Source organism: Cuculus canorus, chromosome 2 (assembly GCF_017976375.1).
Source record: "Cuculus canorus isolate bCucCan1 chromosome 2, bCucCan1.pri, whole genome shotgun sequence".
NCBI lineage: Eukaryota > Metazoa > Chordata > Aves > Cuculiformes > Cuculidae > Cuculus > Cuculus canorus.
The window spans coordinates 50,300,824-50,372,132 of record NC_071402.1 but is presented as its reverse complement, the minus strand read 5'-3'; the positions used below and the strand labels follow the sequence as shown (position 1 = coordinate 50,372,132).

Here is a 71,309-nt window from a genome sequence, read left to right as displayed (position 1 = left end):
AAAAGAAGGTGACAAATGTTAATATTTGCAAAGTGCTTCTGCTTTGATCCTGCATTTCTATTTTTTTAAGAGCTTGACAAATGTGTCCTGTGGTTTGGCTTCAAACCTCTTTGCCTAGTGCTTTACTTGACCCAGAATCCATTTGATCTTCTACTTGTTTTTCCTTCTGTCCAGGAGGCCTCTGCAGTCAATAAAGGGCTAGTTCTTATCTTCCACTTGCTGCAGTTCAGAGGCATCATTTTTTTTTAATTTTGGTTGGATTGGGTTATTGTGTCTGTTTGCTTAGGCAATTTCTAAAGAGATATTAATTTTGCTGTTCCTGTTTGTGATGGTTCCCCTCCCATTCCCAGTAACAGCCATATCTGATCAGAATCTGGATCGGTCCATTGATTCTGGCACTAGATGGGAGGAAGGCATGGATGGTGGAGTGACTGAAGAGAACGGCAGTCTGCCACTTCATTTCTATCACACAGTTTCCAGGCATGCTGCATCCAATACCTGAGCTTGCCATTATTTAATTCACCAGACTCTTTCGGAGACCTTTGGAAGGACTGCCTCAGATACAAGGATGCTATTGATTGTCATTGTTTTTCCCCAGAGCTATTGGCCACTGCTTCAGGTTCCTTCACCTGCAACTCAGTAATTACAACTGGAGACCGGCAGCTGGCCACAGCTGGATAAAGTGCACATAATTTGAAACCCCCTAAACACCCACCTTAGTATTCCCCATCTGATCCCGACCCTGGTATTGTCTCTCATGTGTCTGATCTCCTGCTTTCACTATGCTGATTGTCCAATCCCAATATTGCCCAGCTCAGTAAGAGCCGTCTCCACTGCCTGACAGCCTGGGCAATCGGGAAGTTGCTTCTACAAATACTCACATTGGTCTGAAAAGCCAGCAGTTGACTTACAGCCTGCTTTATAGTATCAGCTCCCCTGTTTCCCCTTGAGAGTTCCTCCTCCCAAGAAATCATAAACCACAACTGAGGGAAGCATGTTTCAGCCAAGTAGACCAGGAGGTGCAGCATCCTCCAGCCATTCCTCCTACAAATCACTCCTCCAGCTCCAGGCATCTCTCCACATCTTGTCCTTACGAGCCTCTGACTGTATTTAAAAAAAAAAAGAAGAAGAAACCATAAATAGAAGTTATTGATGCCCACTCACATGTCAGCCTGGAAAGCATACCACTCAGTTAAATACACCCGTACAATACTGTTGCCTTGGGACTTTGGGTGATGGCAGGGAGGTTAGCATTATTTATGCAACTACCAGGTTTCAGGACAGTACATCTGCCAGGGCTCCCATGTGCTCTACGTTCGTTTTCTGGTGACACGTTAGGGATATTATTTGCACTGCAGATGCGGGTCTTCTCTGCCTTACACTCAACTTCTCTCCGAAGGAAAAGGTATTGACACAAGTGAGATTAATTCCACTGCTGTTGTGTGAGGTACATACATTTTGAATAAGTGTGAATGTTAGGAAAGAAGGGGACCTTGCTTTTAGGAACGCCAGTTATAGTGCCCTTCTTAACTAGGCTCATTAGACAGGATGTTTTAATAGTAAAAAGATCTTTGTGGACATATTTCTTGTCTTTAATGGAAGTATGATACTGCCAGCTCTCCGACTCTTTCTCTCTCCTGCAGAATACACGCTATCACGTGGGTGATGAAGAGAAGGTATGCAGCAAAGTAGACCAGGGTTCAGATTTTCGTGGGTGCAATTGTGTGGATTAAAAAAAAAAAAAAAACCAAAACCCAAACCCATAAAAAATTCCAAGAATGAGGAAAACTGTGATGATGGCACTCAGGGATTCAGAGAGAGCCTAGCTACGTAAACACTTCACCACTGTAGCGGCCTCCTCTTTGTTTGTCTATCCCTTTCCATTCATTCATTTTTAATGCAGAGCTATTTCCTTTTGCTCTTAAAAATATATGAATCTTTCTTCTGGCAAGTTTGTATCTTCTAATACTTTACCCATAATAAGGTGCTCTGCCTTTCATGGGGTGACAGAATTCTTTTCTTCTGGTGAGAACTATTTTGTTTTCTTTAAAAAAAAATGGCACCAGGATTTTGCACCTTTCTTAATTCAAGGAATATCTGCAGTCAGATCAGCTATTACTTTCCAAAACTGTTTTCACAGGCATTTCCTGAAGACAGACTATCAGATAAAATGCTGACTTTAGCCTTTTCTTTATCCTCTGCAAAGGGTACTATTTTACTGCTGTTGTTTGGTTTTGAAGTTTCTTTTTCTGGGTTTTACTGAAAATACTTTTGCCAGTGAATCAGGAGATTTGGTGCCAGTGGGGTGTCAAAGAAGCTGTGCGTGTCTCTGCTGGATAAATCTCTGAGCCTGTTTTATGATTTATAGCAAGACTAACTATATAATTAGTCATAATTAAGGAATTAATTAGAATATTTTATTAAAAAGGCAGTCCTTGCAAGGATTCCTCTGCTTGGTGGATGCATCTGATGGACAAAGCCTGCTGTAATGTCTTTTATTCCACTTCTTAGTCTTCATAAGCCCAAGTGGGGAGTAGAAAAAAACTGGTGTTTGGCACTGTGCTGTGGTCCTCTCCACTGGCTTGCCAGCCTCAGAATGCCAAGAGTATTGCCAGTCTACCTCCGAGCAGGCCCAGTCTGTTGTTAACTATTCAGGTACTTCTGAGGCTGGAAGTCTGCAGCTTTTCCACAGTGGCTATCAGCAACTGAGTGCAAGAAGATGTAGTTACTCCTTAAGCCTGGTGCTTCTTCGTGGGGAAAAAAACCAAGCCAGCCTCAAACAATCAAACTTATGCAAAAAAAGAAGACATAGACTAATATATAAGAATAATTTTTAACAAAAATAAAGTTTCTCCCTTCTCCTGTAGCCTTCTTTTATGCCCTCTCCCTGTACTGTTATCTGGATATACAAATTTCGTCTTATTTCCTGGAGCGACTCATAGAAGACCATGCATAATGCTCATGCCTGGACACTGGTGGGCTCAGCAGTAATTGCTTGATTTGCATGAAAATGGAATGTATCATTGCTAAAGGGAAGGGTGTACATGGGGTTGGAATTGCAGTCCCAAAAAGCAGCCTCTCCAAGGAGCTCACCTTTTCCTTGGATGGAGGAAGAAGAGGGGAACACTCCTGGCATTTGTCTCCCCACGCAACAGGTGACAAAGCCCAACCTTCCTGGAAACAGCAAAACACCTTTCCTTGGATGGATGATTTGCTGTATTGTTTTTTCTGAATTTCAGGCACATGGCAAATTTGTCTTTTAGGAGATAGGAAGTTCTGAACCACATCTAAGCTGCTGGGTCTCAAAGGAGTGATTCCCTCTGTTTAACTGAGAATTAGGTGTTTAATTTCACCTAACTGCCAAGGGTAATTGATGACCAGAGAGATTTAATGGAAGGGAACAATTTAATCTAGTTTAGTCTGGACACTTACACTAGGATAAAACAAGTCACCTTGCAGGTATGCCTATTTCCCCATAAAAAGACAGCTGACTTGCCTAGTTGTGTTACTTTTGCATGGCTAAGAATCCAGCCTCCAAATATTTCACATTTCTCACACATAGTGTGGTGTTAATGAATCATTTGTTCCTTAAACTGTTCTCACTCTCTGTTTTTTACAGGAGGGAGAGTGAAGAAGGTTTATGCAGTTACAGCAGGTATGACTGTGCATGTGTGTGCTCCTGCACAGGGGACTGAAGTGGAGTCTGAGGAATGCAGAGAAAAGAAGAGGATACAGCATATCCCTAAAGAGCACTCCAGAGCACCTGTGCTGTGTGTGGCTGGACTACTGCTTCTACTCAGCACTGGTGTTTTATCTCCTCCAGCTTTTCGACCTGCTGCAACCAAACTGGAATCCCAGGAGTTCAAATTCTGTCTTCTCTGTCCAGTCTCTATTACAGTCAGGCCCGTTTCTTGTCCTGGTTTCCTAGGTCTAGTTAGAATGTTACTTGTGTAGCTAAGCCATGTAAGTGCAGATGTGGGTCCAAATGCCTCCATGGACAAGGACTAGCTATTTGGTTTTAGAGATGCATTTCTGTGCCTCTGTGTGGTTATTTTTCTCCTCCTATTTCAGCCTGAGAATGACCCTGCCTGGTAGGAGGTTTCCCAGCGCTGCAGCTCGGGCAGAACCTGACCCAGGAGGGGCAATGCCAAGACATGGCCATCACAGTAAACTCCTGAGGTTGTGCTTATGCATGTTGTGCAGTCTGGAGAAAGTCTGTCATTCACTTTTAAATTTGTGGAAGCGTGAGTGGCTTTTTGCCTCGGCACAAGCAAAGCTAAGAAGCCTCCAGGGAGGATGGAATAGCAGGAAGAAAACTACGAGCAGCAGTTTGCAGAATGGAAACTTTTATAAGTTGGGGTGGTTCAACATTGTTATAACACCTGTCAAGGGTAGGAAATAGTACCTTGACCCTTCCCTACTGCTGCTCAGACAGGTGCTGATACAGTGATGGATGTTACTTACACAGGGGTAAGGGGGAGGCAGGAGGAGGGGCTCCTTCTTGCCAGAAAAATAAGCAAGGTAAAAGGTGCAGATTTAACAGGTCTGGAAACGCTGGGATAGAGCAGTGAAGGCCAAGCATTACAGAAAGCATATTAAGAGAGGCAAATGAATATAGCTTAAAAGTAAGTAAGCAAGCAGCATTAATCTATAAGCCCAAACCTGAACCAACCTCACACCGAAACTTGGAGTTCGAGTGTGCACAGATGTATGAACTATTTTCCATTTTAAGGAAGTGCTGTCATTGCTGGGTCTGACCAGAATTGGCTTACAAGGTGTAGCAACATGAATTGTTCAGTCAAGATTTGTAGCCTGACTTAAAATGGGAAATACTGGAAATCACATGAGAACTTGTGGTGGATTTTTAGTTCCATTTTGGAGAGACAAGAGATTTGGTCTTGATCCAGCAAGACGAGTAGCTGTGTTTGAGTTTCAAGTGTGTGAGTGGCTCCTTTATTTTTGCGGGACTAGGCAGGAGCTCAGTGTTACAGCAGGTATTACACAAGTAATAACAAAATCCTTCTTTCATGTGGTCTTATTAGGCATCCAGACTTTTGTGAAACATCCAAAATGAGGTGAACGCCATCATCTTGTGAAGTCAGTTATCACCACAAGCTGCCTGGGGTCACTCTTTTGCCCAATAAGATACCACTAATGTGAATTAAGCAAGTAAAACTAGAAATTTTAATTTGATAGCAGTCTCTCATGAACAGTTTGTTGTTGCCTCCAAACAATCAATTGGTAGCCAGTAGAGCTATCTGTATCTTTTACATTATTTGAGGTACCTGCCTATTAGCATTAAGCATCAACTGACCAAGGCAAATCTTTAAAAGGATGAGGAAAGAGATAATCTTCTGCCTGACCCTTCTGCTATTATCTTTCCACTTAACACCAAAGATAGCAGACTTGTTTTCTGTTGCTCTTGCCCACAGATGACTGGCATGGGCAATGCCCATCACTAGCATGGCCACATTTTACTCTGGCACTTCCAGAAATCTGCCAAAGTGGTGGCATACAGGGCAGGAAATCTGCTTGTGTGCCCACACAGTGGGGCAGTGGTACGCTGGGCTGTGTGGCCCGGCATTCCTCCTTGGTCCCTCATCCTCCCTTCACTGCCTCCCATAGCATTTGGAGCTGAATGGCTCAAATCACCTTCTCTTCCCAATCTGCGTTATATCACATTGATCTTTCAGTTGACTTTGTTTCTTGATTTGCCAACCAAGTTCTGCCAAAGATAGAGTGGCAGGGGTGGTAAGTGAGGGTCCTGGGCAATCAGGAGCTTTTATTCAAGACTCCAGCAACTCCCTCAGGATTATATTCATGGCCTTTATTTTGTTCATTATTGTAAACATAGACAAAACCCAATTTGCCATTGGTCTTTCTGCTTTTTACATGAAAGCTCTGAGAGTTTGGTATTCTGCTTTGCTTGGCTCTGTAACAGTCTTAAATGTCAAAACAACATTTCAAGAAAAAAATGAGGATTTCTTATTTTCCCAAATAAAAGGTCTTCCATTAAATGTATCTGAAAAATTCCAGGATGACCTTGCATTTTTAACCCATCACTTCCACTAGACCCGGTGTTTTTCTGCTGAGAGCAGCTGAGGCGGTTTTCTTTCTGCTTTGCTTCTCCCTCGCCTTACCTCTCATGCCCCATTTTCCCTCTTGTATTATTACCTTAAACAGTGCCTTTTTGGAAAGTCTACTCTAGAGGTGCTTTGTTAAAAAGCAAAACAAAAACACAAAACCAACAGTGAATAAAAAACTTCCTCCACATCCCCACAGAAACAAATAAGATGACTTTGAAATTGAAAAGCATTGCCACACAGTGCTACTGAGCCCAGATGTTACAGCCCACCAGGTAAACTGCAGTTGCCCTCCAGTTGCTCTGCTGACCTATTTTTCACCTTCCTTTTGATGCTCTTCCATTGAGCCCCATGATTTCCAGTCTCAAGTAATAACATCCACAGAGATGGGCTAAGTGGCAATGAGAAAACGGAGTAGGTATAGAAATCATGTTGCCTCTGCTTCTTCCCTCTAGGTCTTGGTATCCAAAAGAGGCTCAATTGGCCAGGGCTCTCAAGGAAAGTGGCTATAACAAGAAAGTAGATTTAGAGACTATATGCTTGTAAATGTGTAGATGAAGGGAAGCTGAGAAAGATCCTACTAAGCTGGAGAAAGTGGTATGTACTAGAATGAGGTTTTCTCCCCAAACCTGATTTTTCTTTCCCAGGAGCTGCTGTTCCTCCTGCCTCAGCCCTCATCAGCTTTCTAGGAAAAAGTTGCCCAGTTTGCATAGTGCCACACGCCCTTAGCTAACCCTTGAAGTTTTTTTGCAGACAAAGGGCAGTTAAGCTCTCCTATTCCAGGCAGGACCCTGAAAATCCCTCTTCCCCTGCAGCTTGACTCCCAGCTAATTATTTCATGGTGAGCACCAGCAAAATAGCCATGCCGTGGGAAGGTGCCCTATTTGCACCACTCAGTGTTGATGAAGGACAGACAGATGGGAGTCAAGGGAAAAAATGTGTGTAGTCCTTTCTCATTTGTTTTTGAAACCATATGTGGCTCTTAATGTTACAGCCTCACCAAGTATTTGGAGACTATGTGTATAGTCTTACCTTTGGAAGGACTTTAGGACTGGTGGATTTATTATATCATTGTTTTTAGAGGAATTTCTGCATTTTAAACTACCCTCTGGACTCAGGGCTATATAAAATACTCAAACAGTCATTGTATTCTGGTGATTATGAATATGTATTAAGTTTTTAATGTCCTGCCACATCTGCAGTGTTGATATCACAGTATGGATTTCTCCTGATAGATACTCCTGGGTAAAGTGGCTCATGTGAGGATCGTACAACACACACTATTTGTGTATAGGCAATTGTATATGACCTTCTCTGCATTGTCCTACCAATGACCCCTTCTGTAATCAGGCAGAAATCATGCTCCTGAAGAGTGGGAGGTATTGCTGCTTCCATGCTGGTCTGTTCCTGGGCCCCCGCTGCACAGACATTGCCAACAGTAACAAATTGCTCTGAGTTATGTGCAGGAGTTTAGCGACGTGGACTAGTTATTTATTAAAGAGGGAGCTGAGACATCAGCAAAGGGCGAAAGAGGGAATAAAAGAAAAATCCCAAATCAAATGAAATGAAGCAGCTTCATCTAGCTGGCTTCTTGCAAAACTGATATCCCGTTTCTCACTTCTGGATCACACCTTATTTATCTAATGTGGGGCCACATGCAGAGTTTTGAAAATAAACCCCTTACAAATAAAGAAACGTTCCCAAGGGCTGTGGATAAAGATGACAGAGTTGGACTAAACTGCATTTCCAGAGGTGTCAAATCACTGCTCTATTGTTTCTTTAGTCACAGTTTCCTAGGTGTAAACCTGGCTGTGATATTGATTGCCTTGCTCAGAGGCACCTTTCAATTTGAAGAAGTGTGATAAAAATAAGGGGCCTCCTCCCAGGCACTTGAAAAGAGAAGGCAGATCCAGAAGTGTAAGGGCTGTGTCTGGTACTTGCCAGGTCAATGGAGGCCACTGGACCAATGTTGATTGCCATGAGCAGAAAGCCAGGCCTGTGTTTGTTTTGACTTGAAAAAGAAACTTCTAATTTTAACACTATGGATCTATAAAGCAGAGGTTTCAAAAATGGGAGAAGAGCTGTTTATGGTGACCCCTTAATGGTTTTGTTGTGTGCGAAAGTGATGCCTTTAGATGACTGGTCTGCAAAGGTAACTAAGTTTCACCCTTATTGATTCAATTCAATTTGCCCAGAATTTCTACCTTCTTGCTTTCTTCCCTTCCACCACTTTGCAGTCACCTCTATTAATGTTCAGTACATTTGCCTGATACAAAGGCCTGAACGTCTGTAGATGCTCTGGAGAGGAAACTATTGGCTTCTGAGGAAGGAGCAAAAGGCTTCACAGGCAGAATGAGACAAAGCAGCAATGTAATGCAGACTTCTAAAAATCTGGAGCAGAAGAGCAGGTGGGAAGAGGTGCTCATGCAAACTCCAGGACAAAAGGAGTTTATGCTAAATAAGTGCCTCTCACTTTCCTGGGCCCTCGCATGGGCACCAGAGCGGCTTGTGTGATGCACCAGAGAAGTTTAACATGTTTTTCAGTTGGATTAGCAACTGTAGCATTTCTCTGGGAATGGAGACCCAAGGAACTGGCGCTGAGCTCTTTGCTAAAGTCATCCTTCCAGAATTCCACACACCACTGTGGCAGCGGCTTCCCCTAAGCTTTTTTCCATGCAGAGAGAGCACCAAAGTAGACAGACACGTTTTCAAATAGATATTTCTGACAAAGAAAAAAAATAAAATAATCTGACCATAATAGTGGCTAAAACTTGCTATTTGGATTTACCTAATCCCTGTGGGGATTGTGTCTCTGAGACCACAGTTTGCAATGAAAAAGGAGGTTAGCTTAATTCAGGCTGAATCAGCTCCTCTCCAGCAAAAACACTGTGCCAAGACCCTGTTCAATTAACAGCTTTGGAGAATCTGAGGCCTGTATCTACAGGGACTTGCTGCTGAGGCAGAGCAAAGCTATACACTGCTCCCTGTTTAGCCACCTGTATGAGAGGCAGGGACTATGCGTAACTTCCACAGGGAAAACCTCTAGCAGACAATGTACTTATGAAATTGTTAATTCTGTTTAAAAAAAAAAAAAGGTGCATTTTTTTAAATTGCTTTTTTAATTTCTCTTTTATTTCCTGTTATTTCTTTTGCAGGATACTGCAATAACTGAGTTATTTCAGTTTGCTTCTTTTTCCCTCTCCCTGATGTCTCAACATTTTCTCACCTTTGAAAGCGCACTGATGAGTTCAAACAAAAATATGCAGATTCTGGGTAAGTTTCACTCACCAGAAAAGTCAGGGGAAGAGGTAAGAAAACCTTTCCAAATATTCACAAGTACAGCTCCGAGAATCACTTGAATAGAAAATCCAGTGAGAGCTGAAAGCTGGAAATAACACTGAAAGTCCAGCTTGCCTCCAAAATGGCACTTCTATTATTTGGCCACCATGAGCAGCAATGCACAAGATGCTTCTCACCACCTTGTGAACATGCAGTGAAAATTTATGGGAAGCTGCAGCGTTTCCAGTCCAACGTAATGAACTAATGCTTTTTATATAGACATCAATAACAATGTGTTTAGGTCCACCCAAAATCCCAAAGCCAAATCAGCTTTGAGATGGAATAAAGGAATTTCATTTTTCCTCGCTTTCATTGCTGGGACAGACAGCCTTCCACCCTTATGAGGTAATTTAATTTTCACATTATGCTTTATGGGATATCCTTTATTTACCTAATGTTTTCCTGTTGAGTCTTTTCAGACTATGAATCTTGTATATTTTATATACACAAAGGTGACTTTTCCTTCCTTTAATGACCATGGCTTATCAGTGCAGGCAACCGATACTGGACTCATAAATATGTCACTCTTGGGTTTGCCGCAGCCCCTTCTGCTTCGTAAGAATGGTCCTTGTTGCTCGCTCCTCCCTTTTGCTCGCTGCATCTCCACAGTCTGCTCTTCCCCTCAACACTGCTAAACTCACCATTGGCTGGTATAAATAAATCACTGATTTAAGCTATAGGTGAAAATCATTGTGAAAGGAGCACGCAGAGGAATGAATACAAGGTCGGTGGAGCCAGCGACTTCCGACTCCAATTAAATATTTCCTGTAAGTTGGTGCCAATTGTGCATCTTGTAAGAACATTTGAAAGCAGGAGCTTGAACTCTAAGGGACCTTCTCGCCTTGAAACCTGTTTCCTGTTTAACAAGATTTAACAAGTACAACTGAACATGCACCATCAGCAACAAAGTCATTGTAAGCGGCTCCAATGTCCAAAGGTGCTGGGTTTCTTCTCAGCTCCAAACGCCTACCATCCTGCTAGACCATATCACAGGATGGCTGCTGTGGGGTGGCTCCGTGGCCTGATGCCACAGGACTGTTGTAGACACAGCTGTTTTGGTGAGAGAGGTGAAGGAAAAAGAGAAAAATCAGCCTTTTCCAAAGGGATCAAAGCTTATTGGGTTATAGTTTCAAGGCTTGGTTCCACTCTTCCAAGAGTTTTCTGCAAAGGGTGCAGTAACATCTATTCTGTGCTGCCTGCCTCTTCAGCTTGAAACAGAGACTCGCTGCTTACAAGATGTCTCAAAGACATCATTGTTGTAAAGACATCACTGTGGTGCCTTGTGTAGGCTGTGTCCCAGGCTGAGCTCCTTGCCTAGGCAGAAAAGAGGCCCAAAGCAGAGATCAGTCCTGCCAGCTTTTGGAAGTGCAATTAGATATGGGGAGGCCAGTCATGAAATACCCAAAGTTCAAGGAGCCCACAGAAGGCCGGTTTCTGCCTGTAAATATAATCATAGACTCATAGAATCACAGAATCACTAGGTTGGAAAGGACCCACTGGATCACTAAGTCCAACCATTCCTAACAATCCCTAAACCATGCCCCTCAGCACCTCATCCACCCGTCCCTTAAACACCTCCAGGGAAGGTGACTCAACCACCTCCCTGGGCAGCCTCTGCCAGTGCCCTATGACCCTTCCCATGAAAAATTTTTTCCCAATGTCCAACCTGAACCTCCTCTGGCGGAGCTTGAGGCCATTCCCCCTTGTCCTGTGCTCTGTCACTTGGGAGAAGAGGCCAGCTCCCTCCTCTCCACAACCTCCTTTCAGATAGTTGTAGAGAGCAATAAGGTCTCCCCTCAGCCTCCTCTTCTCCAGGATAAACAACCCCAGCTCTCTCAGCCGCTCCTTGTAAGACTTGTTCTCCAGCCCCCTCACCAGCTTTGTTGCTCTTCTCTGGACACGCTCCAGAGCCTCAACATCCTTCTTGTGGTGAGGGGCCCAGAACTGAACACAGTATTCGAGGTGCGGTCTCACCAGTGCTGAGTGCAGAAGGAGAATAACCCCCCTGGACCTGCTGGTCACATCATTTCTGATACAAGCCAAGATGCCATTGGCCTTCTTGGCCACCTGGGCACATTGCTGGTTCATGTTCAGTCAGCTGTCAACCAACAGCCACAGGTCCTTCTCTTCCAGGCAGCTTACAATCCAGACTTCTCATCTGTAGCACTGCATAGGGTTGTTGTGCCCCAAGTGCAGGACCCGGCATTTGGCCTCGTTAATTCTCATCCCATTGGTCTCAGCCCAGTGGTCCAGCCTGTTCAGATCCCTTTGCAGAGCCTCTCTACCCTCCATCAGATCCACGCTTCCACCCAGCTTAGTGTCATCTGCAAACTTGCTAACAGTGCACTGAATGCCTTCATCCAGGTCATTGATAAAGACATTGAACAGAGCTGGACGCAGTACCGAGCCCTGATGGAGGCACTGAAAACGTGCTCAGTGTGGCCAGGCACTGAAAACACGGTGCTGCTTCCTAGAGAGCTGTACAGTGGTAGGAGACATCCATACATGTGTATATATACACTAATACTTAAAATACATATGCATTAAAAAAACATGTGTGCGTATGGTCCTATATATATATAACTGGTACAAATCTCTGTGTGCCATGCATATAACTTGCACTGGAAGCTCTTGTAAGTGCACTCCTAGTACCTCTCCTCCTAACTGAAAAGGCCTGAAACTTGGGATGAATCTTCCAGGTGCTCCTGAGATAACAACAACAGCAGTGGCTGGAGCAAGAATTCTACTGGTTTACTGCAAAGAGTAAAGGCATTTATCCACCAAAAACGCCACACTGACCAAAGTTTCCAGGTTCACAGCCCACATCCTATCACTTTTCTGCAATCAGCTGCTCCTCCCACCTGTGCCATCCCTACAGCAGCCAACAATCAGGTAAGGACCTGCAAGCAAATGGAGGATACAGGAGGAAAATAGCAAAGGAAATGATGCAAAGTGGAGTTTAATATGATGGGAACAGTTCTGTTTTCAGTACTGGTGTCACACACTGCCAGAAAGCATTTCAGGCATGGATGTCAAAATGAGAATAATTTTCTTTCGAGAGGTCACGAACTTGGTATATAAAATACATTAAAACCGATTTTCTCAATGTCAGAGAAGAGGAAAAGCTTAGGAATTTGATAGGGGCTCCTCAGTTACATGCTAAATGGGCTGTTCATTATCTGAAATCCATCATTATGGGACATAGTTCAAGTTTGTGGAGAACAGCACTTTTCTGAAAGAATGCTCCTAGGTCTTTTTGTTGAGTCCCTGTGCTCAGCTGGGAGCCAAATCTGCCCTCTCCACTTGCTGCAATGCATGATGTCCAAACAATGGGCCCATGCCTCAAAGAAAGATCTCTGGAAGGTCCTCATCACCCAAAGCAGAGGTGGACTAGTGTCCATGCCTTGTGGCTAAGGAGCAGATGCCCCTTCAGATCCTCTGGGCTGGTCTTCCTTCCTCTGTGAGATGCCCATGGCTCTTCCTCGTCACAGCTGGGGGTGATTGGTCTCTTTCCCTGAGCCATGTCCTGAGCTCAGCCTCTCTGGCACTGCCTAGGACCTGGCAGCACTCCTGAATGTGGACACGTGCACCAGGAGCAAGCAAGAACAATGCTTAAACAGCCGTTCAAAGAGTCCGCTTGGTCTTTGCAGGAGCAGGTGCCCGTGGACCTATTCATATCCACCACACAGCACCAGTTGTGACAAGATGGCAGCCAGCTGCCTGCCTGTGGCGGGTTATTTACATCGCCTTGCAACTGTCGTCGGCCCAGCTCACGCTCTGTGCGTGCAGACAGCAAGAGATCAGAGAAGCAGCTTCCCCGCAAGGGATGCAGGCAGGATCTGTGGACATGTTTGCTTGGGAGGTTTTACCAATTGTGGCTTTGCTGACCATGTCTGCCCCACCTCTCGGTTTGGGCTGCTGCTGCACAGCTCTGGGGAAAGCATCTGAAGGTGTTCCTGACTTGCCTGCTGGGGAACACCAAGTTGTGTCATCCTATCCAGGCCTTGCAAGCAAGAAGTCCATCAGGCCACATCTGCTTCACCAACCCCCTTTAGGCTGAGAAGTGGGCAAGGCTGACCGGTGTTGCGGCTGGTGCAAGCCAATGGTTCAGAGCGGGATGGACCTGGGGTTTGGCTGAGATGGGGAGTGCTCCCTATTTCTCTCATCTAGATGTGTCGTGACTTATTGACATGAAAGGGCATGTGAGTATACTTTGGTGCCTACATGACGGAATGTCTAACTTCATTGTCCTAAACTGTCTTCAGAACCACATGTAAAACCAGGACACTGTACAATGCTCTGCTGACTTCAGCAAAGCCGCCCATTCCTGCTGTCTCATCATGGCACAGGGGCAGAAGTGCAATGTTCTGGGATCTTGGGATTTGGCACAGCAAGTGTGAGTTTTGGTGCAGTTCTCCAGGGCAGGAGCACACAGGAGGAAGTCGAGCCTCCATTTATGAAACTAACAGTTCAGACACGCAGGTTGGAAGACACCTGCGAGTGCTCATGCGCAAAGCAGTGGCACTTCATCTCCATACATAAAAGGACTTCGATATACAGTACATTTGCACCAGTGGACCATAATATAAAAGCTTCAAGCACCATTAAGGAACAACAGCACCTGTAAGCTGAAGCTGGGAGATGGCTCCCTTTGTGTTAAACACTGGACTTAACCTCTGAGAGAAGTAGCTCCCAGCATGAGGAGCCTGAAGCCTCACAAGATAATATGCACAATAAGGAAGGAAAGCTGTAACATATTTTCCTTGTACAGATGGCAAACTGAAACATGCTATGATGCTGTTTTCTGAGAGTGTGACTTGGATTTATACAAGTCTCTGGAGCACAGCTGGGCATTAAAATCAGAAACTATGTCTTATGTCTCTGCTCAGGAGGAGGAGGGGATGAGGTGACTGGCAAAACTTCCAGACAGACGGTGGAGCGGATTAGTACAAAATAGGATGCAGATATCAGCCGTTCAGCTGCCAGCAGAAAAGAGGGGGAGTACAGTTAGGCAGCTGGTGGAGAAACAGGTGCAGAGACAGTTTCCTGATAGCCATGCTGTCATCCTGCTTTGAACCCTCAGCTCCTCAGTAAATCTTCCCTCTTGGAACTCTGTCTTCAAAGTTTCATTTCCCCACGTTCCTAAAATAGTTCTTGATAAGCAACTTGTCCTGCTGGTAAAGCTCTTTTTGTTACTTTCCTAGAAATCTATTTTCATGTTTTCTTGCTGGGCTTCAGCTGCTTGCATTCCCATTTGGAAAAAAAAGAATTGAGGGGGAAAAAAATCCAGCCTAGGCTTAACACAACGAGAAGGTGAAATGTTCATGTTTAGTAGCACAGCAGGACCTTGTCTGTCAACTGAATTTCCAAGCAATGTCATGATCTTGTGTCGGCAGAACTTACACCTGACTAGAGGACCAGGGGTAGAAAATACACAAAGGTATTCTTTTGCATGTGGAGGATCATCTGCAGGAAATACAGCCTTTTTACTTTCAACGGCTTCTTGAAGGGCATTTTTTGTCTTCAGTCTACTGGCAACAAAGCTGGAATAAAGCAGAGGTGGACAAGATGCAGTTTTTAAGGCACAAGAAGCCCTAGTGGACCACAGGTTCTCGCTCCATGCTCAGCTCAGATGTACACTAGGGCTGTGCTGAAGCAAGGCTCCTTTGCAGTCCCAGGTGGTGGGGGAAGAAAAAGGGCAGAGTATCCTGAGACTAACATGGCTAAATGACCTCGTAACCCAATTTACATCCAGGTCATCCCCACCACTTGGGAAAGTAGTGGGGAATCACTGCTATCCTCAAATAGTGAACTCCTGCCTGAAACCCTCCCTCAGCTTTCTATTGCCAGTCATGTTATATTGTCCCACAACTCTCACCTGGAAAATATTTTTAACACATAACTGTGAAATTTTGCCTGGGGGAAAGCTGGCTTTCCTACTTTGTAGGGCAAGAATTTTCAGAGACTCATAATAATGTGGGAGCCCAGGACTATTATAGGAATGGAGCTGCTGGAGGGAATAAAAAGTCTGTGGGTGAGGGGCACTTGGTTGTTTGTGATCTCTTCAGGTCAACTAACCACTATTCCTTCAGGCAAAAACAGAGGTCTCTGTATAAAAAGCTACAGTAAGAGAATGAGAAGTAATCTTACTGGATGGCACCAATAAGGATCAAGAATTTTATCTGGATGATTTGGATGTGTTATTGTAGAAGGGTGGGTTGTCTGATGAGGGCATCCATGGAAAGAGACCATGCTCTTAATTTGAGTGCAAAGCCCAGGCAACAGCTTTGTAGCTTCTAAAGACCATGTATCAGAACTGTCAGTTTCTCTTCTGAATGATTTTTACCTGATGTTGAGTGTTTAACAACAGATGAAATAACTAGTGCCAATTCTGAGGCTGTCAGAGACATCTGTTTTCACATGATGTGTCAGGACTGTTTTGTAGGATGAGAAAGACAGAACGAAAAATGTGCTAAAAGTGATCTGATCACAACACCATTGTTTTTAATTCCTCTGCAATGTGGGGCAAAATTGGAAGCCTGATGCGAGTAAGGAATGCCTGAAGCCCTTGGGACAATTTATCCAGCCTGTCCCATGGCCCTGGTAGCTTTTACTCCTGGGAACTTCTTGGCACCCCTGTTGAACACTTCCAGTGTTGCAGTCTGCCCACAGTTGCCATTTCTTTCAGGGAATGTCTTTTCTCATTTTGTGAAGCCATGCACCCATCTAGGACAAGAGAAGGGCCCCTTTCCCTCAGAGACATAGTGACTGGGAAGAAATTGTTCCTTCCCAAAAGGATCAGCCTTTCCCATGCTGGTTCCCTAACCATCTCAGATGTCTGCACCATTTTTCCCCTGCGACAGGCAATGGACATGTGTGCACACATCCAGCAGGTCTGGAGCATCTCAGTGTTCTTGGAAGCATGAGACAGACTGTGCCTGGCTATGTGGGTCAGGCAATTTGATGAGGAAGGGTAAGTAGCACTCAGTGTTCTGCTCGTAGTGCAGGAACATCCAGGGGGTCTTCTGAATGGAGACAAGTTCACAAGTTCTAACAGTACAATAGATATATATCATCACAGTGTAGCTACTCCATTAGCAAACAGTATATTTCTGTTTGATTTTCATGTATTTCTTCCCACTCAAGTCTGACACAAATTAAAAACATTGCCCCTAGCTTAGCCCAAAGGTGACCTCTGGGCAATATGCTCTCAGAACTACCCAAGCTGCACACACCCTAAACATAGACATACATTTTTCTTGAGTTAATAACTCTTTTGTGTGGGTTTGAAAGGACTTACAGGCATTTGGGAGGGAATCAAACAGGAACCAAGACAGTATACATCAGATCTTAACAACTCCATACCGTGCTTCACTCTCTACACTCAGACAATGGCCCTATGAGCAAAAGCCTTTCTTCCCCTGGCTCAGAGAGATCCACCATCCCATAGATCATCCTAGAAAATCACATGAATTTGGCCTGACTACAAACTCTGGATCCAATCACTGTCTCATTTGGTCTAATGGTAGTTTCTCATTGTTTCTCATAGTTTCTCATCAAGTGCCAAGACAGTACAAGAAGTCTCCATCCCAGAATGCACTTAGGAGTGATCTTTAAATAATCTTAGCATTTAAACATTTCAGTATTGAATATTTAAATATCAATGTTGTATTATTTCACAACTTACTGAAGATGGGTTCCTCAGTGATGTAAGGAGCTCCTCATTGGTACTTGAATACCATTAAGGGTCTTTGTTCTCACTTGTCTTAACCATAATAATAGCAGCAAATTGATTTTCAAATCAGGAAAGTCTGCAGAAATTAGTCACTTTTGTGTGTGTGTATATTGCACATATTAAATATGCAGAAAATTTAGAGTCATCAAAGCACAATTTCCAAACAGACTTGCATCATTAAAAGACCATTTAGCTTCATAGTTCAAGGTTAAGTTTGTTTCCAGAAGATGAGGTAATTTAGTAAAATAATAAAGCTCCCATTAAACAAACCCTGTAATAGAACTGAGCCTTAGCGGCTGCAAAGGAAGGAAACAGTAACTTCTGTCAAAGCACAGGGATGAGATTAGCATTAATAAAGCATTCCTCACAAAGCAGAATGATGGTATATAGGGGAAGGCATATCCAAATAGCTCTCATTTCCACAATGTTTCCTCTCAGATATGGGCTTTTTAATTAGCCATCGGAAATAAAACTGAAAGTGTACTTTCTCCTTCTCGGTTTCTCCCTGACTATTAATCTCCATGCTGAAAACAGTGCCACCAGTTCATCTTATTGTTATTAGCTAGTTGAGACGTAAAAGAGCTACATTCATATTCCTTATCGCAGCCCAGAGGTATTTCCTTTGTGTTACAAGGAGTATTTTGATTAGTTTTGGCTGTGTCTGCAGGGAAGATACAGTTTATATTTTCCACAGCTACAATAATTTCTAGAAATAAACGTTCATTCCAGCACTCACTGGTACTTATTGGTGGGTGCTTCATAGCTGAAGGAGTTTCATTGCTGAGCCACGGCCATTCCTTTTTTAAGTCTTCTTAGTTTTGTGACTAAGTTTGAGGAAAAACATTGACAGTGAATTGTTCCTGGAGCTGGTTGTTGATTTTCAATGAATCATTTATTTGAGGAATGTAACTTTTATTCCCTGCGACCACACTGTCCATTGGCAGACGTAGATCATCCCTCATTTACAGAGCCACAGAAGTATTCTTTTGGCAGGGATCTCAGGGAGCTACTAAGCCCTTTTCTTCCGATGTCTTGCCTTGTCCTAAGATGTTTAACCTGCTCTTAAAACCACTGAGGGCAGAGATTCTCCACTCCTCTCTGGCAGACCTTCGACATCACCAGTACCTTTGTTAAACAGGCAGCTCATCACTTCTGTCTGCCAACAGAGGAAAAAATACTCCTTTTCTCTTTGCAGCAGCCTAATTTCTATATTTGAAGCCTGTTACCTGAAAATGCACTTACTTACTTTTTCTTTGATCAGACTGGGAAGCTCCAAAATACTCGATTTTATTCTAGAAGCAGATGGGATCTAAGCCCATTTTTGGAGTGGCTGCCACTGCCAGATGCTCTCATTCCTGCTTGTGCTCCATGTTCCCTAAGAGCCAGGGTGCTATAGGGGCACTACACACAGTATTGGGCCGGGCAGAAGCCACCCCAGTTCCTGCACACAGTATGTGCACGGGGAGATGAGCAGTTGTGGCACTTTTGCTTTCCAGTAGGAAAAGGTCACTGACAAATTTGGTCACGGCAATTCAGGATGAGGTAGCCCTGTGCTTCCCTGTGACTTTTTACTACACATAGGTGAAAGGGGAGAGTACAGTTCTCCTTCCCTTCCACAGAAAAAGGATGTGGCAGCTGGGCTGACAGCCCCCAGGTAAGAGCCATGACAGCACTCAAAGCCAGGAAGAAGACGGTTTGTAACCACCGTTGCTAAAGCCCTGCCACAGAGAGAGAAAAAAATATATAGTACTTCACAGATGTACAGGTTTTGCTTGAGGGAACTGATGGGAAATGTACCCCGCTTTAGCGTATAACAGGCATAATGCACTCATACTTACACTTTCCTTCTTGAGGCTGCTAATTTTGCATTACTAAATCAGCTGAGGAAACCAGATTTAAAAAAATCAAATACTGGCGTGGTTCCCAGTGGCTCAAGGAAAAGTAGGGCTGTGCTCTGCTTTGGTTTATCTTTTGTTTTACTCACAAACCTGAAGCTAGCAGAAATTTTAGGAGTGCTAATTGGGGATCAGCACAAATCCCTAAAGAAGGTTTTGACAATTTGTATGCTTTTGCAGGTGGAAAATGGAAAAAAAAACCAAAACCAAACAACAGCAAACAGGCCCTGATTTATGAATTCCTATCACCTCAGACTTTTCCTACTTTGGCAGCATATGAATATAGCTCCAGATGAAGGATCAGGGTACACTTCACAGTGAATTTATTTTCTGGAGCTGTTAATAAGCTCTCCAAGTGCTTTTACCCCCTGCAGTTGCTACTACCCAAACCCATGCAGGTCAGGATTTTGCCTACTGGAGTGTCATGGGCCTATAAGCTTATTAAGCAGCCCCCACAACAGCCTTTCTCTCCTAGCTGAGCCATTGCCACATCTGGCAAGCAATGACAGCTGGCTGGGAGTGTCAGAGATGCACGTGCCACGCCTTAGGGCTGTGGAGACAACTATCAGCACCCAGGACTGACATGGCACATGGGGAACTCTGATACTGGGTGCCCAAGCCACCGACTGTTTCTCTTTGTCACCCTATATCCCCAGTCTCCATACACAAGAACAATGCTCATGATGTAGAGGTACTTAAATAAAATTAGCCAACCCCATATTTATAGCATATCTGGAGCAAATTCCTTCCACTCTTACAGCATATGCCTCAGAAGAGTTATTGTCTACTGCAGAAATCTTCCTGTGCCCTACAATCCAGGGACAAATAAAAAAGATACCTAAAAAATGTGGCAACAGTGCACAGTCAGCAGTGCTTGCAATCAAAACAAAGACTTCAGCTAAAAAAAAGAGCTTCCTGCTTTGGAAAAAATCCTGATCACCAGCTTCCCAAAATGCCACGGCAAAACATTATTATCTTGGCTCTTCCTACCTCTAGCATGTGTCATTGAAATAGGCCTGAATGAAGTTGCTATTTGTAGTGTGTAGCTCATGCAAAACTTGCATCAACAAAGCCAATTGATTTGTCTTCTTTGGGATATTACGCAATTAGCTCTTCTGTAGTAGTTCTCCTTGTCAATGCTGAGATCTCATGACTCACTGTCATGAGGGAGGCTTCTCCTTCCTTGCCAGTAGTAATCGACTCACTACCTAGTCTCTGCTTTCTCCAGCAGATGATTGTATTCAAATGAAAGCAGCAAGGTAAGGTTCTTTTTTCTTTTAAGAAACTCTGCAGGAAGATGGTAAAGGTAGATAAACTTCCTTATGCTGTTGATTAACGTTGAATCGTTTCTCAAACAACTCTTTGGGAACTGTTATTATGGCTTGATTTGGAGATGCTATAGCCAATGCTACGTTTCTAACAGATGCTGAAGTAGTGCCAGATAGTAGTGTCACCCAGACAAAGCGTTGCCTGTTGCATCATTTATATGTTTAACCCTTACTGGATGTTACTCCAAGTTCAAGTCATTCTGCTGTGAAATCTGATTGAGGAATCTCTTTCACAGGTGCATAGTTCCCTCCATCCCTCTCATTCAGCGTAAAGCAGGTGCTTTAAACTCTGCAAAAGTAAGAAGTGCATTGCTGAATGAGGGCTAGTATGAACAAGCCCCCACGAAAACAATGAAAATGAATTATTACACTGACTCCATTATGAGATTCTCCTTCCAATAACATGCTACTAAAACTCAGGAGCCCACTTCAATTTGTATTGAAGGCATTTAGATTTAAAGGAATTTAACATGCTGGGGATGGTAAAAAAAAAAAAGCAAGAGAAAGACTGCCTTATACACCTTTTTTTTTCAGGAGGTTTCTATAAGTCCTTGCTTCTGGCAGCTGTTGGAATGGGATATGAGGTGAGAGAGGTCTTTGATGGCACAGTCCAGCATTTCTCTTCTTACCAAAGATTTCTCAGGTCTCTCCCATTCCTCATCCTTTACTGTCTTTCTCTTTTTACCTTCTTTCCTTCTAGATCCAGGGGAGGTTCTTGCCTTCTTGTGAGGCACTGAGGCTGTGTAATACTTCCCGCACTTCACCTGAAACACTTTGTGTTGGGTTGTAAGCCATCTAGTAAAGGGTGATTGCTTCAGTTGGGCATTTAAGCTGAAACACAGCTTCTAGAGGAGATGTGCTGCTTTGGTTTATGCTGCATTATATAACAGCTCATGACATCTCTCCATCATGGCTGTTTCCTGGCAGATGGGCAGCCTCAGTGAGCCAAAGGCAATGGTAGCTCAGCTGTGAAGCTACAAGAGCAGTCTTCGTCTCTCTGTCAAGGTTTTCTGACTTTGCCAGCTACCGGATCTTATCCTGCTGCCTACCTATGAAAGAAACAGTCCAGGAGTTGTTATTGACCCAATCCATCAGTCCATGAACCACCTTTACAAGATGCACATGATGCAAACCCACCTCAGCCCCTGATGGAACAGAGCCCAGCAAAGCTCTGCTGGGTGCAGATGAAACATTCCCTGGCTCTCAGTGAGACAAAAGGATAATAACAGCAGCACCCGGGGAACATTCCCCCTTCCACCTACCACCTTCATTCTCACAAAAACACAAACAAACCAACCCAATTTGCATTTTCATAGCTAGGAGTCAGTGATTGCTAGATTAATGAGCACTGCTATTTATATCTAAAAAATCACAATCCTGAACAACTGCTTAGAGGCATCAGTATGGAAGGTAAGATTCTGGGCTATGATTTGCAGGGATTCAGGCAGCACTTTTTGTCAGAAGGAAGAAAATGCACTCATCCAAACTGCAAAAATGTTTTACCATATTTTGGACAAACTGAAGGAAGCTCGAAGAAGAGAGATATGTGAGCAGAGTATGCAGACTTGGCTTTCTTACAAGAGTAGACTGGCCTTAACACTGTTCAGAGCAATTACTTTTCTAAGCAGCTTCCTTCAACTATCTAACATGCCACAAGCCCTGCTTGGGACTTCGGCAGTACACTGTACTACCCAGTCCCATAGGATACCCAGACTCATTCCTCCCAAGCCAGAAAGCATGAAGAGTCCTTGCAAGCCAGCTCTTCCACTGATGCCTTTAGTTAAGTTTCTGCAAAGTGAATCTCTTAGCTCAGTGCAGAGCTTATGAGGCCACGCAAATCTCTCTGACCCCTTAATGAAGTTTTTAAAAGGGCTTCATAAATCTTCATCACTAAGAATTGCTGAAATCCCTGCAGGGTTTCTCTAGCGGCTTTAACTACTAGACAAAGTAGACAGACTCAGGTATATTTATTGCATTTATCTTCATAATTTCATGGGGTTTCCTTCTTTCTACTCTTTTATATAAACTCCAGCCTGGAAAGGGAGCACAGGAGTGGGAGCTCTGAGTCAGTACTACCTGTCTGCCAGTTTTTAACCATCCACTATTACCATGTCAGACCAGTCCTCTTCTCGGGAATGTTTTCTGTGCAGACAGCAACTGCATGGTCATCCTTTAGCCTTCCCTATCTAAACAATCATAGTGTTCCTCATTTAGGAAAGAATCTGATTTTTGCCCATCCTCTAAAAGCATGCTTCAGGTTACATCCTGGCAGCTCCAAAAGGCATTAGTTACCTGCCTATCTTTCTAAATTATTTTCTTGGAATTTTGGCTGACTTTGTTAAGGACCTTTTATGAGTAACATGAGTCTTCTCTGAAATAACTACCAGCTTGATGTATATGTGTGTGTTACTAGGAAAATACATTATTTTTTTAAAAAAATTATTTGCATACCATATATTGTGGTCCCCAGAGCGAGTGTGTAGGTTCTGTATAATCTGTATCAGTTGTTTGATGCTTCCCATGTGGAAAGTGAGGACAGAAAAGGCATGAATGAAGTTCACAGACAAACAGAAGGATATTCCATTGCAGGGAAAGTCACTAAAATCAGTGAGAACCTATCCTCCCTTTGTGATGAGAAAAAGTTTAGAAATGGCAGATAAACATGAAACAGCTGAATACGGAAATTTATATCTCACCACAGTTTGAAGAAACAGTTCCAGGACTAAAGTTGCAGAGAATGAAGGGCTAAATCTCCATATTGCTCTTGAAATGTTGCAGGTTCTCATGGTCCAGTCTGGTCCAGCCAAGCTAAGGCCACTTCATGCCATTACAAAATCACACTTCTGTGAACCAAACTGTTTCACTTTTCATTACGTGTTTTGTTTATGCCACTGAAATACAGTAGAGTGTCACAGAAGTGCTCCTTTAGAGCTTTTTTGATGTTATTTTATTTTAAATATTTTGCATCATAAGAAGGGCTGCTACTCTCAGGGAGGACTCGTGCAGTGTGCATGAAGCAGAAAGAAACAATATGCTTGTGCAGGCAAACTAAACCTTCTTACTGAAAAGTTTGGTACTGACATCTTAAATGTGCCAGAAGTACAGGTCGCGAGTAAAAAAATCTTCTGAGTCTGTAGTCTAGGTCAAGACTGGAAGGAAAAATAATGGCTGATGAACACGGTGAAGGCTCAAAACTCAGACTGTGATACATAAGGTGAGTTACCTGAGGCACTAAACCCAACTGAGTTACTATTTCTTCCATTGGATTCAGTCGGTTCTGGGTGATGTCATGCTGTGAAGCTGTCACATGTGAACAAGTCAGATGATTGCTTTTAACCTGGAGAACTGTAGGATGCATTATACAATGTACTATGTTGTCTGCTCTAGAATCCATTGGTTAATAATGTGCTAAGGACACACTTTTACCATAATGAGGATAAGATTAGATACTATCTGACTTCCTGTATGCTAAAGGCTATGCAAGTTCACCCAAGTGCTCACAGGGTTGTATCCAAAAAATCAAATTAAGTTATAGCTTTTGAGTCCTTAAGAGACAAAAATCACTGACAGACAACAGAATAAATCAAAGGGCCACCGTAGCCTGAGGTCCATGAAGTGGCAGGAAATTGGGGAGATAGGAAAGGAGATTTCAGCAAGTGACTCATGGCCTGTATTTAAAGAAAAGATGGAAGAACCCCAAGTCCTGGACAAAATGACCCAGCAGAAGTTCCTACTCAGTCCTGAATCACATATAAAACTTGGTAGTTATCATTTAAAAGAAGCATGAAAAGCAACAGAGCTTAGATGTGTAAGTGGCTGTTGCCCTGTGGCCAAGGCACTGCCCCTGAATACTTCCCTGCTCCTACCTGTCCATCTAAGCCTTCCTCTGACTGGAAGTTAGCCAACTAAATAAAGGGCTTTAAGGATATAGGGCTCATGATTTGTCTGAGGCTTTTCCTACACTGTGTTTCTCCAAGATGTAACTCACGGGACTGCAAATGTCTAATGTAAATTAACCTGGTTGGGGTAGGAAAGCAACACTAGTCTGGTACTTCTAGATTAGGAATTTGCAGCAGAGAAGCTACATGTCTATGCAAACAGTCAGGGAAGTCAAGTTTAAGTTCATACAATGAACTATCACACCGTAGTCCAATGATACACCGCCTTTGGCAGCTAAGCTGCTGCAACCAGCTCCTGTCCCAGATGCTTGTTCCCACCTCTGGCCTGCAGTTTGTCACCTCCTCAGCTGTGCCAAAACAACTGCGTGTAGAACACTGCTTAAATCAGAGCACTGAAGTGATGGAAGTTAAAAATAAACCGTTGATGGGAGGAGGAGAGGGAAAACTATTTTTAATTGTAATTGTTTCAATAGCCTTTCTTCTAGTGTGGTCCCACAAGGAATTTCATTAACATAGCTGAGAGAAGGCAGTGGATTGCTGTGCTGGCACTGGACTGACTCCTCCAGGCAGAAGAGTCCCTCCTGGCAGACAGAGAGGATTCCTTAAGCCAAGATTGCACCAAAGCTGATGGGGTGTAGAACTGCATTTTCTGACATGGAGAATTATGCCTTTCTCACCTGGGTCAAACTCAGACCCAAGCTCTCCATTTGCTATTCTGCCTCCTAGATAATCATAGTATTAATTTTAAAAAGTATTGCACGCAAGCCAGCATTATGATTAATAAAAACAAATAAAGAGACACTGAGGTTTTTTTCCTGTTTTATAACCTCCTTATAATCATTCTGAATACTAGCTTCCTCCAGAGTGTGGTATAGTATGGCTAGCTGTCACCCATTAAAATCTGTTCAAATACAGACTCACAGCCAACTGAGAATAAAAAAACATCAGAAGAGATGCAAAAAAAAAAAGGGTTTTATTTATATTCATAACATGATCAACAAAGAAAACGTGTATGTTCCTTAAATGGCATAAAAAGTTCAAGGAAAAACATCTGAAAAGAGTTCAAAAGGTTGCAGTGCAGCTACAGTTTGGCAATACGGAGAATAATTCAGCAACTTGCTTTTGTTTTGGTCTTGGTTACTGCTGTGCTTTGATGAGCTTTACTGTGAGCGAGTGAGTTCTGTGTGCAAAGTCTTGGTCATGTCTTGCAGTTCAGACTTCACAATGATTTCCTTCCAAATGCTTCTGATGGATGACTCCATGGAGGCACTGTACCAGTGAAGCATGTAAAATACAGCTTTCAAATTGCTGTCAGGTTTTGTAACAAGTAATCAATTTATTTGTCTGCATTATTAATATTATTAGCTGTTTTCTGTGATATTGACTGAATCCCAAAGCACTTTTCAGTATAATGGGGCAGTCATCTCATGTTTAATTTCCAGCACACAGAAAAATTAATTAGTATCTTGAGACCCAAATCAAAGCATTCTCCTTTGGGACTCCTGATCTGTGTGTTGGATCAAACCAATTCCTGGATATTTGGGTATACAGGCAGGATTTAAATTTAAATTACTACACTCTCAGTATGTTTAGTATGTCCTTCAATTCTCTTCCAATAAATAGAGCCAAGGGCATAGTGAGTCAGTTTCGTAATTAGATGATACAATCGTCTCATGAACTCTGTACAAATTACCTCTTCTCTGTATTGTTTTTCCAGTGTATTGTTTTTCTTGAATAATATGGCACATATCCAGTTTATATTGCAGTCAATAAATTACCCCATTTATAGTTTGATGGCCCACAAATGAATAACCGACAACAACAAAATGATTAAGTCATTACACTTTTAATAGTGTCAGTATTCTTCATTTAGGCCATTAAATTTATTTTTAATTTTTAATTTAATTATATATATATAGTTATTTAATTATATTTAATTTCCTTAAAAGCATCTTTTTGTTTGTTTTTTTGTTTGGGTTTTTTTTACCACAGATGAACCACTTTGATCAGACTTTAAGAAATATGTGATTCTAAGCTGGACATTAGAGTGTAATGATGTAAAGGAAATTGCATTTTATTGCATTTTAATTAAATAGGTCAACTTGTGCAGGCCTTTCTCCAGCAAAACTCCCTCTGGAGTTTGGTCCTTCATCATTAGATTTTGCTTGCTTCTTGGTATTTACACAGCAGGTTTCTGCTTTCCAAATAGAGGGCTGATAAAATAATTTAATCTATTAAACAGTATATTTTTTGACATTCAGACCGACAGATACTGGGAAGAACTGTAATGCTGGATACGATAAGGGAATATGCGTTGCCCATTCCTTGCAGTAAAGTGTAATTCTAGGTGTGGTGGATTCTGCTTCTATGCAGTGCTGGACAATGAGCCACCCCCAGCCCCCGAAGCCCCATGGGGTGGCTAGCCATAGCTTCATGCCTGTTTTGAGGGTACGGACCAAGTGAGGTACTTCTTCCTTGTGCGGGGGAAGAGCACATCTGGGGACCCTGGTTCTTCCTGGGCCCTGCTGCCATCCTGGCATGTGGGTATCACAGTGCGCACTCTGTCCTCCAGGTGGCAAGGATGTAGGCAGGTCCTTCTTCCCTTACGTTGCACCTAGGCAAGGCCACCTCCCTTGTTACCACAGCTCAGGGCTTCTGTGCCAGCTCGCTGACTCCAAACTTGTATTTTTTTCTGTTTACTTAAGGACAGTAATGGAGCCCTGAACGAGACTGCCCCCATCACCCTCCCCTTCTCATGCACTTAGCATTTCTCTCCAATTCCACCCTCAGTCATAACAAAATGGCCAATATATTCTGCCTTCATCATAAGAGCACTGGTTGTATCCAAAATACCCAGATGATGTGAAGAATTCAGCTGAAATACTCGCATTCTAACATTCAGCCAAGCTTTTCCAAGACCAGCCCTGTTCTTTTGGCCTAAGAATGTGAAGCTGTTAAATTCAGGGGAGGGGGCTACTTTTACAGCTCAGTTTTAATTGTTTGCTTTCTGCTTCTCTCCGCAGATTCATTCTATTCAGCTCTACGTTTCACAAGTCCAAATGCTATGCTATGGTTTGTGTATTTCTGCACAGAATCTTTTATCATTCTAGTAGCTACAGCCAACACCCATTAGCTTCTCCTCTCTACAGCTATTAGAGGAAACAGTCATGGAAGATGTGTCACCTTCTGGACCTCAGAGGCACACGTAGTTCCAAGCAGGCACAAGCAAAATATGTTTTTTACATTTCTTTCAAGCAGAAATGAAGTTAATTTGGTTGGAAAACCCCTGATAAAGGAAATGTCATTCAACATTCCTATTGAAGCTATCAAAAGTAAAACCAAACAGATTTGAATACTTAGGACAGGTCACAGACACATTTTGCGAGATGAGTAGTAACTATTTGTGTAGCTAACAAGAACTAGAATGGAAGTATAGCTTAAATTCTGGTTTTAGGCAAAAATATGCCCCCTCCAATTCCATGAGTGAAATATCTTGGACGATATTACTGTTATCCTATAACTTTCCCAGTAGAAAAAGTTTAAAGCCTTAAGCCCAAAGCACAGACAACAATTTAAGCCAGTTCAGGGGCTGTCGCTTTCTTTGTATCTTGAGGACCGGGCAGCAACCAAGAGGTTTTGCTGCAGTTTCTGGTGGCTGAGCAGCGAGGGGGTGCTGAGATCTTGGCTTCTGGTTCAGGTGTGGTAGACCTTTCCTACCACCCTAGGTGTGACTCCATTACAAAACTGAAAGAGGAAAATCCAAACCACTTTATCTGCCCTCTCAAAATGAATCTTGCTGTCAATTTGTGTCCAAGTTAGACCTTTTTCTTTGAGGGATTGAATAGTTAAAATACTGGGTGAAAATCTTTATTTTGGATAAAGGATGTTTGACTGATATGAGCATTTTTGGAGGAAGAGATCTTGGCTTGGTATAGAAGCTGAAACACTTTGATTTATAAAATGTTACCTAAAGCTGTGGTCACTACAGGTGGGTTGGTGGTCTCTGGGGAGTGCTACTGCATGAGGTGTCTTGTTAGGAGCATTTGGGGGAAAGCTGAGAATAGCTAGAGAAAAGCCCTCTGACTAGCCTGAGCACTGCTGAGTTTTCATCTCCCAGCATACCCAGGGTTCTGATAATCCACCCCCGTTGGATTTAGCTGTGATGCCATGAGATGCTACTACTGTAACTGCTCTTGTCTGCCTTTCTGCTGAGGTCACTGGCCCCTAGAAGTAAGGGCAATGAAGGATTATGAGACTGTGCTGGCCCTGGAACTGATAGTGTCCAGGTGATGGCATCTGCATCACAAAGACACGCGGCTAAACCTGACAGAGCCTGACATAAAACATGAACAGTATCAACACTACCTTTACTGTTATTCACTTAATTACAGGAGCTATGGTAGTTGCGCAGTTAGTGCTAATTTGGTTTGTTTGGGACTAACAGTGTTGTGACCCAAATTGGGCTGCCCAGGGCTGGCCAGGGACCCCGGGCCACCTAGAGTTCATGGATTCCCTTGGGGCAAATTAAGGTGAAATGACACAAGGCTATTGACTTTAAATAAAAGAAATTTATTTATACAGGCAAGGTCTTAGGAATAAGATAGGCATTGGCATATTAAATCTATGATTGTAGCACAGAAAAGAGTAAGAAAGCGGAACAGAAAGGGAGAGAGAGAAAAGAATAAGATATCATCACCCCAGGTTCCAGCATTGCGTAGGATCTCAAGGTGCTGGGCACAGAATTGACTCCTTGGGGTGGCGTGTTTTAAGCTTGTGAGTTACGCACACACACACACACACGGATTCAGGGATTTGCCTTTATATGGAATTATAGGAGAGGGATATACCTTTTCATAGAATGTTGCAACTAACATGTACTGAATGGTCTTCGTTTGCATATGGGTGGGTTTCACCTGTTCTATGCATTGGGCTAATAATGAGGCAAAGGCCTTTTCATGATCGACGTCTCAGAGTGGGAGGGCTACAAAACAAGACTACTCTGGCTCTTCAGTGCTCTCTCCCTCAGACATATCTTGCTTATCACGATTTAACCATGTCTGTCCCATCCACTACTATGCAGCAGCAACGTTTGAGATGTTCACATTAACTCTTGTAGCCTTGCATACTGCCTGCACGTGATTTTCTTCTTCCTGCAGTCCAAGAGCAAAAAACAATTGGTTTAAAGCATACCATTTCCATCACAGAATTGACCCATTACACCACCCCATGACTTAAACAGTTATTTTTGTGCTTGGTGACTCCTCTGGTTCTTCTTCTAGAGTGGTGATTCTTACATAAAAAATAGTGGGAGAAGAGTAAAGGAAGGAGATATAGAAGATATTAAATGTGTTATCACACAACAACCAACTGTTATATTGGTCGTTAAAAATATCACAAATCAGAGCAAGTACAGCCTTTACCAATATACACAAATATTGGTATTGGGGTTTATGTCAGAATGGATTTAAAAATGGCAAACATTTTACTCAGCGTCAAGACAGATGCCTTGGGCTTTAATGGTGTTACTTCCACAAAAAAAGAAATTCCTTGTAGTTCCTGTACAACACATGCATTAACATCAACAGTTTACCATTCATCTTGGTTCTTCTGGACCCATACTCTGTGCTCTAAGGGATATATATCTGTTAATGATTCAAGCCTAGTGCAATCATTGGATGTATGGTGCGTACTGAAGCATGATATATGGCTAAAACAAAACCTGTGGCCTTATGGTTGATGGGGTCACAGGTAAAATTAACTAAATACCACTAGGATTAGAACTCCCTTTCAATTTTGATTGCATTATCCCAAATTACCTTTCAAATTTCAGTGGATAAGACACCCTCTTTGTCTTCTCTTATAATTACTGCTTCTGTTGATTGTATCTATATTTGAGCTTGGATACAGCTAAGAGCAAAAGAAATATTATTTTGGGCCATTCCAAGTGCATCCACAATCAATTGGTGGTCTCTTGCATTAATTCTTTCCCACTGAGGCAATATATTGGACACGAGCCATTGATTAGTTCTCAATGCGAATAGAGAAGACCTCAATGGTTGTTCCAATTTACTTAAATCACTTGTAGATGTGCTCAATTTATTTGCCACTAATCTGGCATCTATACCACTTAGGACTCCCAATCTTGTCCCTGTGATACCAGTCGCATCTCTTCTGGTTCATTTTGGAATGGTGAGAGCTACACCAACCATCAAGGACAGGAAGTTTCAGAACGGTAAGCAGATTGGTTTGATAGTAGAGTTATTAATTTGCATCAATAGTTCGACACATTTGAGACACCATGTTGGCTTGAACAACATCTGTTGTTGACCTATGTTTCTGACTACCTATGGTCTAACTTCAGAAATTTGGGGGTTGCTTGGGATCTTTATTTCAGATTCTCTCCAGAAATTTTTGTCTTTATCATGTTACTCTAAATGGGTCATTTGGGTAGGATTTGACAGCATTCATTTTAAATTTGAACGTTAGTCCTATGGTTCGATGGTGCCAATGGCATAGCACATAAACAGGTTTAACTAAAGTGAAATTGTGCCAACAATTACATCTTTCAGTGGCACAAAGTCTGGTAGCTTCTCCTCTTGTGTTTGTTATCCTATCAGATACTATAACTTTAGAGGCCTTGTCGTATGAAGACCCATTGATTACTCTGCATCCTACTTGGATTTATTTTCCATCTTTTCCCAACTAAAAGAGAACCCATTCCTGTTTGTCCCAGCCCCATTCACGTTCTGAATATATTTAAGTTGCGTGTATAACCACAGTGGCTAAATTTAGATTTGCATCACTAGAATGCATTCTCATACTTCCTGGATATTTGATATGACCTTGGGACCATGGCCATTTCATATCTAAATTCTGAACAGGGTGGACTAAAATTATACATATATAACATGCTAATACACACTTCATGCACACTTCGTCCACAGCATTTTTCTGTAGTAAAATAAGCCTAAAATATCAAACCAATGATACAAACAATCCACTCCAAAATTAAAGTCATAAGTTCTACAGCAATTTTCTAATAAACCTTAAAAAGACAAGGTAAAAAAGAAAGGAAACAAATTTCCATTTTAAAAAAGTCTACTGGTTACAGATTCCATTACAAGACCAAGTATTTGTATCATTATATGTCTTCTAAGGGCCTTCTTCTGTCAGTAAGAACAACTCTTACTGGAATTTCTGAAAACTGAACAGAAGGACAAATGCTCCGTTCGGCACGAACTGGCAGTTAGCGATTTAAAAGGAAGACACAATCTACTGGGTGTCGATTTTGTGGTCCTTCTCATGGGCATCAGTGGCTATTTAGGCATACATGTTCAATATTTTTTTTAAAACTAGGGGAATCTCTCCCATTGTTGGCAATTCTACCAACACTGATCATCCTAGTTGATGTGGTGGTTTTGTGTTTGCTCTCGTTTCTTCCCTTCCAGGCAGTAGAGAGGGAAGCTAGAGCCAAAAAGTATTTATTGCCTAAAGATTATTCATCCGGGTTACTGCACCAGGCAGCTGAATGGTCCAGTTGAGTGACTGTGGGTTTAAAATTCACTTTAATATCTTGCTACTTCTCTCTACTATCCCATTTGCTTGAAGATAATATTGTGTGTAGAATATCCATTTTATTCCTTCCTCCTTAGCCCATTCCTGCAATATAAGCTTTACAACAAATAGACCCTTTGCCCAACTGGAATAGCTCTTTTCTGCATCCTTAAAGCATCAGGAATAAAAAGCTATGAGCTGTGTTAGACCCCTCAGGTCCACATTGCCACGTATGAATGGACAGTCCAAGAACTGCAAATACGCGTTCAATTTGCCGAGGATTAGTAAAGTGCATAGGCCCTGAGGCTTGGTACACTCTGTCCTCAAAAATTAACAACATGGGGCCTTCCTCATGGACATCTGTCCAGTTTCAAGAGACTTACTTTTGTGTTAAATCGTACAATGGTCAGTCTATTATAGAAAAATCTGGGATGTGCTTTGTCCAAATTGCCAACGACCCTAAGCATGTTCGAGTACCTTCTTATTATCTGGGATGCTAACCTGCTCCAAAATCGTGAAGGGGATGTGGGGGGAAAATACACCCTGTCCTTCCTTTCCACCAGATGCCCAGAAATGCAACCTCTTGCAAGGGAGACTGTACCTTTTCTAGTAGGCTCTAAAGTCCCAGACCCTCTAAATGAGTGATTATTTCTGACTATGTCTGTCCTACAACTGAAGTGTCTGGGCCATCAATTAAAATGTCATCAATATATTGGTACAATTTAACTCCCTCTGGGACAGGAACATTTTCCAATTCCTATGCTGGTATGCGGTAGGTTGGGGAGTGGCGATATCCCTGGGCAAGACACATGAAGGTCAATTGTGTACCTTCCCAGATAAAGGCAAAATGATGTCTACCTGCCTCTTGCAGGGGAACTGTGAAAAGCATGTCCTTTACATTAATGTTCACTAAAACTATGTGAGCCTCTTCCTGAATGGTTGCAATTAGCTTGGCTGTGTTGATGATGAATTCTTGTTGCTAACCTCAGAACTGATCCATTAGCAAGTTTTATTGCTTCAGCGAGTATTTCCATGGAGGTCTGTGGAACTGGTTCTTTATGGTTTGGTCATAGTGAGTGAGTACAAATCCCAACAGAATGAGTAGCCTTAGACCATCTTAGGATTTGGATAAATCAGCAGAAACAAAAAAGAAGGGCTTCTTTGTAAGCACTGATTCACATGCACTCACTATCAGAAAAAACAAACTACAGCAATACCACAATGAAAATGCACTGCTGCAAGGCTCAAGCAAAGCAAATAATATATATAAATCTAAAATAAGATTTTTTTTTTCCTTTTTATTATTTCACAGATGAGGATTACACATGTGGCATGATCCAGATACCAGTCTGGTGATGGATGTTAGCAGTAAATCCATGAAGTTATGTTGTAATAGAGTTGCTTGGTATTTTATTATGAGTTTATTGAAAACAACTTTTTTTCCCCCCTTGAAAATAGCAGTCACTGTACAGCCTGCCATCATGTTGCTCTACTCTGAGGATTTGTTACTTCAGAAAAAGGGTGCTAACTCTATCCACATTATGAACAACAAAACCACACTCCACCCAGTAACACCGGGATTAGTCTCCACTTTGCCACTGCTGCGTAATATCTTTAAATATTAAAGCAGGTGTTATGTCTACCAAGGATGATAAATTAATAAACTACTTATGTAGAATGTACGCATTTTAAAAAATGTAAGAAATCATTACAGCGTAAAAAAAATCTTTTTGTGCATCAGACTGCACTTGTTGTTCACATCAATCTAATTGGAATTAAAACAGAGTATTTTGGCTTCGTAAAATTCAGTCATTTGTAACCTTTTAAAATAAATCACTAACAGCAGTGGAACAATACACAATAGCCACATAGTTATAAGCATATTTTGGGACAATCTGCGTCCTAACGGCTCTTCATACTATTTGAAAACACTGGTGTCCTTTAATAGCGAATTATAAATTGAACGTGAGCAGCAATAACGGCTGCACATAGCCAATCTTTTCCCAAAGTAATCAAAAAGTGCGAATTATTGACACAACCTCTTTGGTCCAGAAGGCTTAAGCGAAATGGATAAACATTGCCAGTGATTACATGAGCGAAATGGAAATTGCAGTATTCGCACTGCGAACGTATATATTTATACTTTTAACTGCAATTAGAGGGCTGTGACCGAAAAGCCATTAACACCGGTGCGGGGGTGGGCGACGAACGACCAACAAAAAAGGTAAGAAAAGCAAAAAGGGAAGGAAGACGTCTCCTCCTCGGAGGTGAAATAGCAGCATCCCTTATCTACGGGACGGGACCCGCCTGGCTCCCCCCGAGACTGAGTAAATCAAATGGAGGGCAAAGCCAGCGCCTGCAGGGGAGGGGGGGAGGGCAGGCGAAGCAAAAGAGGGGTTCGCACACTTTGCCTGTCGGTGAGGCCCCGCGTGCCTCGTCGGAAACCTCCCCGGGTCTCTATCCTACCTCCCACGGTGTGCCTGCGCATACCTTTCGAGGCAGGAGCCATCCACCTACTTTTCACAGCAGAGAGGAATAAGGCTATTAATAGGTTATCTAATTACTCTGAGCTGTTAACTCACAAGTCTCTAATTCTGTTATGTGGTTGTTTTGATTTGTTTTTCCAGTCCGGTAAGACTTGCATTTACAGAACTGGTCAGACTCGCTCTGGAAGATATTGTTTTAACGTTTTAAAATCAATTTTAATTCCAAGCAGGAATAAAGTCCCCAGATTTTCACAATTCTCACGATAGCAGCAACTGGAAAATCACCAGTTTGGATCAAGGGAAGAGTTTTGCTTGGCTAAGATTGAGAATTTCGTTGTTTTGGTTTGGCTTGGTTTTTATTTGGCACTTGGTCTCAGACGTTTCGGTAAGGCAGGTAAATTGCAAGGCAAACGGTTTGGAAACGGTGGGCGAGGGGTTGCGAAGATGCGAACAAGAGCGAAGCGCCTCTGCCGGGGCTCAGCGTGAATACGCGTGAAACGGAGCCGCTGCCGCAAAATGCCTCCAGGAGAACGGGTTCATTTTGTCCGGTGGAAAACATTTCGTTGGAAGGTTTGGACCGGTTCTGATGGTTTAATTTATTACCTGGGCAGAGAAATAAGAAGGCAGCTGTGCACGGGGGATTTGTCCGGCAAATTTCGATGCAAAAACCGGTATTTTGTTAGCGGTGTGGTGTGGACAACTGGCCTAGAGAATACTTGGTGATGGGGGATTTTGTCTGCCTATTGAGGGTTTTTTTTTTAAACTGAAGAATTTAGTCTCTGCAACCTCTTGCTGTGGGAATATAAGTGGAGGCAGGATGGCTAACGGCAGATCGGATTTGGCATTGCCTACCATCCGCGGTAAAGAGAGGGGGAAGCATGAGGAGAAGCTTTGCTCTGAAGCCGTGGGGAGGAGAAGCTTCGCTCCGCTGTGCCTCAAATCCTTCTGTTTCCAGCTCTCCCCCACAACCAGCTCTCGCAACAAGAAGTCAGAGAAATGTTTCCCAACAGAAGGGAAAACTGAAAGCCTTCCTTGGCGCCCGGGCAGGAGTGGGCAGGGACCCCGGGGTGCTCCGCCAGCGGTGACCCCCATCGCTTCGTATCAAGGGCGTAAAAGCACTCTTTGATAAAACCGTCAGAATTAGGCCATTTTCATCACGGGCCCTAAAAAAACTGTGAAAAGGCAGAGCAACGATCAAACCTAATAGTATCTTCTCTTTTTCAAAAGCCACTGTGCGTGGGTAGGAAAGAGACCAAGTCCGTGTGAGCCTATTCGACAGAAGTAGCTAAGTCGTAACTGTGTTTTTTAGGGTGCTGCGCTGCTCCCCACTGTCACTCCGAGAGCCGGGGGGCATCGCTCAAGCCCTGCCCGCCCCACCGGGGCTCTCCGTGCGGTGGCCGCGCCGGGAGTCCGGTTACGCGGCAACGGGAGCCTTTCCTGAGGAGTTTTGTTGGGTTTAATCCTTTTTTTTTTTAAGGAAAAAAAAAAAAAAAAAGTTCAAATCATTAACCAGGCGGACCTCGGAGACTGGAGGGAGGGCAAATAAAAAGACGCTGCAGATCATTAAAGAAAAACAAAATAGAACAACGCAACTCCCACCACTCTCGGCCGTCTATTGCATAAAGCTCTGCTGCTTGTTGGAGCATCAGAGATTGAAAGACGCTGTGGAAATCACGCAAAAGCACGGCGGCGGCAGGTCACCGGTGACGGGGAGGCCGCTTCACAACAGCAGGGAACAGCCTCCCACCTCCAGGCACGGCTTCAGCTCGGAGGACAGCCGAGCATGAGCGGGGAAGGCTCCCCGGAGCAGGGGCAGGGTGTCCCGCCCGGTGCAGGAGGAGGACGGAGAGGGAGTGGAGGCAGACGAGGGGGGCCAGAGCTTGCTGTCTTGCGACCAGCAAGAAAGGTTGGAGCTGAAGCTGAACACCCACCGGTCTTTTTTCTAGGAGTTCTGGGGAAAGATGCGCACACAAAAAAATTCCCTGATCATCCTTGTGATTTTGGGGCTCCCCCCTCCATGGGATACATCTGATCTTTCATAAAGGGCTCCCCCAGCACACACCCACCCCTGCTCCAGTGTGACTTCGCTCCTATGGGAGCCAAGTTTCATGAACCGCTGCCCCAGGCTATCCCGCCCGGCCCGAGGGGAAGGTGATGGGCGGTGGCCAGGGCCCCTCTTTCCCCCGGCCGCGGCTAAAATCCCCCTTTCCCTGCCGGTGGGGATCGCCCCGACGGCTTCAGCGCGGCGGGCAGGGCTGGGCAGGCGCGGAGCCTCCCGCGGGGCTGGGCGATGCCCCGATCGATAACTCTGCTTCAATGTCACAGCCGCTGGGGAATGGAAACACTCCGTATCGTGGGGTGGCCTTGATAAAAGTGTATTTTAAGTAGCGCGGATAAGCGAACGGGAGAAGGGAGGGGGAGAGCTGCCGGCACGTCGTCTGTAATAACCGCTGCCCTTATCAGCCTGGCCTAAACTCCCCAGCAGTCTCTAAAGTACATTAAGTTACATAAACACGGCTTGGAAAAGAATACACTCCATCCTGCGATAGCCACCAAAGTGACCCCTGGTACCACAGAGCCCGCTTGGCCCCCACGGCCGCTGAGCTCCGGGGGCACCGGACTGGCCCGACGGGTAACGCCCGAGGCTCCCGGGGCTGCCGGAGCCGGGATTGGGGCGGAGGGAATGAAACCAGACTGGAGCCTTCCTCTCCTCTCTAACGCATCCCTGGTAAGAGGTCACATTCGCAGCAACGCAGGAGTGAAGGAAGGCGCAACCACACTGCGCCTGCACACGGCTTTGCCCCAACCCTGTATCAGGGGGTTGAAGTGCCCATGAGGGAATTTGCTATGAAACGTTCATTTGGTATGAAACCTTCTGTTGGTTTTTTTTGTTTTGTTTTGGGTTTTTTTGTTGGTTTTTTTGGGTTTTTTTTCTATTTGCCTCCATCCCTCTGTGGCCATAGCGAGCAGGAGCAATGGTTACCTCGCCGGCACCATCTCTCTCGCACCCAGCATCCTCCCGCCTGGCTTTTCTCTGCAAACACTGCCCCTGCGCTCTCCCCACAGATGCCAGCCCCCTGCTCCGGGACCCTCCTGGAGCCCTGAGTGCAAGTTACGTCAGAAGAGTGGGATTTGGGACGAGAGTGACGTCATGAAGAGTTAGGAACCCAAGGCTATATGATTTGAGCAATTCGGGAGCAAAGCTGAAATGAAAACGAGTAGAGAGGAAAGAGGTGATTGGGAATCGTTTCCCAAGCCGGTCCTAGTTCAGGCCGGGTTTTCTTATCGGGTCTATCGGAGGAAATAAAACGAAACTTGTAGCCCGGCTATAACGTAAACAGGCTAATCAGCGGAGAAAAAAAACCGAGGCGCCTGAAGGGTAAAACACAAGTCACTTTGGAGCCAGGGAAAGAGGCGCCTGCCTGGCCAGCGCGGCCGGTCTTCCTCCCAGCCATCCTCACCCTCGGTGCGGGCAGAGGCTCTGCCTCGCACCGTGGGAGCACATGGGCATCTACACCCCCTGCCCAGCGAGCAAAGCCCGTCGCTTAAAAAAAAAAGAAAAACAACCGCGGCATTTCTCACATTATATCCATCTTACACGCATTTGAAATTCCCTCGTGTTTATCTCAAGAAGAGGCATCCGAAAGACTTCAACGAAATGCGGGGTTTAAAGCCCTTAAATGCGAGGTTTAGAGACTCGGTGCTTTTCAACACAGAAATTTGAGGTGGCAGCACCCAAGCTGGGAAGAAGTGATGTGGGCATCGACCCCCCGTGGCTTCCCCTGTTCTTGTGGAGCTTTTGCGGGTAAAAAACGCAGGGGAAGGTTGTAGGTTGCAAGTTCGGATGGGAAGGTATGCCAAGCATTTAGAGACAACGAATCGCTGCCCTCGCTCGCCAAAGCTTAATCGCTATTTAACGTTACATCCACTAAAATACAGCTAAAACTAAAAGGACAAAAAAAATTAAATCACGTTAACCTGGGAGAGTGATCAGAAGACCAAGATTATTTAGAGAGAACCGATAAGAAAGACGTGTAGTTTAATCGACAAACGGTTTCTCGGGAAAGGGGGTTCTTTTCCGAACAAACCCCTACAGCCCTACACCTCAAAAAAAATTAACGAGCACAGTAAAGCTTCTAGGTCGCAATCCGTTCAGCCGCTCCGGCAGAGCGAATTGGTACTGCCAGAGTTTTACCGTACCCCCGGCACTGCAAACTCTTCACCTCCCGTTCACCTTGCCTGGAAAGACAGAAAGAAAAGCCGTGCCTACCCCAGGAGCGACAGCACCGCGCATCAGTAGGTTTGGGCTCGATTTCTGTCGGGAAGGCTCATGCCTGCCGGCTGCCGAGAGCCGGGCTCTGCTCTAGTCCAGCCCTTTGCCGCAGATGACTCTCTCTGTACAAACTGATGATGACAGATATCCAGCTGATAACCTCTGGTGAACGAAGTTATTTTAATTTCCAGTCACTTTCCTGCTAAGTACCATATCAGTTTGTACACAACTGAGATAAGAGGACTGGGGGGTGGGGTGGGGGGGAAGGCGATAAAAAGAGAGAAGAATAAGAAAGAAACAAGAAGAAAAAAATGCCTACCGCCTGCTGCTGGGGTGGACACAACCCACAGCTTGTTTTGGCATCACCTGAAAGTTGAGACAACTCAAGGAGGAGTCACATTTTTTTTTCCCCTCGGATAGATCTGATTTTAACTTGCAAAAATAAGGAGATTTGGAGGCGGGAGGTGTGGGACATTCACCTCCTTGCTCAGGGCGAAAGCCAGGCACGCATCCTCCCAGGGGCCATCAGCTGCGAGGCCGAGAGGCGCGGGTAAAAAAAAAGCTTTATAGAAGGTGAATATTCACCCTAAAGAAGATATTCTCGGGTGGGGGGAAGTATGTAGTATTTTGGGGTTAAAAAGAAAAGAAGAAAACAGACACTGGCAGCTGGGAGGACAGATCCCTCTCCCGCTTTCCCCCCTCGCTGAGCAGGGGGTCGGGCAGCCTGGGGTGTTGACACCCCGGGGTGCCCCCTCCCTCCTCGGGGTTCCCCCTCCCTCCCCGGGGCGCCCCCTCCCCCGCTCCCTGCCGCGGTGCGGATCGCCCTGCCGCCGGGACTGGCACCCCTGCGGAGCTCCGTGTTTGTTTAGGGCTGGCCGAGCCCAATCAGGGTCGGCTGCCTGCAGTTTTCCGGCAAGGCTGCGAGAGGCGCCTCCTCTCTCCTTTTTATACATGAGCCGCCGGCAGCAGCCGCCGGACTCGCCGCCGCCGCTCGCCCCCGCCGCACTGGATCTATCGCCCGCCGCGGCCCCGCGCCCCGGCCCCATGAGGGGCACCGCCAGCAGGTTTGGCCCCTCGCTTCTCGTTTCCCCACTCTTCTCTCCCCCGATTTCCCTTTTTCTTCCCTGTTCTCTCTGCCCTCGGCCGCTCCGATCTGCGCCTGCCTGGGGGAGCCCGAGGGAGACTTTGTGGGCAAACATCCGACGCCGGTGCCTGGAGCCCTTATCTGCCGGAGCCTTATCTCCCGGTTATCTCGCAGGAGGGAGAGACGTTATTTGGTGCCTATCTGCGAGGGGGGCTGTGTGTGTCCCCGCGTCCCGCATTCATGTGCCTGCGGTTATCTGGAGAGTCCCGAGGTGGGCTGAGAGAGGAAAGCCTCGCCGCCCGACTTCTCTCGCTGTCACTTCTCTGCGTCCCCTTTCGCTTTCTGTCCCTTCTCCCGGAGGCTGAGCACCGGGGGCTCTGTATCTGTCTGTCTGTCCGTCCAGCCTCTCTCGCGTTGGGACGGGACCGGTCTCGGCGGGGACCCTGGCTGGCTGCGGGACGGATGCCACCCCCTGAGGGTGTGCTGGGGCTGGCCCCGGCCCCGACCTCTGCCCCGGTCTCTTCCCAGGTGTCACGGCACAGCCGTCGGGGCCCGGCCCGTGCGCATCTCACGGCTCCCGGGTGCCTCTCCCTCCTTCTCCTTTCCGTGACCTTGGGCTGGAAACGAGCAAACAAGCGAGGCGATGCGCGGAAAAGCTAACATCGCTCTCCGGAGAAGTAACGTTAAAGGGATCGCCTTACTAATTGTTTTCTCCGTGGAACCGAGTCAAATGACTCATTCATTGAAATAATCACAATAATAACAACAACAACGACGGCAGCCAAGGAAGGGTCTTTGGCACAGGCCGGGAAAAATACCTCTCTTCCCAACTCGCCCTCCGCTCTCCCCGCGCCCTCCCGCCCACGTTTCCCCGGCGTGCTTCATGTTCAAATCCGCAGCGCAGGATGCGGCGGGAGCGGGGAAGAGGGAGCGGGGAAGAGGGAGCGGGGAGCGGCCGGAGCCCGCGGCTCTGCCCCCGCAGGACAGGCGCCTCCGGGCCCGCATCGACCCGGGCTGCCTGATCCCATTCCGCCGGGGAGAGGGGACAACAGCGCCGAGGCGATAGGACTGATTAATCTCTCGGTGGGTCCAGATAAGCCCTGATGAATCTCATTAAGGGAGGGAGACGGGCTGTCCTGTTTGCTAACTTTGTTATTATTATTTCTCTCCCACCCCCCTCCCCGCTCTTTTGTGTCCTCCTTCCCCGCCCTGCCCTACGGACTCCCCCCCCTCCACTCCTCCTCCCCTTTCCCCATCCACACCCAGCGGCTAGAAGGGGACCTGGATGGCCGTGGCTGAAGGCGGCTGGTGCTCGGTGAAGCGGTGCGCTGCGGACGCCGGAGGTTCCTCCTGCCCCTTCGCGACCAGAGAGCAGGGCCAGTCTCCTCCTTCACCCTCCTCCTCCTCGGGCAGCTCCCAAGGCGAGCGCAGCTCTTCCAAGACTCCTCTGCAGCCCGACGGCAGCCCCCGGCCGGCCCCTCCACCGCCCCCCGCCGCCGAGGGCAGGTCTCTGCTCGCCCCCTACGTGCACTTCGGGCCCCCCCACCCCTCCGGCTTGTCCGGCTGGGAGGACATCCTGCTCTTCGCGGATTTAGACCAAACCAACAAGCTGATCTGGTCCAGCCGCGGCTCCAAGCTGAGCGCCCTCGGCGCCGAGCAGCCCGAGGAGATGTACCAGACCCTGGCCATCTCGGCCGCCCAGGGCCCCACGCCTTACGACGCATCTCCGGGCGGCTTCATGCACTCCACGCCCAGCTCGCCCGTCTACGTGCCCACGACCCGCGTGGGCTCCATGCTGCCCACGCTGCCCTACCTGCAAGGTAGCGGGGCCGCCCAGCCCAGCCACCCGGGCGGCGGACACGCCGTCTGGTCCCAGTCGGCCGCGGAGAGCCCCTCGTACAGCACGGCCGGCGGCTCCCACCCCTCGGGCCGCTTCCCGTACTCCCCCAGCCCGCCGGTGGCCAACGGGGCCGCCCGGGAGCCCGGCGCCTACAGCAACGGCTTGGGCGCCAGGGACCAGTATAGCCCTCTGGCCCGGCCGCTCAATGGCTCCTACCCGGGGCCCTACACTTCCTACGTGGGACCGCAGCTCACCCCCGCCTGGCCCACGGCTCCCTTCGAGAACTCCATGCTGCACTGCCTCCAGGGCCGGGCCGCCCCCATCCCCGTACGGGCACCCAGCGCAGGTAGGAACCGCGGGTGGGAAGGCTGGGCAGGGGGTGCCCCATGTCGGGGCATCAGCCAAGGGGGGTGCAGCGGCTGCTCTGTGTAGGGGCAGCACCCCGGGGGTGTGCGGGGGCTGCTCCATGTCGAGGCATCACCCGAGGGGTGAACACGGGCTGCTCCGTGTCAGGGGCATCACCCGGGGGGTGGGTAGGAGCTGCTCCACGTTGGAGCATCACCCAAGGGGTGCCGGGGGGCGCAGGGAGGCGGCAGCGAGGCAGTGATGCCAGTGGCACAGCGGCGGTCCAGGGATCGTGGCTTTTCTGGAGCGGAGGTGGCTCTCGTCGTTTGTTTTGGGTTGGGAGAGAACACACCAGAAAACAAAAATAAAAGGGGCTTTGTTTGGGGCATGGCAATCGGGGTTGCAAACCCTCTGTTCCCAAAATGAATTGTCCGGAGTAAACCTCGCTTTAAATTTCCTAAATCCGTACATTTCTGCTTCCCCCACATGCGATAATCTTTCTGCGAAATGGTGACAAATTCATTGCGAATCAACCTTTCTTGTAGTTTAGAGGAAAATTGTAGGGGCTCTCTTAACCCATTTTGGGTTATTTCTACTACAAACCACTTTGTTGCTTCGTTAAAAGAGAATAGCAGCAAAGCAAAACCTCTCATAGGAACGAGAAACGCCGTTTATGAACTGCTCTTAAAACACTGCACCTCCTGATGGAATTTTACTTTCGCTTCCGAAGTATCCCTTCCTTTTTTTCTTAGTTTAGGAAATTCTAGGTATCATTAAATTAATCGTAGAAGTGGAAGCTGAGCTATGATGACTTATTCAGACATAGGAAGATTAACGATTCTGGCAGTCTCTTCAACTGTAGAATATCCTTATGTATGTATAAATACAGAATTATAGAAAAGTGTGTGGGTAGGTGTGTATACATGTGTATATTTATATGTGCGTACATTTAATATATATTTATGGGTATTTATATGTATTTGTGTATATATGTGTACGTATACACAAATGTGTGCACATACATTTGATCATCATTTGCTTTAATCATAAACTACCCACCAGGTTGGTATATTTTATATACACTGTGATTTTCTCTTCCAGACTCAGAAAATCACTTGATGGCTTTTCATCTTTCTATAGGGGTGTACATGGTGCTCTTTTCGTCTCTAGGTGATATTCAGTAGATGTAGGCATTTTAAGCCTCCCATATGGTGTTTACTAACATGACAGGGGGAAGAAGATTCAGTTGTAGAGGTGGTAGGAAAAGAGCAGAGTAAAACGGAGAAGCTGTGTCTCAAGGCTACACCATAGTTGAGTTTTTTACTCGATTTCTAGAAGTTACAGTGTAATAGTAGGCGATGGAGGAAAAAGAAAATCTAACTTCTTTTTTTTTTCGGGAGAAAAAAAAATTGGAGAATGGAGAATGTCAGGGAAGGACGAGAAGAAGGCTGAGGGGGAACTGGCGGAAGAGGGAAGGAGCAGGGCGCTGGAGGAGGCTGGGGCAGGACTGTCAAGCCGGCCGAGGAGGTTCACGGCATCTTCTCCTGCTCCCGGCGGGTCTTTCGACCTCCGTTGTGTCTCTGGAGCCGATCCTGTTAGTTCCCTGGCCCGGCCCGGCTGGAAAGGCTCGCCGCTCCCTGGACGGTGCCCCCGGACCCCGGTGCTGGGAACTCATTTTGGGTTATAGGGTTTGATTCCGCAAAACAATTAGGCTTTGGGTGAGAGGGAGAGTGGGTGCCGGGGGAGCCGCATGGAGCTCCCGGGCCACCCGAAGGTTCTGCTCCTGCTCCCGTCTCCAATAACCTTGTCAGCGGTCAGGGAAATGGTAGACGCAATGTATTTTTTTGCAGCTAAATATTAGACAGTTTGATATAGCTTTCTCAGCGTTACTCGTCGGGTTGCTGAAACAGCATCTAAAAATTAAAACCATATTTTACTTTCCTTGACGACAAATACATTTCATTTCTAACGCACAAAATATTTTCAAATGCACTAGAAACATTGCCACGGCAGAGATTCTTCCTGCAGGCACGAAGATAATGTTATAAATAAAAATATCTGAGGCAAACAACTGTTCAACTTCCAGCGTCCTTGAAGCCTTAAGCATTTTCCTGATTACGGTCTCCAATGGCGCTTTTAGTGCAAAGATTAATAAATCTTAGCGATGTGCTAAGAGCCACAAACTGACAACGTCAGTTGAACTGTGCTCTCTGGACTCTGCCGTGTGCCCGTTCCTGTTTAGCTCCTAATAATCTGCAAACGCAGGGAGAAGAGAAATATATTCCGGCGGGTGCGGGCCAAAAGGCCGTTTCCTTGTCAGCTCGATGCCCTCCGTGCCATCGCTGCCCTCTTTCCAGCTCTGCCTGACGTTTACAAGCTCTCTTTTGCTTTATAGCGCAAAGCTGCTAAGCGAAACGTAAAAGAATAACCCAACGATGAATTAAGACAGGTAGTGGGGGGATGGGGGTGGAAGGAGCAAAAAAAAAAAGTCAGCGAGGAAGCCGTGAGTCTGAAACAGACTTTCCCAGCCTCGACTGCTGCAGAAATCCAAACACCTCCTTTTATTATTCACGCACAACGTGGCACGGTAAATGTAAAATCCGTATTTCTTCCCCTACCCCCCCACCGCCCCGAAATACTGGGAAGTGAGTCAGAACAAGAATATAAAGAGTCATAGGAGCGAAGGTATTTGCTTTTATATGTGGTTTCCCTTTATATTTTTTCCCGTGCTTTTAGACCCTTTCCCCCCACCGGTGGTAGGTAGGTATGGGAGCAGGAGACAGAATACTGCATATTTTTCCATTTCCTCTGTTTCCTACCAGCCAGCTTGAATTTGTCCAAATACCCATGGCGAAGGGGTCGCTCCCTGTCGCTGATTTGGCACATCAGAATGCCAAACGCTGTACCGAAATTTGAAGTTTTACTAGTTGAGAGGCATTCAAAATGAAAGTGGGAGATAAAAACTTGCCTAGCCTCGACCCGGGGGGAATATTAGGCAGAACCGCGGCTCCTTGTATCCCATCTCAGCTCCCAAGGTGGCCTTTGGAAGCGGGCTATTCCGGCAGACCCCTAGACTCCCCCTGCCCTCCTCAAAAGCCAAGTGCATCCCCCTCTCTTCCCGATGGGTACCACCATGGGATTTCACTATGGAGATTTCCGAAGGGTCAGATCCCGAAGGGAGTCCGGGGTTCCCGGGAGAGCACCGGCTCCGCTCCGGTTTGTAAAGCAAAGGTTGCACCGGGGACGGGAGGGACTCTGGTACATTTAAGGAAATCATAAAAAAAAAACCTAAAAAAAAAAAAAAAAAGAGAAAGGAAAAAAAAGAGGGGTTTGTATCAAATCACCGCATGGCTGTGGTCGCTACCGGGGAATTGCTTTTCCGAGGGCTGAACAGCTTGTTCGCCCGGGACCCGTGGTTTGCTCCCCTGTCTCCCGGAGTGGCGGGGCCAGGGGTGGTCTCTCCTCTCTTCTCCTGCCCCTCTCACCGCCTCTCCCCTCTTCTCCTGCCCCCTCAGAGCTGTTGGAGGACCTGTCCGAGAGCCGGGAGTGCGTCAACTGCGGCTCCATCCAAACCCCGCTGTGGAGGAGGGACGGCACCGGCAATTACCTGTGCAACGCCTGCGGGCTCTACACCAAAATGAACGGCCTCAGCCGGCCCCTCATCAAGCCCCAGAAAAGAGTGGTAAGTGGAGCTGGAGGGGACGAGGGGGGCGAGAAGAGCCGTGCCTTGGGGGACCCACAGTCAGCGATAGCCGGGGGGGGGGGGGGGAAAGTGGGGGCAAGGATGGGGGAACACGCTCAGACCTTGTCAGCCCGGTGGTCCCTCTGACTGCAGAACTGAATTGGGGCTCTAAACAAGGGTGCAGGACAAAGTGATCAGGGCATCCTTCTGGGCACAATTTCCAGCCTACCTTTGGGCCCTGCGCTGGTGAAATTATTCTCTACCTCTGGTGAACCCCACACTGAGCTTAACCTGGCTTTTCCAGTTGATAGACCTCATCGGTGAGGGGGCACCGGCAGCCTGGAAGAAATTTATGCTGCTGATATTAGATGTTTCCAATAGAAAAAAAAAATCTAGGTTGGAAAGTGTTTGTTCAGAGGGCTAGGAATTTCTCCAGACCTGCTTTGTTTGCTGAGAGCTCGATCCTTGGGAATGTAAGCAAGTTTTGTATATAATTCAAAGAAAACCAATTGTTTAAACAATGATAATAGCCTTTGTTTTGTTTTACTCCTAAGAAATGAGCGGCAATTTTTCTAAAAATATACTCCTAAAACTACGGGGGGGAAATAAATAGTACAAACCAGAACCCCTGTTTATAACTCAAGCTGGCACTGAATAGCCAAGGAGAAAATTTAACAAGCGGGAACTGTACATTGTGTTTAGCAAATCTGGGTGGAGGTCAGCAGAGAGAAAGAATACGCTCTTCAGTAATGGCTGTTACCGAGTGAGGCACAATAAATCACACCGGTGTAATTCAAGCTGATGTTTGGACCCTTGTGTATGGAGACAGCGTATCAAACTCATCAGCCTTTCAAACCCCTTTCAATCACGCCAGCTGCTTCGCTCCATGCCCGTTTTCCTAGCGTTAAAACATATCCTGCTCTTTATTTCACAACCATTTGAATTTAATGCCCTTATGGAGAGGGAGGAACAAAACCCAAATGGGTGATGAGCAGAGCAGACAGCAAGCACTCGCAAACCAACCCCACCTTTACTTAAGAACCTTTCTTTAAGCCAAAGAATTAATTTAAGGCAGAGGTTAATTACCACTGGGTGCCCAATTTTCTAGCTGGCCATCCACTAAATCTCATGACACGAGTTGTTATCTCATTACCAGGGACAAATGCAGCAGACGGGACAGATCTGCAGCTTGTCTGAAGTGTCAGATCTTGACTGGCTGTGGCACCCTGGCCCAATGCGGCTTTCAAGTAGCTGATACCCAGCTCTGGCATTCCTGTGTTTCTTTTCTCTTTTTTTTTGAAGTGGGGTGAGGGAGTGAGGAGACTAACCCAGAGTAAAACTGCAGGCTGATACCTCAGCAAAATAACTCTGAAATAGCTCAGCGTAACAATCCCTACCGGGTACCCTGGCCGTAACTATAAATCAACCATGACTCTGTGTTCATACAGTTGGAAATATGTAGGTGAGAAGGGAAAATGTTTTTAAAATACTAAACATATTTAGATTGCCCCGAAGTTTCTGATAAAATTCCTGGGGCAGAAAAGTAATTTTAACTTCAAAACATGTCTGTTTGTTTAGATATGGGAATGAGCAAAAGCTATTGAAATAAAATGTATGAAGATTTATACAAGACTGCACACAAAAGAAAGATTTAACAGAGTGAAACAGCTGACAGCATTTCACTTGCAAAGGAAGAGAGCAAAGCATGTGTGTTAAAACCAGCTTTTTTTTTCCCTCGATCCATGTAAAACTTGTATTGATAAGCACAATTTGGACACTATGTACATATGTATTTAATAACACAGTAAAAAATTCCGTTTTCACAAGATCTGGGTTTTGAAGATTAAAAAGTATATGCATGTACTTCAGCCTAGACTACATTTAGCTGTTTGTTTTTTTTTTCCTTTTCTGTGCAATTAATAATGGATTACTGATTCAAAGTTACAAATTTTGTATTTAATCTGGAGTTCTTTCTGAGCTGTGGTGTCAGATAACAGCTTACTGCTAAGGAAACTCAACAGATAAAATTCAAGAAAAAGTCAGTCATTACTCTGGAATATTCTTCATTCTCAAATATTTTTATCGGTTTCCCAAGTGGCAGACAGCTCTGCGGTATCAAAGGTGACCGAGCTACATCTAACAACCCAGCAGTAAACGATTCAAGAGGAAGGGCATTGTACCCTTAAGTTAGCAATTTCGGTTATGGGTTCTTTATAGTCAGAATAAGATTAATGCAATCCTCTAAAACTGACTTCTCCATGTAAACTTGTTCAGCTGCCAGACACAGTGCTACACACAGATTTTTTTATATTTTTTTTGACAATGCGATACTTTGAAAAAGAGTAGATTTATGGTGTAGCTGGAATTCTTTGCTTGTGATGAACGTAAAAGAGATCACTTGTTACAGGGACTTTTATAACCCATTCACCTTCATTTCACATGTTTATGAGGACTGCCTTCACTTATGATATACAGCCTGCAGCCATAAAGCTCTGGGTTATACGGTTATTTCTGATACAAGGTTGCTTCATCTTGGCTCCAAACTCCACGGAAGAGTGTCATAAATGGCTTGTTTGCAGTGGGGACCTTGTTGTCACCCATTGGCTTTTCTGCTGGCTGAGGGGAAGCTCCATTCTGTAAAACATGCCTCCAAGGAATGCTAGTTTTTGTGCAAGGATAAAATGGAAAATGATAAAAAGGTGTTTTTACAAAGATGCCGCTGTTGTCCATGTTAGCCTCTGGCACCCAGGAGAGTTCATTTTCCATAGCCGTGGTGCCACCAAGAGCAGATGATTAAAGTGGCTGATTTTTCCAATGAGTTGAGAGCATTGGTGGCAAGTTCAAAGCTGTCTCCTTGCCCACTGCACAGAGGAGTGGGTCTTGAACTGGCTGCAGAGGTAGCACGGTGCCTTCTCCTCAGCTGGATGCAGCTGTAGAGATGTTTCCTAGCTGTCCTGCTGGAAGAAGAGCCAGTGCTGGTGGTCTGAACAGAGGTACCTGAGTCAGTAGCTTCCAAAAGGTGAATTTGCCTGTGTCGTGACTGCCTGGAGTTGTAGACTTGCAGTATTCCTTCACATCAACTTTCCAGTCTCTGAAATAAGGATTATTTTAATTCTGAGATGTCATTGATAGATACTATAAAAAACCCTCTTACTGTCCCCACTGTGTGTTAAAGTACTTTTTATAAACTGTAAAGACATAAATCATTTGCTCCTGCGCTCCTGTTTACACGTATGTTTGCCTACGCTTGCTTCTAGCCCTCATCCCGGCGGCTGGGCTTGTCCTGTGCCAACTGCCACACTACGACCACCACCCTGTGGCGCAGGAACGCAGAGGGTGAGCCAGTCTGCAATGCTTGTGGTCTCTACATGAAGCTCCATGGGGTAAGTGTGCACCCTAGCTCTAATGTTCCTTTGGGGAAGGGGTGGTCCTCCTGCCAGCAAGAGCCTGTTGGCTTTGAGGGTGGCAACAGGCTTTCCCAGATTAGGTTAGTGTTTCCATTGAAGCTAATGGTTTGTACTGCTGAGTTAAAAAAAAAAAAGGATAAAATGACTGAAAAACGCCTGACACTAAAAAGTGGTTATAGTGTTTTAGCAAGTTATGCTTTTGACAAGTTATGTGTTTGCCATTGTAGCTCTCCAGACACATTTGTACAAAGAAACCTCCTCTGGGTGAGTGGCAGAGGTCTTTTTACCACTGTGATTTAAAACAGCTCTTCAGTGGGGAAAAAGTGCCCTAAAACTAAGGCAGTTTTTCATAGACATAGCTATGCCAGCAAAAATTTAAATGTAATTTAAGCCATGTCTATGCCAGCAAAACTTTAAATGCCTTTCCAGCCTTCGCTAGGCAATAATAGAGGAAGAAAATAGCCCTATCCTAAATGTGCAGGAGTATGTTTTGGGTAAGACTTGGAGCCTGTTATGCCCCTGTGGATAAAGTTACAATCACTCACAAGTGTTTGAAAAGCGAGGGCATTAGAAGTGACTCAGAGTTGGTCTAATCCTCAAGGAAAAGAGTAAATTATATCATAGATTTAAATATTATAATGTGAATAAGCATATGCCTGACTTGTCTTTCCCCAAGCTCGTGTTATCATTCCATTAAAATATATTTTAAAAAAAAGTTTTCTATATAGTGATAGTTAGTGAGACGACACAGAATACAAAGCTGATATTTGAACTCATTTTCTCTATAAAGTTGTATCATGAGCAAAAATTATTATAAGAACAAATGCTAAACTGCTTATTGCTCACAGCTCCTGTTTTAAAACACCAGCAATGATCTGGTTTGCGTAGCTGGTTCACAGGAAGGAGTATTTTTTCCCCTTGTATGCATTCTTGCTTTCCAGAATCAGCCACTGGAGATAATTCCTAGCCGACTGGCTGGAATAAGAAGTCAGGGATCAGATACACCCTGTCCAATTTAATTTCATATGAACAATGGCTGAACAATGCTGTTTTTCCTTAACCATGCTGTTTATCTATGGACTGAGTGAAGTGTTGGTAAAACTGTTTAGGCCACATCAAGATAAACGTTTCCCTGCTATCTTTATTCAGACAAAACTCCTTGTGAAAGTTAATTGTTTTGCCCAAATAAAAGGCAAAGTTTTTTGGAATCGCTGTTGTTACACAGGAAAAATTGACTTGCTGTGCATGAGTTCAACAGACATTTTCTACATCACCATTTGTTCTTATAGCATATTTTGATTTTTTGGTATTAGAGTATATATGCAACTCTATCATCACTGTGGAAATATTATTTTTCCAGGTTCCCCGACCTCTTGCTATGAAAAAAGAAGGAATTCAGACCAGGAAGCGAAAACCTAAGAACACAAATAAGTCAAAGGCATGCTCCGGTAAATATAAAAAGAATAAGACATTTGAACTGCAAGAGGTATTTTTTTCCCCTGGCTGGAAAATATTTGGTTTTTTAATACCAGTTCCCCGTCTTTCAGGTAACAGTACTACTGCAGTTCCTATGACTCCAACATCCACATCTTCTACTAACTCAGATGACTGTAGCAAAACTGCATCTCCCAGCACACAGACTGCAGCCTCCGGGGTAAGCCATAAGCCGGTGTCTGTGCCTGTAAGTAGGCTGATCACTGTGCAATGTTATCGCAGCTTTTATCTTATCTAGCAGAACAATAATCTAAACAAACTTTCCAGTTTTGTTAGCTGATATGGGAACAAGATTTTCAGAAGATATTACATATAGCTGTAAACACAATGACAAGCTGAAGTACTTTACAAACCTCTTAATTAAGATCTATATAATTTTGTGATTAAGTTAGCCATGACTTAACCCCAGACATTTTGTTTTGAAACATTCGATTCCTCCATATCAAAGGTTTTCTTTTGAAGCAAAGACAATAAATCATGCCCAATTGATTATTCCAAGAAACAATTGTGCATGTACCTCTCTTTTTCTGAAATGATCTGAATTTATAATTGAAGGCACTGACACTCTTACCTTTTCCAAAAGCTGTTTAATATATCTATGCATTTGTATGCATTATCCTAAACGGGGTGATGATATACATACACAACCCCAGCAAAATGTTATCCTGCTTCATGGAAGGAAACGCAAAGGCTTTTGTTTTACACTAGGGTGTGCACATAAATCCCGATCCATATCACTGAAACCAGGCTGGATAGCCTCTCTGATGACAGTGCAAAAAGGATCAGCCCTTCTCTCTCAGAGGGATCTTCAGGTGCCAGATGCTCAGCATTTGGCTGCACTGAGCTCCAGAGGAGCACCAGGGGAGAGCTGATCATCTGCTGCTTTAGTTTTGATCCTTACTCTACATCACATACTCAAACTTTCTTTCTTCATTCAGTTAATATGTGTAATAACAAATACTACCACTAAAATTGTGAAGCTTAATGTGGATTCATTTCTAACCCCTTGGCTATCCATATCCGTATCCACACTCACTCCTGAGGCCTTCTGTATCCTTTAATCTGTCACATCATCTCTTTGACAAACTTTCCTAACATGGCTTTCTCTACACCTTTATTAATAAAAAGAAGACAGTGTTTATAATAACTATTTTTTAATATGTCTCAGTGTTCCCTCATCCAAATTCCTCTCAATAGTTTAATTCCTGATGTACAAAGTTTCATTGTACTAGTGGGGGGAAAAAAAAACATTTTTAGAAAATGTGATTGTTCGTGGACTGACAGGGCCACCCAGTTTCCAATGCACTGGGCTTTGGGTTTGGATGCTGCCGAACAAAGATATTACTAAAAGAGCTTGTCTTTGACATGAGAAAACCCTGTCAGTCAGATAAAATAAACAGATCACATTAAAAAAGAGAATCATTAACCGAAAAGTGAACTGTTACTGGGTTTCAGGCTCCCTCCAGTGAACTACTAGGCACAGTTTTAGGCACTTAGTTTTTTTTATTATTCCTCTAATACTTGCAAAGGAAAAAATGCAGTCAAGTTTTCCCTTAATTTTCCTTTGCTTGCCTTAAGAAGGACTACTGATCCTGAGGAACATCATGAGATGTACATAATGTACAGAATTAAAAACACAATCGTAGCTGAGACTGAGGCAGTGGTGTAGGTTGGAGGCAGTGTGGCCGTGTGCTGCTCAGGGAAGGAGAAACCATACAGATGAGATCCCATGCCATCTGCGCTGTTGCCTTCTTAGCTGGTTGAAATCTGCCTTCTTTTCTATAGCCCATCTCCCTAGGAGAGCCCATCAAACCTAAATGTAATAATCTTTATGTTATAATTTTAATAGTACCATTTGTAATATGATTTTGCGATGTGAAATTCTGTGGGCAACAGAGAAAAGTGGGGGGAGGGCACGATTTGTGCCAAAAGGCTAGTTGAGAGCTATTAGCAACTAAGAGGCTGCTCTTAGTTATAACTGTGATGTGATCCTCCAATGCTACAACTTTAGTTCTCCCTGATTTTTCAGTAGTAGATCAGGCTGGCAGAGGACATGTGCATGAGAACTGGAGAAATCTATCACCTTGTATTCACATGCAGCATGGTAACATCTGCACAGCCTTTTCCCCACCATGATTCAATCATTTGTGCACTGCGTACACAAAGCACTTGCAAATAGCCTCTCATGAAAAATTTAAATAAAAGGAAGTAATGGAAGGAGGCTGTGAAATGCACCGAAGCAGTGACCAGATATACTGGCTTCCCCTTGCCTCTCCCCTTTCTTACATGAGAGGTTCCTCATCTCCCATCCATGTACCCCAGCCCCAAATGTATATAAATGAGGATGGGATTTGCAGGGGAGCTGTTGTCAGGACATGTCATGGGTATGGCCACGTCCTTCCCTTGGGATCCTGCCTTTGGCCAAGCATCAGCAATTCAAAGTGATGAAGACGGGGGAGGCTGGAGCTTAAAAACAGAAAGTGGTGGCTGTTAAGACTGGCTCCTGTTGCCCCAGACATTTGGGAGCACAATCACTAGCTGTGAAGGAAGTGAAATAGTTCCTTATGGGTCTAAATCCCATGGGAGGGACTGAGCTCTCCTAAGGGTCATTGAAGTTGTCATGAGCAAAGGGATGTCAGTATTTTAAAGCAAGGTAGCCTGTAATCTGATCACATGCTGAAGCAAACATACTGTATTAGACTTCTATTTTCCTTGATTTTTTTTTAATGTCAGTTGACTCATCTACAGCCTGAAGGTTTGTATTTATTCTTAGAACAGGCAATGGCTTTTCACAAGAAGAATAAACTTCTCCAGGCTGTGTCAGGAGGGAGAAAATCTTTAGATGGATGAACTCAGCCACATTAATAAGAATGCTGCTGGTTTCTGCCAGCGGCACTGGTGATGTAGCTGAAACATGGGCACCTGCTGGAAGAGCGAACCTGGCTCATTCCCCATGCATTACAGAACTGGCATGGCAATTTGGTTTTGTTTTGCTCTGGTTTTACTTCTCCAGCCCTTATTCTGTGAAGAGGGGAAAAATGCCAAATTGACATTAGGCAGAGAAAGAAATCTAATGCCGTTCTAAGCACCGTTGTCTGAAATTCAGAACAATGTTGTTGCTAAATGGAAAAGAGAAAACTAATTCCCCTACTGGTACAAAAGCAATTTATTATGCCTTTTTTTCGGGAGGCTGCCGAAAGAGTTCCTAGGTATGTAGAAATCTAATGGGAATGAGATTCAGCAGAATTCATTTGTGTCAGTAATATTCAGTTTTTGCACTACGTTTTTTATCTCTTTTAAGGTAAAATAAAGAGGGAAGGTTAGCAAAAAAGAAGGGCAGCAATTACTCTTAGAAATGTCTTTGAGACTACCTGTTCACAAAGGGAATCTTGTATGACACTAATTCTGAGAAAAATTAGCAAGAACCTTAAATGTTGATTTTATGTTTCAGCTGAAATTTAAACATTTAAAAGATGATTAATGAATTACTGTGTGTGCAAACTGATTTCAAAAAACTGTAACAGTGTACGAATCGGAGATGTTTCATTGTCCCATTGTAAGGGGGCTATTTGCCAAATTCACATCTGGCTGTAGGATTTAGGCCTATTTCTGTTTTCCTAAGCAGTGTAAGCACTGGGTCTCCTGTGTTACTAAGATGGAAAAGGTCCAGCTGCATGATATATGAAGTTGCCTTACGTCCTCATAAAAAGGAGATCTGAAGGTTTCAGACAGCCTGCATCCGCATCTGTACCTGCTCTCCCTTTGATGATGCTGAAGCTGTACAGATAAAAGTTACACCGAATAATTTGCTAAATGAAGGGCACCGTCTGTAGCACACACCCATCCATTTCCATGCAGGGGCTCCAACTGGTGTTATTTGCAGAAGGACTTTATTCCCTTATTAGGATAAAAGCCAGCATGAAAACTGCTATAAAATCTGCTTTTTATGGCAGGACATCGAGGTTCCACGAGCCAGGGCTGATGTCAGTAAAGGCAGCAGCACCAGGGGAGCTCTTCTTTCGGAAGACCCTACTGTGCCCTTTGCCTTCAGTTTGAAGCTTTCTCAGAAGGGCTATAATCACACACCACAGAATAGCTTTGGAGAGTTGTCTTGCAGTTGAAACTAATGCTTGTTTCCCTTGGAGGTTTACCTTGACAAGTGGTTCAAAACTGGCTCTTCAGTGTTGTAGGCTGGAAAGTGAGAGAGGTAACTGAAATGGCCTTGGTAGGTGGTGAGTTAGTAGGAAAACACAGTTTTAAATGTCCCCAAAATGCCTGCCAACCTGAGCTGAATTAACTGAATAGCTTCTCCTGGATTTGCTTGTTTTGTTTTCAGAAAAGGGTTCCTGAGATGTTTAGATGTGGTGTTCTTCACTCCTTTTTAGGCAGTAGATTGGTTGGATGTTCGTATAGGGAATTAGCCTCCATATAGCACCTCCCAGAGTCTGAATGAACCCAGACACTCGACCTCATTAAAAAAAAGATAAAACCTAACCACCTGAACATTGGAAAGTTTAATGTCCGAGGGTCCTTCAGACTATCTGATGATAATATTTCAGTTGGTACAGAATAATTTTGTAGCTGTCAGGGCAGAGTTTCTGTAAGAAATTCTCACCACTGTTGTTGATAGGACTTTCACCTGGAAAATGGGAACATAGTGCCTCAGTCCTGATATCAGTAAATATTTATCTAAACCAGGTGGAATAAGACCAACAGGAGGCATGAGGAACATGGCAACCTAAAATACCAAATAGTCTGGTAGTTGGGACATTATGCTGGGAGAACTGATAGTCCAGCTTAAACCTTCTCTTGGACTCCTGCCTCACTACTGGACAAAATAAGATGCCTCTTTCTCCTCTCCGCTCAGCTTCGTGCATTCAGTCATTCATTTTCTTTGCTCTGTGTACATGTATCCAAAAAAAAGCATTTAATTTTGTATCAAACAGAATCAATCAATCCAGCTTTTTCGTTTCAGCTGGGAAAGCCAAGGAAAAAGAGTATTTCTGGTTTTACCCAAAGTATGTGTATGCATATGGACACATACATTTTGTTTGGTTTTGTTTCATTGCCAAAGCAATGAAGCCGATTATCCATACAACATTTGACAGCAGTGGGGATCATCAACTTTCCCAAGCCATGCTGGAAGTTGCCTCTCTTAGAAAATTAATGAAGTATTAACCACAGATTTATGTTGCTATAATACAAAGGAGAGATTAGAAGATACGTAAACTTACGCATCTGAAATATAAACAAAAGGATCAATTGGGCTAACAAGAAAAGACAACTTTGTGTATTAGTAAAAGGGTCGCTAAATCAGGGAAAAAGCTGTGATTTTGCAGTGACGAGACTTGTTCTTCAGAAACTCAGGAGTGACAGTATAGGGAGAAAGTGCTATTGGTAGCTATAGCAGTTATTGCAGGGAGGCTGAGGCTGGAAAATGAAGGACTGTACTGCAATTCACCACAACATATTACATGACAAAAGAGTTTTTCCAGGTGTGTTTCAGCTGACTACGGTTGTCATTTAAGTGCAGCAAAATTAAACTACACTAACTGAAGATGAAGAAAGGGTCAGCTGAGGCTCAGCTTACTACAGACCTCGTATAACATACAAAATTTGCGGGGCATTTTGAACCCATGAAGTGGTTGGAGCAAAGGTCTATCTGATAAGACCAAAGGTCTAGATCAAGGCTGCTTGCCACCCTCTCCAGCTGTTAGCACTACTCCTTGCCCGAAGCTTTTGCCTCCTGGTTGCAGAAGTGTGGGTGGAGACCAGGGGAGTGTCCCTCCCCTCTCCCCACTCTCTGTGGTGGGCAGACAGCACGGGAAGGAGTCAGTGGAAGAAAGCAGCAGTCTTTCAGCCAGAGATGCTGGTTCTGTTCCCCAAGTGCTGGCCAGCAAAAGCTGAGCAGCCTGGTTTTGATGTGGGCCAGCTTTAACGAGGCTGAATTTGGCTCTGGGGTGCTGTTGGCAGGGCTGGGTAGGATGTAGGTGTCTAAGTTCCTCTATGGCTCTGGCTGAGATCTCCCCCAGTGTGGTGGGTGGGTCGTCTACAGAGAAGCCACCTCTCATGCAGACAATCTGCCCGGAGGTTGCCCCATGATCAGATCCTGATGGTTTGGGTAAAAAGAAGGGTTCCTCTGGTACCTTTGCAGATATAAATGCAGACTTCCCGTTTGTTTGGGAGGCAAACTCTTCCTAATGGACTTCATTATTTTTTTTCCCCAGGAAGCTGGGCTTCAGCTGATTATCTATCATATTATCAGATTTCAGCAATAAAAAGAAATCATAGTATCATAGTATAGTATCCATTACCTTTTTATTGATAAAGCAAGCTGTTGTGAATTAGAAGGGCTCGTTGACTTCCGCAGCATTGTTTAGCTTATTTATTCCAGCTGACAAATGTCCTCTGATAACTAACTGTAACTTCTGTTACCTTTTGTCCCATAAAACCCGAGAAGTAATAACAGGGGTAGGCAAGGTTGGGAGCAGAGCCTTGATTCAGCTGTGTCCTTTTCATGAGCTAAAGTTTGTTTTCCATGTGTCACTTAGGGAGCTGCCCGAGCTGCCTGGATTTGTCATGATATTACCGGGGTGGGGTTTCCAGGGCTGGCAGTCCTGCCCAGGTCCTGCCTGCTCCGGCTCAATGGAGCCAGGATCTGCCCTTGGTCAGGCAGGGATGGGCAGTCTTCAAACAGGACGTGCCTCCGTGTCCTCCCTTCTGGGGGCCCTGAGGGAGGGGTAGCTGGTAATTCCACATGGAAACTGCGGGTCCCTGCACCCCACCTTTGTAGGGCTGAATCAGGAAAAGGGTGAATTATACTTTCCAAGCCTGGAAAAAAACAGGTAGCAATAAGATATTTGCCTACCGGAACAACAGTGGCAAATATGGGCAAACGGGAACCTTTCAAAGCAGCTCCTCATATTTTTAGCTCGGGTTGAGCAAACACTGACCAACTCTAATTTACACCTTTCTTCCACTGCAAGGGAGATTCAAGCTGTTGAAAATGATGTCTTTTGTGCCGTCAGGAGCCTATAAGATATATTAGAAACAGAAATAAAATCCTTTTTAGAAAAAAAGGCTGATGCAAACCAAAAAAACAAACAGAAAGGGTAGCATGAAACCTGCCTCATTGAACTGTCCACGCATTGTTATAGGGAAAGAGGATAGGAGGATTTATTGTCAGTAATTGTCAAGTTTGTATCTGATAGAGGGATAAAACACATTTCCTAAGATTAGAGATATTTTGACTGTTTTTTTGGGGCAAGCAGTTTTTCCTTCATCTTCCCAGTTCTGGGTAGTGACTGGCGGAGCAGGATCCTGGTTGATAATGGGGTGGAAGAATAATAACCTTGCAATAAAAGGTAAAGAAAATATTGGAATATTTTAGACAAGAGTGACTGCTGGCAATGAGTATCTTTTCCAGAAGACAAGGTTTTCCCTGGGCAATGGGGAAACAAGAAGCCTGCACAGCACCATTTGAAAATTAACTTTGAATAGATGAAGCCTATGTCAGGACTGCTAGTTTGGCACAGTTCCAGGAAAGCCAAGAGCTCTACTTTTGTAAAATGATTAAATATGTATACTTTTCACTTAAACAGCAGGCAGGAAGCTTCTGCAATCACAGTTTAGGATAGACTCTTTTTTTTCGGTTCTTTTTAATGAATCTTATCCAAATACTATCCATTAGCAAGTAAATTAAAGTTTTAAAGCTGACACATCCAAGAGTTAATTTTGCATGAAGTCAGCTCTTAAACATTTCCTTTATCAGGTGAAATAAGTTGCCCCTTCTCTGTCTGGCACTGTGAATTTTTCCTCTTCAGTGGATCTGCTCAGCCTCATGGAAAAAATGATCATTTCTTTGTCTTTGTAACTCTCAATTTCTCTGTTAAAATAAATGGACTGGTTCCAGCGTGGTTCAGAGGCTTATCTTCATGCCTACCAGAGCTTCCCAGCCTGTTGTCTTATGTGTGTAGATGACAGAACAAAAAGGATCCTAGTTCAAAAGTATAGTGTTTCTCCACCAGCAATAAAACCAGCATTTCCTTTAGTGCCCAGTCTTACAGGGATAAAGTGGTTGTGGCTAGCATTTTGAAGGGTGAGGAATGAAATTAGGCATTTCAAGGTCTGAGAGACCCAAAGAAAGCTGATTTCCAGGAGGTGCTCTGCCTCTACTGATTGAAAATTGGGGTGTATTAGGCTTCTCTCATTGGGGAAGCAAAACTATAGGTGTCACCACTCCCAGATCACATTTTTGGTGTTGGCATCTGTGTCCCTTCAGTAGGGGGCAGTGGGGCACATTCACTTTACCTTCATCATGCTCTGATTTCCAGTGTTTTTCTGCACGTCCTGTGCTTGTTTCTCCACCTTGCTGTGAAAATAACCATTTGTTGATCCCCAAATGCATTTATCGCTGCCATCAGCAAAGCTGAACAAGCAGACTGACTCTGAGACACTTTTATATTTTTTCATTTCCAGAATTGCGGGGCAGGCATAGGGCAAACCGTGGCTTTCCACAGAAATCCTGGGATAGCGGCTGTGCCCTGAGTGCACCATCCTCCCATTCACACCCTGGTGTGCGCAAAGTTCACTCACGCAATGTAATCTTTCTTTGCTCTTCCCTCCTTGCTCCAGGTGAGCTCATCAGTGATGTCTGGCCCAGGAGAGAGCACCAGTTCTGAAAGCAGCAGCCTTAAGTATTCAGGTCAAGACGGGCTGTACACAGGAGTCAGCCTGACCTCCACGGCCGAAGTGACAGCGTCTGTGAGACAGGATCCCTGGTGTGCCTTGGCTCTGGCGTGACCCGGCACGAGCGAAGCTGGATCCCTGCACTGTGCAGCAGCCCCCAGACATCTGCTCATGGTTTCTTCTGTGAAGCAGTTGCGGCAGCAGCAAGAGTACTGGCAAGGACCATTCCTCTGAAATTGTTTCTGTGCCTTGGTGGCAGAGATGTTTTTAAGCCTCGGAAAGAGGCTCTGCCGAAGCATTCAGTTCCTCATCTATGCAAGAAAAGTATAGGGAAAGCAATACCTACTGGGGGATGGCTAATGCAGCCTTACACTCTCAAAAAAAAAAAAAAAAGAAAAAGAAAAAGAAAAAAAAGAAAAAAGAGGAAAAGGAAAAAAAAAAAAAAAGAAGAGATAAATCTAGATCTATTGATAGATTCTGGAAATACATCCTTGACTTACCCAGCAGTGCTGCCTTTCTGATTGTATAGTTGTTTTCACTCTCTCATCGTCTTCTTCCCCAAGAATTTGATGGAAGTCATCCGTGCCTGGGAGGGAGTACCAAAGGCTTCAATAACCAGAGATAGCGAGCTACTTTTTAATGAGTATCAGATGTGTGTACTGCTTGAGTCTGCACAGATGTCTTGCACCGAACATTTGATGTCTTTGCCCCGTCGGTCCTCTCCTGCTGCACCCTCGATCTTCAGCGTGCCTTGCTCTGCTCTTCAGAGCCCGGCTATGCCCCTGGAAGAAATCACAGCATTTGGTACAAGTCTCACAAGGTCCAGCTGGTTAAGGAAATTTTGGGTTTGGTTTTTTTTTGGTTTAAAATATTTACTCACTTTGCAAGACTGCGATATAACTTTTAAAGTACACTGTGACTGAGGTTTATGAAAGTTCATATTTTCTGGCTGAACTGTATAGAGTCAGTCAAAATTTGTAAACAGGGTAGCAATCAGATATTTTTCTTCCATATATACAATAATTTTTTAAAGAAGTGCAATTTGCGTTGCAGCAATCAGTGTTAAATCATTTGCATAAGATTTAACAACGGTTTTTATACGAATTAATGAATGTAAACATTTTAACTTAATGGTACGTAAATAATTTAAAAGAAAAACTTAACTAGGCATCCTTAGGCTTTTTAGTGCAACAAAAACCCATCCACTTTCTGTATTTCCAGTTGTTAAAGCAAGAGTTTCAAAGAACAAGACTTCTCTCAGGAAAATTTCCCTAGCCGTTTGCTTGGAAGCGTTGTACAAAACTACAAATGCATCCCCAGGGTTTGTGGGGTTTTTTTGCCATTGAATCAGTATGTGCTGGAAAGAAACAAATTGCAATGAAACTTTACTACCTAACTGATACATATGTAAATACTCCATAAGATATTTAGGCATCTTGAAAATATAGGATGCAATCTGTATAGCGTGACTGATGCATAGTTAGGTTGGTTTCCATTGGTTTTTAAATGGGATGTCATTTGAAAAGTTGTTTCATCAGAGCTTTACAAATAAAAGGGTATCATTTTGGGATTTTTTTTTTTCCTGTACAATGTGCCTTCTCCTTTGTCTCCAATGCAATTGTTAAGCTACATTAAAAGCTATGGAAATGTACCTGATACAGGCGGTGTGTCTGATGGCTGCAAGGAAGGTCTTCAGCTGAAGTGCCTGCTCTGTTTAGCTAAGTCTTCATTGCCTGTGGCTTTTCTGCAGCTCCCCACGCTATGCCTTCTGATGACACGTAAAACCAGGGCTCTGCTTCTACCAGTACAAGACCCTCATGGGCCTGCAGGAGGTTTTTCTGATGAAAATCTGGGGAACTGATCCCACGGCTTGTGAGGAGTGTCAGGGTTTTATTTAGCCCTCACACCATAGCTAAAGGGTCTCACCCAGGTGCCCTGTGTGTGCCTGTCACCCACTGCAAATGTAACTGTGTAAAGGCAACTGGGTGGCAGAGTCATCACATGCCTGCTGACATTCTCTGGTGGCCAAAGGTGAAGGGCAGCTAAAACTGAAGCACTGGTGCTGAAAAGAGGAGACAATGAATTTTAGCTTCTGAGGAGAGTGGAAGATTATTCATTGTCTCTGAGGACCGGTCCTCTGCATTGTTTGGCTGAGGGGAGCAAGACAATGCTGCGCCTGATTTCCAGCTACATCGGCAGTACTGTTGGACTGGGAAGTCTGGATGCGCGATCTCTGTGCCCGGTGCTGCTGTCAGCCCATGGAGTAGCTGCAATGCATCTCTTCACCTCTCTAAGTCAGACTTTCATTTAGGGTGAATCAGGATAGTTCCTTGGCCTCTAGTGATGCTATGCTGATTTGCACCAGCTGAGAATCTGCCTCTTGGTTTTCGAACTCAGAGAGTTGAGACCTTCTCCTTACCCTGGGGGTGTCATGAGGACGGTTGGATGAATGCTGCAGCACAGCCCTCAGAGGCTTTTAGTAAAAAAAAAGGTCAGGCTGAGCCTTGCCTGGGATTCAGGCTGCTCTGGCCAGCCAGGAATGGGGACTTCTCACACTCCTGGTGGGGCCATCACACTAGTCTTGGTGCTGGGACACGTCATGTCCTTGCTCCCTGGTGGCTGATGTGGCTGAGCACTCCAGCCCTGCTAGCCTTGCCATCGCATGAGCTTGGATCTCATGATTTACCAAAGTGAAGCCCTATCCAAGTGCAAAGCGGGCCGTGCAGGGAAACATTTGGTTTAAAAAGCAGAGAGTGTAGAGAAAAGGGTGAATATCTTTCCTTTTGAAGTATTCAGTGGCTAATATACTGTCATATTACAGTGCTGACACTTAAATGGATAAAAAAAGCTGTTGCTAACTGGTGTTGAAGAGTGTTTAGCCTTAGGTGAGGTTGCATCCTTCTTAATTTTTTTTTTTCTTGCCAGGGTGAATTTTGCTGTGCGACTCTGAAAAGCCTGGTGCAAAACTCACTGCTGGCTATGTCAGTGCTGTGTCACTTGGAGATACCATAAAAAAGGAGGTTCAGACTAGCTTATCCCAGTTTTGGGCTGCTGACCCAGCGGAAAAAGTCAGCTGGTTGCTGACGCTCTTGTGAGCAGCCTCTGGAAAGCTACTTTGCTTTGAAAATGTGCAGCACAATATAAGAGGACTCCTGGAAGTTCCTGCTCCCTTTTCAGCACCACCCTACACCAGGGTCTGGCTTAGGGTGGTTCCTGCAGATAGCAAGATAGAAGTTGCCTTGTGTGAAAAGAATTCTCTTCGATCTGAGGCTGAAAATGCTCTTTTAAATTATATCAGGGAAAAAAAAATAAAAAGAAAAAACTATCTTCACTAGGGAAGGTGTTTCCCATTATTTCTTACCAGCAAAACCCTCAAGAATGAAATACTTTGCCTCCTTGGAACAGAAGCAGGGCTAAATCAGGTTTTCATCTCCCAGCAAAATTGTCAGGGTGTGTGTGTAGTGCCATGTTGCCTTACTCTATAGATGCTGAGGAGCTCAAAGCCAGGTTCTGTGTTAAGATTTTACATAGAAGAAGACTGTAAGAACAATACTTCCCTACTCACTAAAACTGCTTTCCAATTGTACTGATTGCTGCAGCTGCTACTGCTCGACAAAATAAAGATTTCTCTCTTTTTTTTTCTTTTTTTTTTAAACTTTTGCCTTTTAGTCCCGCTGAGCTGGCACAGCTCTGGGTGTGTGAGCTGGACTTTACTCTGGGCTCATACATCATCAGTAGCCCTGGTACTGAGGGACGGCAGCCTGAATAGCTGCTTTACTCAGGTATCTCTGTTTCCTCCTCAGTGACAGTCCCTGGGATGGGCTGAGAAAGAACAAAGAAAGAGTTCGACTGTGGGTCTCAGTTACTAGTGAGGCTGAACAAGCCAGAGTGACACCAGAGCAGCTCTCTGGTAGCAGAAGGAACCTTCAGAGTGACAGCTGGGGTGTGAGAGTTTATGGTTATTTGTCACCCTAGCACCTTTTCTCTGGAAACAATGAAATTAAATACCCACAGACTTGAGGCGTCTGCTTTAGGATCCCCCACCACTTTGTGGCCCTCAAGAGAAGACTAGTCCTGGCCACGTGTGTTAGCCTGGGCTCCAGTCTTCTCTAGGTCCTGGGTTTTGTCTTAGATTCCCATCACCCTCACCCATAATCATATTGTTTGTGTTCAAAGTGCTTGAAATAAGTTGAGATCCCTAATGGGATCCGGAGTGGTATTTTTCAGCATAGCATTGAGGGCATATACTGGTGTGGTATGACTGCTGTGGAGTTATTTGCCGGTGCAACAGCTGATGGGCTTGGTTTGGTGAACTGGGTAAAGCAGAGAGAACCAGTCTCGGACAGGTTGTCCAAAGGGATAGAGAGGTGCCTGGCTGTTTCCGGAACCACAAGTGGGCTAAGTTACATGTGGATGATCAGAAGGCAAGCACCTGGGTGTGAAACGAGGAGCTGAAGCAGCTGATTTGTTTTGGTTTTCTTGCCACAAAGCCAGACAGAGCCATGCACCATCGCTGTAACATCTGCTCTATAGAACTTGGGTAATTTACTGTCTGTTCTTACGCAAAAATAATATCACTTCTACTTCTTTCCAAGAGAAGAAAGGATTTAGGAGTAACACCCTGTCCCTGTTACCAAAGGCCTTAGCAGAGCACAGACTGCAGAAACTCAAAATGGACTTAAACTCTTCCTGTGTGCTCACAGCTCCAGATCTCCTTTATCCAGATGTCCTGATCTTCATTCCTCACAGAGCCTCCAGTTCCTAAATCTGTATACACTGGACATTCCAGGGTTGTGTCAAACACACTGAATTCAGTATTAAAATATAGGGCAAGGGTTATTGCAGTGGGCCAGCGATCAGGAAACTGAGGTCTTGAGAAGCAGTTTCAAGTGCCTTCTGCTCCACATGTTGCAAAAGGCTTGAGGTCTTTGTTATATGTTTGTAACATGTTTTGGAATCACTTCTTAATCTTTCCTTAAAGATATCTGATATAAGTTGTATAATATATAGGAGAAGGGAGTAGGATTTGAGTGTCTGGATGGACATGCAGTCAAACAAGAGCTGTCAGAGCAATGTAGTAACCAAAAGTGGTAATGTACTCCTGAAAATACTGAATAGGAGTAGGGATATAATTTTGCTTTGGGGAGCTGCATCTAGACCTGGCATCCATATTTGAAAACAATGTTGAAAAAATGGTGAGTGTAGGGAAAAGAACCACAGAATGATGTAAAGACTGGGGAAAAGCCTGGCCTTGGTAATTTAAAGACCACAGTCTGCTTAGAGCATTCAAAGGAAGGCTAAAAGGTGACTGGTGCAGTAAGTCCCTTCACAGGGTGGAAATGGTAAATGCTAACTGACTTTGCAGTGAAAGACATAACAAGATCTCGTGGCCAAAAGCTGAAACTGGATTCGTTCAAAAGATAAATTATCATTAGCTGAAATAATGAACGTAAGTAGCAATGGGAGTGACAGCAAGGGATGAAGACAAGAGCTCAATCTCTTGATGCCTTTGCAACAAAGCTGGTTGGAAGATCAGCTTTAGCTGACCAAAAGTGTCTGGCTTCAAGACTAAGTGGGATACATCTGCTGCATCGTGATTTATAGGCCAGATTAGTCTCCATTTGCTCTGAAACCATATTACTTTTTGGGATGAGACCCAATGCTGAGATCTTGAATTTTTGTCGTTATTAAAACCCCTGTGGCATTATTCCTGAGAGCTGTGGTAAACACTGTGGTGTTTTGACCCAGTTTCAGCACAAGTAATTATTTTTTGCCTACCTAAAGTGTCCTACTTCCTCTCCAAAGCTGTCCTGCATCTTTATTGTTTCCTGGTAAATACATCCTGAGTTCCACAGAAGAAAAGGCTGTGTTTCAAAGTTGAACAAACAAAACTTGAAAATCTTTCACCTCTTACGGCATGGCACACAGGCAAGGTCTGCTAAGCAGCTTCTTGGTGAAGCAGGAAGGAAATGTTCTCTGCAGACTGCAGTCCTTCAGTCTGGGACCTTTTGATGCCGTGAAGAACATAGCCTGAAGAATGAACAGAGTCATGTGGAGCATCTTGCAAACATGCAAGTTTTCATAAAGGGAGGGTAATGCTAGGTTTCTGTAGTGCACCAAACACCAACTCTGATCCAAATACTACTTGTTTGGCTCATGGGAATGAGTAAAATTTAAAAAAATAATGCTGCTTTCTGTCCCTTTCTTACAAAAGACCCAGTCTTGTGGCATGAGAGGAAGAGGATGTGCCTGGTCGATTTGGCTGGTCAGTTATGTGATCCCTTTGCAGTACAGAGGGATCTGGGCAGATCCAGCTAAGCATTCCCACTGATGTGGCTTTGCAAAACCTTGGTAGACATACCGCCTCTGCTTCCTGCACTGGGGCAGGAGGAGCCTTGCTAAGAGGAAAGGCCTGATGGAGAGGACATCTGCTGTGCCTCATCTTCAGTGACAGAGCCGTAGCAGCACCATGAAGGATAGTTTGTGGGCGGCCTCTGCTTGCTGTGGCTCAAGATGCCTGAGGATCAAGAAGATGAAACAGACTCTCACCAAGCCTGCAAGGATCTCTGGCAGGCTGAGTCCCCATCTTCTGCGTGTGCATCCATGTGCCTTCATTTTCTTAAATTTAGATCTTTTACTTTTCTGTACTTCTATACTTCTTTTACCATAACCCACACCCACCTATAGTAGTCCCATTTTACCTGAATGGAAACTTATTATGAAAAGAAGCACTAGGATGATGGGCTGTCTTCAGATCAGTGACAGAGGTGAGGAGCAGCACCTGTGAGGTCTGGGCAGATTCACCTGCCCCAGCGCTGCAGGCACCAGTGTAGGGGCACTTCTTGGGGTTTCCATAGCTCAGGGAAGAAATGAGCTGTACCCTCTGTTCTTCACAGAATAAATTGTGTCACCAGGTTAATTTAATTTTATTTTAAACTGTTAGGAATATTTCAGCCTAGAACAGGTTCCTGAAGACAGCAATACTCCTTTCCGTATAACAAGATGATGTCCAGTAGTTTCCAGTAACTTTGACTTGCCTTTTTTTTCAGATCAAGAGGAGAGCCTGGAGACTGGAAAATACCATTACTATTTTATCTAACTGGAAAAAAAATTGCTTAAAAGTTTGACCAACAAATTATTTATTCTTCATTGCAACCACCAACTAATCCCTTCAAGGTTTTTAAAAGAACTGTGGCTGCACTCAAAATAGGTGGGGAGAAATTATACTCTTTACAATTTAGCGACTCTCAGAAAATTAAAAAAGGCAACTTCTCCCTAAGTATTGTTAAGATTAACTGAGTGCTAGGCAGAAGGAGGCCAGTGATGTCTTTAAAGTTAGAACTCCCACTTTATTACCCAGTCTTATGCTTTGCTCAGAGCAATGATAAAATTCCTTGGACTAAATGAAAGCTTTGTATAAGCAGGAAATTCAGGAAAAACAGCTTGTCTTGCTAAGTCTCCATGATCAGTTTTCAGCAAAATTAAGAAACTTCAAGCACAGATCCCAGCAGACTTGGACTTTGTAAACAAGACACTGATATCTTACTATTTCTCTGTGTATGAGTTCATTAGGGAAGACATGGATAGGCACTGACAGCCATGTTCTGTACGTCTTCTCCAGTGTAAACCAGTCCTGATCCCACTGCCTTTACTGGTGCATGCAGTTCTTCCTTGTGCAAGCAGCCAGGGGTGTGAGCTGGACCGCTTGCTTCTGGATTGTGTGACGGGGTCAAACCTGTCACACTGCAAAACCCTCTGTTATCTAAAGCAAAGGATTAGCACTTCTGAAACGAGCCACGTATCAAAAACTTAGGAAAAAAACTGAAAGAAACTTGTATTTCACACCTGTTATGTACCAAGGCACAACAATATTGATTTACGCTCTGCTTTCCCTTACCCAGGCAATCTAAAAGGGGTTCAAGATGCTTCAAACATAATGGGGCAACTTAAGCGAGTGAGATGTTAACTCTGAGGTTTCAGCCATACACAGTTCTGAGAAATTTTAACCTTGCCTCTCTGCCCTCACAGATTTACAGGGAGATCTTCCATCAGTCTCCCAGCCTCAGGCCTGCTCTTGCTCCCCTGGCAGTCAGGAGTGAAACTTTTTGCAGCTCAGTGGCAGAGGTGAACTCTGATTTATAAGGACCTTTTAAAGACACGAGCCCAGCCCTAAATTATGACTGGCTAAGGCAGACAAGCATATGGGAAACAGTAAGCTGTCTGGTTTGAAGTAAAAGCTGTGTTAGCTACAAAGGCAAGAAGTATGTGTTTGACACCTTTGTAATTAATGAGACTACCTAAGGCAGCCACCTAGATCAAGCCCCAGCCATTGGGAGGAGCCTTGTAAAAGGCAGAGGAATTCAGAACAGGCTTCATCTAGCTTTCCCAGACAGCTTGAGCAGGGCAATCTGGGGTTCAGGGGCTTGCCAGGTGCCAGAGTTATCTGGCAATCTTGGCCATCAAAAGCCCAGGCTACCATCTGTACCTGGGGGAGGTCGTGTCAACCCCTTGCTGTTGGGGCATCAGGCATCACGCTCCCACCTCCACCACCAAAGTAGTGGTGCAGGAGAGTGGTGCCCACCTGAGATGCTACTGAGGGAGATTGAATTTTGGGCCCAGAAATTCTGTCTGAAGCAAACCCAGCCTGTTTAAAAGAGAACGAATACTCCCTCTGTTTGGAAAAATGAGTGTGTGCTACCTACTCAGCAAGGGTGGGAGGGAAGCAAGGTAGTAACAGTCAGTTAGAGCTCTGCTAATAAAAGGCATTGCAACAGAAGGCAGTGGGAATATACCCTTTCAAGGAGAAGTCTTAAGATTAAGGACAGCTGCAGAGCAGGACAAAAGCAGGATGAACCAGAAGCTGTAAAGTGATCAGAATATTAAGTATTTTCAGCAAAGGTTTTTGGAGAGATTCCATTTGTTGTTCTCATTTCATGAGTTGAAAGTACATGTTTTTTAAAAAAAAAAATAATTTTCATCACAACCAGGCTCCTTTGACAGAAATATGAATATTTTGCAGATCTCCTTTGGTTGAGGAAATGCTCTAGAATTTTTTGTTTTATCTTGCAATGTACATTTTATGATGGCAAACTTCTTATCAGAGTTAAGGGAAATTTATAATTTGCTGAACTTCTTGTTGCAGCGATTTTGCAGTAATTTTGGGATGGTCTAAGGTTGCCTTGCTTGCATTAGAGAATAGCCACAGACACCGTGGCTACATGCTGTCCTGAGGACAACTGCCCTCAGCATATTGTGCTCCAGAAGGGTAGAACTTGGCCCACAAAGTATATATGAGTTTAGAGATGTGAGGGAAAAGAGTCCAGATTAGTGGATCTTTTATGTAAAATCACTCTGAGCAGAGAGGACTTTGCTATGGAAGCAGCCAAGGTAAAATAGTTGGGGAAAACCAGTAGTGATTATCTCAGCTCTCTTAATCACCCTGATAGCTATGCTGTCTTCAGCCTCATCAGCAGGTGACCAGGAAGAAGAGGAAGCTGCTGACACTGTATTTCTGGAGTGTCACCCTGAGCTCTAGGATGGCACCTGATATACGAACACCAAGTCTGTCTCTCTGACAGCAGGCTTGAACAGTGTGTGCAGAGAGCGGTTCCCTGGCCCTAAGGAGAAGGGCGGTTCCTTTTCCAAGCACAGATATGATTAGGTTAATTTATCTGTTCTGTGTACACTATTGTGCTTGTATGAAGGAAATATGTAGCCAGGAGACAGGACAGTATTCTTCTAGTAGTAAACACACACCAGATAATTAAAAGAATGAATGTGAGAGTTTCATTGTTTCAGAAGTTGACCAGTTGACCAGAGGCGTGCAATATGTTTTTAATTAGCATTTTTATTTAAAGTGAGTAATAATGAAAAGGCTCCTTGAGTTCTCTTATAGCATATTCATTAGCTAATCAACAGAGCTATTATTTTCTTTGAAGTATGCCCTACTCTGCAGTACTAAAGTACACATGCTGATTTACTGGTAAGGGTAATTAAAGGGCATGTCATAAACACCACTGATGTCATGGAATATTGTTCTTTAACCATCTTTCCAGTGAATTCTTTGACATGGAAAAGCAGATATTTTGCCGCTGCCCCTCACTTGGTGTTGAGTGTTCCCTGTCTTCCAGCATCACTGCAGCTTTGTGAACCCACATTAGCAGAGGATATCATCTTGCATTTATGGCTTCCCACGACCACGAAGCATATCCATTTGAAAGTCTTTTGTACACCAGCGTTTGCAAAAGTCTTGCTGCTGTGTAGAAGCTTTTTCACAGAACGGTCTCATGCATGAGTTTCAAAGGAGAGCCCATACCTATGTAACTACATTACCCAGAGGTAAAGCCCTGCTGGGGGTTCTGAACTCTTCAGAAAATAACAGCTTTCCACCACACTTCCTTCATAATTATACCTTCCCTGAAGGTGGAGATATAGCCCCTGGCTGGACAACACAGGTGGTATATCCCGTTCCTGTTCTAAATTGAGATCTACTTCATGTACATGGGAAAGGCCAGGTAGGTTGGAAGAACTGTACTTAAACTATGCATTTCGAGCATACCATCTCTAAGTAGCTCGACATACAGGCTATAAAATTTGGAGGATCATCAGTACTGAAGTCTGAAAATTGGGGGTGCGTTGCATCCAGCAGAGTTGCAGCCTTGTAAATGCCATAGTGGCACATGGACGCATGAGCAAGCACAGAAACATCAGCCCAGGCAGTTCCTTCTTCTTGCTTGCTTTTTCTCCTTCCTTCTTCCTTTCCCTCTTTCTTTTTCTCCCTGTTTCATCCTGTGCATTTTGTTTTGTTTCTTCCCAGCTATAGGGCTATTTCCCTTATATTTCTGGACAATTGAGGGACTGGGGAAAAAAAAAAAATCTTTAAATCCCCAGCTCTGAATAAAACCACTTCCTGATTTTTTTTCCACCTCATTTATTAGGTTCCTCAATATAAGGAAGTTGTAGCCTCTCTTTACTGAAGTTCAGGTAGTGGTATCATTCCAGATAACAGCAGTAAGTAGGTCATAAAACTGGAATGGATAATAATATTTCACTCCCACAAATGAAAGAAGAAAAAAATTACCTACTACTAGGAAATAAAATACAAACCACTTAATTTCAGAATAGGGAAAAAATATTTTTAACAATATATTTTAAAGTTACATACTCTGTTCATCTCAAATATGCCTGTTACCAGTGCAGGTGACTGGCTTAGTTTATAATTTAAAGCAGTGGCCAAAATTCTGTTTTGATTATGAATTAGACTCACTTAAATCAGTCTTTACTCTCTGTTTGAATGAAAATTATCAACACAATGGGATAAACCGAGTTGTATAGCCAGGGTACTCATATGCTTTCCCATTACTATCTAAACTGGAAGTTGCTCTGTCCTCCCCCCACCGCTGAGACACAGAGTGGAGCTTATTATCCCCATTTTATGGATCAACAAGGATGAGAAAGCCTCTATAGTTTTCCCGACATCTCACAGGAGTCATTCATGGAGAAGATATTTACTGAGTATCTTCCAGGTCCCAGGCGATGTCCCAGCTGGAGGACTCTGGCAATACCTCACCAGTGCCACGACATGGGCGATGGTGTGTGACAGCTCATATTGGTGACTTCTTGGCATGATTTTGGTTGGGACCACCCAGCACCTTCCCAGCTGCTGTCTGCGGTTAGAGAATAGCAGCTGGGCCAGGAACTGCTCCTGGTGTGGACTGGTGCCCTGCTGCTTCAGAGAGTAAGAAAGTTTATCTGGAGGGATATAGGCTGTACTTTGCAGTACTCCTCTTTTGACTGTTACCTGACCCATTTTATTTCCCAGCGCAGAGACAGCCACTCGGTGTGTATTTGTGATGTGTGTGTCTATCTGCTTGCACAGAAGACTGGTTGGTGAAGAAAGGTGATATGAAATGTGGATGAGTCTTAGTGACACTGAGGCAAGTCCTGCCTTAAAACTGGGGATATTTTTTTCATGAAGGCACATGATTCTCTGCCTATGCAGTGTCAGCACAAAGCAGAGATAGGCCCCAACACGTGACTTTTTAGTTTGAATGGAAATGTGTGATTTCTGAACAGATTTATTGTGCAAGCAAAAACGTATTTGCTAAAGATTACAGCAGCATGTTTGCTCTGAATGCTGAGCCTAAGGAATAATGACTGCCCTGTATGACTTTTCAT

At 44.5% G+C, this 71,309-nt stretch overlaps 1 protein-coding gene and 2 long non-coding RNA genes across 6 annotated transcripts; 2 read left to right on the top strand and 1 right to left on the bottom strand.

Moving 5' to 3' along the window:
* The first annotated feature begins 20,220 nt into the window (after window positions 1–20,220).
* Window positions 20,221–25,028, top strand: LOC128851389 (uncharacterized). Its single transcript, XR_008448749.1, has 3 exons — window positions 20,221–20,311; window positions 23,518–23,594; window positions 24,753–25,028. It is a non-coding gene; the product is annotated as an uncharacterized LOC128851389 (long non-coding RNA).
* Window positions 25,029–28,827: 3,799 nt separating this feature from the next.
* LOC128851247 (uncharacterized) lies at window positions 28,828–38,888 on the bottom strand. Its single transcript, XR_008448531.1, has 2 exons — window positions 38,590–38,888; window positions 28,828–29,429 (listed from the first exon to the last, which is right to left on the bottom strand). It is a non-coding gene; the product is annotated as an uncharacterized LOC128851247 (long non-coding RNA).
* Window positions 38,889–38,991: 103 nt separating this feature from the next.
* On the top strand, window positions 38,992–59,518 carry GATA6 (GATA binding protein 6). 4 transcript variants are annotated; one of them, XM_054058797.1, is made up of 7 exons: window positions 38,992–39,165; window positions 40,943–41,862; window positions 45,377–45,543; window positions 48,801–48,926; window positions 50,311–50,398; window positions 50,483–50,604; window positions 59,079–59,518. In XM_054058797.1, the coding sequence occupies exons 2-7, from the start codon at window positions 40,962–40,964 to the stop codon at window positions 59,244–59,246; spliced, it is 1,572 nt and encodes a 523-aa protein (XP_053914772.1). In that variant the 5' UTR covers window positions 38,992–39,165; window positions 40,943–40,961; the 3' UTR covers window positions 59,247–59,518. The 4 variants fall into 4 exon arrangements, with proteins under 4 accessions (XP_053914772.1, XP_053914774.1, XP_053914771.1 ...); XM_054058799.1 differs by lacking the exon at window positions 38,992–39,165 and adding an exon at window positions 39,516–39,656 and having other exon boundaries at window positions 50,498–50,604; XM_054058796.1 differs by lacking the exon at window positions 38,992–39,165 and adding an exon at window positions 39,516–39,656.
* The last annotated feature ends 11,791 nt before the right edge of the window (window positions 59,519–71,309 follow it).

Bases quoted from the DNA above. Each gene is read 5' to 3' on its own strand.
- GATA6 (XM_054058797.1), top strand. From the start codon at position 40,962: ATGGCCGTGGCTGAAGGCGGCTGGTGCTCGGTGAAGCGGTGCGCTGCG. The intron at 45,544-48,800 runs GTAAGTGGAGCT...GCTTGCTTCTAG, and splicing joins TCAAGCCCCAGAAAAGAGTG to CCCTCATCCCGGCGGCTGGG. The intron at 48,927-50,310 runs GTAAGTGTGCAC...TTATTTTTCCAG, and splicing joins TCTACATGAAGCTCCATGGG to GTTCCCCGACCTCTTGCTAT.